The sequence below is a fragment of the Anser brachyrhynchus genome (assembly GCF_964034855.1).
Source record: "Anser brachyrhynchus genome assembly, chromosome: 1".
NCBI lineage: Eukaryota > Metazoa > Chordata > Aves > Anseriformes > Anatidae > Anser > Anser brachyrhynchus.
The window spans coordinates 28,103,182-28,159,689 of NC_137694.1; the positions used below are offsets into that span (position 1 = coordinate 28,103,182).

At 37.0% G+C, this 56,508-nt stretch overlaps 1 long non-coding RNA gene across 3 annotated transcripts; it reads right to left on the reverse strand.

The window, feature by feature from the left end:
* Positions 1-4,684: 4,684 nt before the first annotated feature.
* On the reverse strand, positions 4,685-9,860 carry LOC308176593. 3 transcript variants are annotated; one of them, XR_013938433.1, is made up of 5 exons: positions 9,765-9,860; positions 8,826-8,980; positions 7,898-8,250; positions 6,513-6,594; positions 4,685-5,626 (listed from the first exon to the last, which is right to left on the reverse strand). It is a non-coding gene; the product is annotated as an uncharacterized lncRNA (long non-coding RNA). The 3 variants fall into 3 exon arrangements; XR_013938434.1 differs by having other exon boundaries at positions 7,229-8,250; XR_013938435.1 differs by lacking the exons at positions 4,685-5,626; positions 6,513-6,594 and having other exon boundaries at positions 6,652-8,250.
* Positions 9,861-56,508: the final 46,648 nt, after the last annotated feature.

Below are 56,508 nucleotides of genomic sequence, written 5' to 3' on the forward strand. Positions count from 1 at the left end.
TGTTTCAGTTATACGTCCGAAAATATGAATGAAGTAAGGAATGACGCCATAGGAAGAGGCCACCGTGGAATTAGGAGAAGGGAGGTTCTGCTGGAAAACCTTCATAAGAGCTTGGAGAGGAAGTTGGAGTTGAGGGCTTAGAGGATTTTTTTATTTTTTTTATTTTTTTTATTTTGTTAATGCTGTGAGTCACAAGTAAAAGGCCAATGCAGGGATACCAATCCATATTTATTTAGACAGTGAATACCAAGAGACTAAAATCATTCACAGAGCCTATACAGTAGTCTGCTATCCACAAAACAGCCATGTTTGGTTATTTCATGGTTGTTGGTTTTTTTTTGTTGTTGTTTGTTTTGTTTTGTTTTGTTTTTTAAAAAAAGAAGGCTTCACTTGTACTCTTGCAAAAAACAAGCAACGTCTTCTGCAGCTGAACTACTAAAACTGTAATATGATGGCTTCCAGAACTGTGGTACCAATCTGTATGCTCATGGTGACACTTCTGCTCAAGATTTTCCTTTTCCTGTTCTTCTGACCTTATACACCTCTGTTTAAAGCAGCATAAAATTCAACCCCCTTTGAAATGAATAAAAAGGTGGAAATTCATTTACCCCCAGTGGAAATGAATAAAAAAGTGGAAGGAAGATGCTGGAGAGTCAGGCAGGCAGGTTTGGAGGGTCTGTCCAAGTAGACTACACAGAAAGCAGGTGACATTTCTTCCAGGGATAAAATGGCATTTCCTTAACTGCTAGTCAGAAAAGAAATATAAAATATTGGTACTTCTCACTGACCATTAGGCAGAAAAAGAAAAGAAGACCTCATTTGCCCATTTTTTTTGCCTTCAGTTTTCTGCCTTTCGCATTTTATATCAACTAGCAGTGATCTGCATGGATAAAAGGGAGGAAATCTGAGCTGCTGAACATACCTAACAGGTACTTTTTTAACAGCATCCTGGGAAAAACTGGAGGAGGACTACAACTACAAAGTAAAATACATGAGTACTTTTATTTATAGCTGGTAGGTGCTTAATTTTTTTCTCCCTAGGCAATTTCAGGAAGGAGAGGAAATAGGCAGAGAAGCAGAGGAACACAAATTTACTTTTCATTTACCTTTGCTTACAGATGTTCTGTAACTTCCCATGCAGTGAGAGGGCAGGAGCAATGAATTGCCATGTCGAGTCACTCCAGAGACTCTCCTAGAGCAGTCTGCTCTCTTAGAGAGTAGTCAACACCAGGTACTTCAGTCAAAAGTAGAAGTCAGTAATAAAAGTGTGGAATAATTCCTTCACAGCTACATGCAATGAGTTCTTACACTAATTTGCAATGAGCTGCTTTTCCTTTACCCCAGACATCAGACTTTATCTATTCAAGAGATCGTCCCAATGCATAAGCAGTTTATACAGTTCAAGCATTACATTCTGATCTTCACAAGTAAATGTATAAAACCTCACTCTAATGTGATGAGGAATTTAATTTATTTCTATAGAAATTGCTCAAGCCTCAGAATGAATATGGTCTCAGTGCACCTAAATTCTGAGTCCCAGCTGTGTTTCTTTAAACACAATTTATCCTGAATCTACCATTTTTTTTTTAGTGCATTTTTTTTTTTTTAGTGCAGGAAACCTCAAAAAAAACTTGTAAAATCTACCACAAACTTTCACTGTCTTGGCAAGCAAAACAATATTTGCATGCCTTCTTTTTGTTGTCTATGAAGTAAGGATGGCAGGATTTACTTCCCACGAAGGCTGTATTTATGCTTTTCACCTCAGATCTTTGGTTGGAAGGTACCAATTAATTCCAAACAGTAATTATTTGTTAAAAAACTTAAGACCAGAATCTAGGAAATTAGCAAATATACCTGGCAGCCATCTTCCACAGGATGATTTGCCTAGAGAAATTGTGGATGCCCCATCCCTGGAAGTGTTTAAAGCTTTGAGGATGGGGCTTTGAGCAACCTGGTCTGGTGGAAGGTGTCCCAGCCCATGGCAGGGGGTTGGAACTGGGTGATCTTTAAGGTCCCTTCCAACCCAAACCATTCTATGATTCATGATTCTATGATGTCAGAAGGCTCCATTAGGAGGCACCATCGTTGGATTTTCATTTTTTTCTGACTTTTGGTGTTCAGTTTTGGTCTGTCTCACTTGCAGCATTATTGACAGAGATCACTTTACCCACTTTCACTTTTCTCAAAGAGTTAGAAAAGATGTGATGACAAAATAAAAGCTGCCACTGCAATAGCAGAATAGTTATCGGTGAAAGCATTCTGGGCCACAGTTTCAGAACAATCTGACAACAGTATTTAGAAGTTGACTGGCTTCTTGTTAAGGACATAACAAATCAGTTTGTTCATTCGTGGGATGATAATGCCGTTTCACTGAAGTACAACTGAGTGCCTTTTACATTTTCTGTGCACAGCAAAAAACCCCATAACAATACTGTTGAGCCTTCTGAAATGAATACCTCTTGAAGCAATAAACCTGTTAAAGGAAAAATGGTTTCTGGGCACCAAGGCTATGTGTTTAAGGATTTGAACTTTCTTAATGCCTAAAACCTGGAAAAAAGTCCAGAAAGGACACCCAATTAGAAAGATATTGACTCATCCTGACAAAGGGGAGGGGGAGGGAGGAAGGGAGGAAGGAGGGAAGAGATCAAGGCTCCCAACAAAAGACCTATTCATTTATAACAGCTTGGCTGTGGAACCATTCCAGCATGCTTAAAAATACTTTATCCATTAGTTGGGAACTATTTTCTAAACGCCAGCTTGCTGCCCGTGTCTGACCACAACCAGGTCCCTTTTCACACTGAAGACAGCAAGGTTCACATTGTCAAAAGCAGCCTGCTGCCTCTTCTGGACCTTGTACAGGAGAGGTGCGATGTAAAGCAGAGGTGCCTTGTGTGAAACAAAAATGCCTGACCTCCAGCATGTATAGAGGGGAAGTACAATGCTGCTCAGTTCCTCCCAGGCTATTTTAAGAAAAGAGGACAAATGAATACAACATTTAACTAGAGTTCGCCTTACACTGGAAAAAAAAAAAAGGAAGACTATGTTAGGTTAATTAAGTTATTAAAAATATGGTCATTTAATCCCTCCGTATACAATCTCAACAATAATCCTTTGCAATTTTATATGAGGCTACTTTATATTAAGCTCCAATCATACACCTGAAGAAAATCATCAAACATATTGCACAAATATTCTTATGTAGCAGATGACAGATAAACATTTTTAATTACAAATAGTATATATTTGTTAAACAGCAGGATTTTTTTAATCAAATGATTCTCTTCTAACACTTCCTTCCAATTTATAAAGTGATATAGCTGGAACTATTCATATTTTACGCTAGGTACTGTGGATACAACTTCATATAAAAGGTTTTCTTTATCTGAAATGTGACTGTTGCTATAAAGTTGGCATTTCTATATTTTCCCAGTATTTTATTGCATATGGTTTCAGAGCTTACTTTGAGGAAAATGAACGTCTGGTTTAATGTGTGTTTATTTATCTTGACACATACGTTGCATCCTTATGTTAGTTTGCACTGAGACTCTAGAGAAGATGCTGGGAAAATATTGTGCTGTTGATCTTCTCATCAAAGTATCAGCTTTTCTAAATGTGTCAGTCAGCTACAGCAAAAAGTACTCTGTATTATAATATATGCTCATTCAACCTCTTGCAGGGATCATCCTTGTAACCTTTTCTCATGTGGATATTCTTAATAATATCAGCCCTATGTAAATGCAAAAAACAGCTACATCTATATGCACGGCATGTGTTTCAAGTAAAAATTCAGTGAAAAAATGCTTAAGTTCTTAAAACAAAGCATTCAATAATTTATATTTGTTTAGAGTTTAGATTTAGTGAAAAAATGTTTGCAAGAATTCCTTGTTTGCTTACCTTACCTTAATTATTTTCAAGCTAGGATGGAGAGCAGTGAAGAAAGTGGGCATTGTAAATAAATACAGAACATATTCATGTGTCCAGTTGCACAGAAGTATGGTTTTATTGTACAGATCTCAGTGAGTGCACAAGAGCTGCCTTTTTAGTTTCCTGAGACACGATAGCTATTAACCTTGGTTTGCAGGTACATTGAAATATTTATGAATAATACAATACAGATTCAAAAATATAATCTCCTTTTATGAATACTGGCACATCATAACCCAGCTCTTCAGAAGGCCTGAGAAAAATGGCAGGGCAAGATCAAACATTTGTTTACATCTCACCTCCAACAAAATATAATTTTACTTTGGCTGACCTTTAAGTAGATGTAACAATTATGTAACGAAGTAAAGTGCAAGACAAACAGAGAAAGGGAGACCACAAGTCATGCAATCCAGAATATACTAGAAACAAAATCTAGTTAGTGTTTTATCATGAGAAATGCTAAGTTTTATGTGCAATGCTGGACTTGTAAATGTTTCTAATTTAATGTGGAAACATATCCAGATTTTAATAGCTCATTTCATTTTCTAGGCTACATCAAAGAATGAGATGACCTCAATGCAATACCAGGAATGAAAAGAATTCCTGAATTCTGACCCCAGCTGCAGCCTGCTTTCAAAAGCCTTCCTGCCATTGCCTGCCTTCTGGCTTCTCATAAGCTGGGTGTTGTCTTTATTATTATTATTATTTATTTAAGGACAGTGTTTACCTACTTCATAGGAACACGGTGAAGATTAATTCATGTGTCATGTGAAATATGATATGTGCTGGGAAACAGATCTTGGTGCTGGAAGCGCAAAGGGCAGTTACAGTGCTCTTGGCAAACCATCCGGAAGAAAGTGCCTGCCTGATTGTCTCTGTTGACTTTAAACTCCTTGCTCTGACACTCAGAGGAGATATCAGGGTAGAAAAGAAGGGGTCTCAGGGACTGGCTCGTCTTTCAAATCCACAGTGGAAAGTGCTCTGTGGCCCTCAGCAAAGCTGGTGCAGACTGCTTCCATGTCCTTACTGCAGGTCAGGTGCTAAGCCTTGCATAAACTTCTCTCATTCATGCCTAGGCTTCTCTGCCAAAAGTACTTTCAGCTGAGGTTGGAGCTTACCCTATGTGCAAAGTGGATAATCAGACAACTTTGAGCCTCAAGCAAAACAGGGTGATCAGCTTGGCTACACGGATATAACCCATATATCATGTTCCACTTGATTACTGAATTTTTACTAGTGGGGCTGGTGCAATCCTTAAAACAAAGAAAGGCTTCGAAATGTCCCGCCTCCTCAAACCTGAACAGTCTTAAGCTATAGCTTAGCACAGCAAAAGCTAATTATTAATAACAATATAATACTTTTACAACACACCACTCAAAAAACAAAATGTTGCTATTATTTGGGTACAGTAGCTTCATCAGTATCGTGAAAATCGAGGTACATTTGCATGTCTTAATAACTTAAATAAACTTGACTACAAAGAAAACTATATTCAGTACTACATGAGGCATAATTAAACAGTTGTTAATTCTGTTTATAGGGATATTAGAATGTCATATCATTGAATTATATATAAGAATGTTTGCTTAATAGAAGACAAATGTAAGTAGAGAATAAAATAGACCACTCATCTCTGTAACAGGTAAGATGAAGTTCAAACTAGCCTGTTATCCTGTCTCTCACATTAGCCAGCAGCAGATGCCTACGCAAAAAATAAAAATAAAAATTATTTCCTGAGTCTATTCTGCCAGGCCAGAAAAACTTGCAGCTCAGAACTAACTGAACTAGATAATTATTCCTATTCAACATCCTTTTTGAATAAAGGATGATTTTGAATAAAATAACATCCTTTTTGAATAAAATAAAAATTCATGGCTTTTTCCTTCCAATTCTTTTTCAAGAATCAACTTTTAGCTCCACAAATGTTCTGTAGTAACTTAATTGCATGAAAACTTATTTCTATTTTGTTTTGAAATTGCCACATTCTAATTTCATCTGATAGCTGCTTGCTCTGTCTAGAAAAGACAGTGCACAGTCAGTCCCTGTTTAACTCCTCCATAAGCTCGATAATTTTATGAACTGCTGTTACATCCCTCTTCCTTTGTCTTTTTTTCTAGTCTTAAGATTCTTAAGATTTTTAATTAAACATTGTATTGAAACTATTTCATACTTTTGATCACTCTTGTGACCTTCTCTGTATCTTTTCGACTAGGGGAGAGAGTGAGGGTGAAGTGACCAGAAGTATTTACAGTGTTCAAGATGTGGGCACACTGTGAAATTACAGAGAGGTGTAATGATATTTTCCATTTTGAGTTGACATTTTCACGGAGCTATTTCTCTACAGTTATCCACTATATATAATTTGAAGACCTCATTCCTGGGTGACAGGCTGTGTATGTTAAGGTAGGATTTATATATAATTAACATTGAGGTTATTTTTTCCCCCCAGACATCACATTTATTTACATTTCTTTTCACTTGCTTTTTTATTACCAAATATTATGTTCTGCAACTCTTCCCAGTTGGTCCTCGTCTTTCCTGTCTTGAATAACCTTATAATACCAAAAAATGTTGTTGTCTTCACCCACCTTTCCATCTCATTTTTTACTATGTTGAGGAGGACAGGTTTAGCACACACTTTTGTAGGTCTCTGCAAGTAGTCTCCCTCAACTGAGAAAAGAAAAAAAAAAAAAAACCTCTATGAGCTTACATTTTTTCTTTCTGTTTTGAGCAATTATTCATCCATTTAAAGACCTTCTCTCTTACTCAGTGGCACTGGCAGCGAGGTTACTCTTGTCTATCTGATTGCTCAGACTTCATCCATTCTCAATTTTGTGTGTGTGACTTCTCCTTACAAAAACCACATTGCTTTCCCTTATAAAACATATATTTACATGTCTGCTAACTACATTCTATTCTGTTCGTATTTGCTCAGTTCACATGGGAACAGGTACTTTCTTTGATCCTCCTTGAATTTTTTTATTATTATTTTTTTTTAATCAGCATCGCATATGCCCCTTCCATTCCTGAAGTAACAGTTTAAAGCAAAAGATGTACATGCTATAGCAAATTATTGGGCTTCCTCATACCTAAGCTACTCTAAAGTTCTTGATTTCATAAATGATAAGTTATTTTTTAATCTTGATTTTGTAACTTTTATTTTCTTTCTGTGAATTATTTTGTTGAAACAGATGTCAGAACCCCTTGGGAAATGGACTCAAGTTTCTCCACAGTAAACACCGGTACAGAAAAATGCTTGTAGTTTCCCCTACTGCTTCATCTTCCCTAAATCTTTTTTGCATACCTTGATTATCTGTCTCTACAAACTCTTGTTTCCTTCTTGCAAACTTCTTGGGCTTTGTGTGTTTGGGTGGAAAAAAAAAAATTCTCTTTCTGCCTTTTGCAAGTTTTTCGTTAATTCATGTTTCATGTTTTCCCCTTTTGGCTGTCCTTTGCAGTTTTTTTCTTTAAGGAGTTTCTTCATTCTGATGTAGTTCACTTTTCAAAATTAATGGGATTTTTGGCTTTGTTTTTCTGACAATGATTTTGAAATTAAATACATTATGACCATGCTAAGCTTCCTGTATGGATTGCAAACCAAAATTAAAAAATTAAAGCCTGGTATAGCTCTTCTTGCAATAAATTTTACATTAAGACCTTTTATATTAATGCAGGGGAATGAAATGAACTCTTGATGTCTGTAGAGAAGTGCACAATACAGAGCATAAGAATAGCAATCTGGAATTAAATATTTTTCTTGATCATCCCAAAGCTAGACAATGACAGTAGCCAGAAACCATTATGACCCAGCTACACAACAGCTGCAGCCCACGGCAGCTGGACCCTGTTCCATGCCTATTGCTGGGCTGAAGACCACTGTCAGCACCAGTTTGAAGTCCTTAGGCCCAGACAGAACAGATGATTGGTCCCACAGCAAGCACTGGGATACTGCCTCACATGTCTATACATTCACCTCTTGCCCAGAGCTTCACTTCTTTTTGAAACCTTCCTCTGATTTGTATTGTCTTGCTGCAGTATGACCAGTGAGGTCATTGTGTAGTCCCATTGTGTGGTGGTGAAGGGCTGTGGCAGGAAAAGCCCTTGTATAGAGCTGCTTGCTGAGGTGATGGACCCTGGACACCTGGTGCAGAAGAGCTGGTTATTAAAAAGAGAATCAGGGCAACGTGTTAGGGCCACAGCTTTTATATCAGGCCTTCCATGAGCAACTGATGGCAGCCAACCTGCAGACCAGATGTCAAGAGGATCCTCCAACATAGAACACTCTGTAAAGGGCCTCTGAGCCCCACAGATGTGGCACTAGCCTACCTGAAGGGGAAAAAAAAAAAAAAAAAGAAATCAAATACAATAGGCAACAGTACATAGAAAGATAAAATTGGGGTAAGACTGTCAAAAATGACATTTAAAAGGGACAGAGATGGCAATTGATTTTTATACACAGAATCACAGAATCATAGAATCATTAAGGTTGGAAGAGACCTTCGAGATCATCTGGTCCAACCATCACCCTACCACCAATACCACCCACTAAACCATGTCCCTAAGCGCCAGGTCCAACTTTTCCTTGAACACTCCCAGGGATGGTGATGCCACCACCTCCAGAATAGTTAAAGAAAAGAAAGGGATGCTCCAGTAGGATCAGTAGATGACGTAGTGATAAATTTTATTCATTTAATAAGACAGAGTTTGAACACAGAAGTTTGGATAACGTGATAGCTTTACTCAGTGTTGCAAAGTCACTCCATATTCAGGAGGGCTGCCAAAGAACAGTCCAGAATTTAGTCAGTCATGTAGAGTGTGTTTAACATTTGGCTTAGAGTTTGAAGGATCCCAGCCAGACCTGCAACAGCAGGCTCTCAGTGGCTTATCATTGTGGCTGTTACCTGGAGCATTTGTAGTCTCAATCAGCTGTTAATGCTTCTCTTGTAAGATTATAAAATAATTGCAAATAGCTCAGATTAGGAGGTGTGAATGTCACTTAAAGCTCATTTCTATTTCATATGCTTTCCAGCATTCTCTGTAGGCAGCAGATGAGGGGCTGCAGAAAAATGGGAGCAGAGAAACAAACAATAATAACAAGCACTAATCAGAGTGTAATAATCTTTTAAGTCGCACTTATGTTAAAAGGTAATCACTGATATTCACACCACACTGAATAAGCAGCATTTCATATAGACTTCATAGTTCCAAAATGAAAATAAAGTCTTTGAGTTCCTAAAAGACATCAGCAACAAAAATGAAGAAAAACAGTTCTCAAATTTTAGTACTGGCTTCAAGAGTTCTGCATTTTCTCGGTTATGACATAAGATCCTGAGCAAGCTTAAAAGCACATTTTGCATCAGGTTGTGCTTGCATCATTGTGCTTGAATATACTTTGTCAATTGTGATACTGCGGCAGACAGGTGTCCATGAGGTCAGCAATATTGAGACTTGAGCACATCTGGACATACTTGAAAGCAGTCATAGGTGACTAGGTTACTTAGATTGTGGAAACTCCTATTAAAAAATAATATAAATACCACCCTGATTTGATGGCAGAGGAGGGAATGGTTTCATGACAAAAAGTCTTGAGAGGCGACACCAACATGAGCAGTTGTCATGCCCATCTCCACTATTGCAGTGGCAGTGGGTACAAGCCAGGCTTGTCCCACATAGGAGGACAACTATTGCCACATCCTTCATACGTGAGCCTGTGACCTGAGAGGGCTTTCAAAACAGAGACGTAGTTAGGCACCTAGATATGTGGATCTAACCATCAGTCTCCAAGTCCCCTTCCAAGTCCAAGTCTCAATTTTCATGTTTGTAAAATACATTAGTAATACCTGCTTCACTAGTGTATGCAAGCATTCATTTCCAGTGTATATGAAGTACTTTGAGATCCTTGAAGAAAGGATGTTGTTGAGGCAGAGGTTTTTTTTTGTTGTTGTTGTTTTTCTGTATCAAACACACACACCAAAAAAAAAAAGAGATTATATTCTTCTGGGTACTGTTAAGATTTCTCCAAAAATTTGAGTTGTCTGACTAGCATAAATGAATAGCATAAAACTCAAGACTAATTCCAAACATAGATAAACAGTATTTTTCAAAATATAACTAAAGTAGAAAGCAAATAATATTTCAAATCCCTACTTTATTTTATGCATTTTTATATACATGCACACTAAAACAATATATATACATTATACACACACATAGGAATAACGTATATGCCCTAGCTAGCTACTTGAAAGCCTTTAGCTTGAAAAACAAATTGTGTCTGCAATATGATACTAAATACCCATATTTCTCACAAATTTATATATTTATTTGATTAAAATACAAAATATGATTTGGGGTTTTAAATATAATAAGTATCTGAAAGAGAAAATATCCAGTAAATTATTCATATATTTACCCTGTTTGATCACATAATCTTTGCATTCACAAATATGGTAATCAAGAAATGTGGACTTTAAAATCAACAACATAGTAATGTGAAAAAGTGGAATAGTAGTATTTCAGTGATAATAACGTTAGGGATATGAGATTCTTTATATACACAAATATGATCTTTAAAATGGCCTCTATCAGCTTAAAAAATGGACAATATCATGAAACTTGTTAAAGCCAAGGTGAACTGTGGCACCACATCCAAATGCAGAAAAAGACAATCACATTTTTCGACATTTCTATAGCTGATGGCATTGAAATGTCAGCAAAGCTCAAAGCAAAAGTACACAATAAATTTGATATTACACCACATGTTTGATTAAGCCCAAGGGTGAAATTGTAACCTGCAATTTTATTCTGAGTCAGTAGATTTCTGACACATTTTGATTTTTAACAAAGGGAAACTCAGTCTTGAGGCTTCAGAGAATTCAGCAGGACTGTCATTGTTTTACTCAGACTCTCCTAGAAATTGGTCTTTACAAGACCAGTGGACACAAATACATTAAAAAATGTTATTTTAAAAGTTGTTCCCAAGGAATGGTCTAAATGACTATACTCAAAACAGAGACTATTAATTAATGGTAAAAGTGTGATGAAACACTATAACTTTCATCAGAAAACACTGTTGGTATTTTTTGCTTCAGATTTTCAATACATTAAAAATAGTTTTAGACATGTAGCTGAAGTCATTCATGTTTAAAATGAAAGAGTGTTGTCTATAAAAATCTCCAGGAATTTCTGCTCATACTTATTTTTAAAAATCAATTTATGCTCATTATAAAGCAGAGGATAATTCCAATAACATTGAAAAAAAAAAAAAAAGAAACAACCACAACTCTGCCTCATGATGAAGACACAGGGAAGCTGTATCAGTTATTATGACAGGTCTCAGAGAAGAAACGCTTGACTACAGATGAAAGAAATACAAATGGTGAAATCTGCTTTGGTTTATGACCATGGAGCATGGTAATTAACTGACACATATTCAAACACTTTTAAAGAAATAGCCTATTCAAGTCTGGCATTGTTTTTGTTGTTTCCTAATTTTTATCACACTGCTGGATCGCTCAGAAGTGATGCTGTCAAAGCAGCAGTCAAGGACCGAAGTAATTGGAACTGCTGGCTGAAAAGACAAGCTCCGTACAGGAATTTCCTGCCACTTCGGTGACTGTGACAGAAAAGCTCTGAAAATGCCGGTAGAGATTTAGAATGATGAATAGTTGCTACAGTTAGTGAGAAATCTTGGAAGTTTGGTTTTGTTTTATTTGCTGAAATATTACCAAAGAAGGCTTGAAGCCTGTGATTTGTAAAATGTGACTCCAGAATGACCTCTGACAGTTGGGGTTGCTATGGATGTTATGCTTCTATTTATCTGTGAATATTGTCAAGTCCTTTATCTCATTTCTCAAAATAAAAGCACAACCTTTGTCTCACTGTTTGTCATTATTTATACACCACAAGGTCAGTTCTTTTAGTTTGAGGCCTCCTAATTTTCCTGACACTATTTTTTGGGTCTTTTCAACCGTTCTTGATAATTATTCCTGTATTCCATTCTCCAGCCTTCAGAGATAAACTAACGAGGCTATGTCCACGTAATGGACTTCAAAGTAAATTGTTGCAACGTTGAACCTAATTACCTTGCTGCTTGGTGGAATCTGTAACCCTGCGACAGGCACACAGTCTCCTGCTGCCTTGAAACCCTCAAAGAAATAAGCTTGTAAGAGTAAGATTCACAGAAGCCAGGTAAATGCCACAAAATAAGAAATGTCAATATGGACATCTGTCAGCACTCCCAGGCAGAGAACCACCCATGGACACTGATGACTCTTTTCCTGTTGCGATTCTCAGATGTGAACCCTCTTCTGATTTTAGGTGCTTAACAGTGGTTAAGTGAGAGCTGAAGATACCTATGTGATTAGATGTAAGAGGCAAAAAGATTAATCTGTGAAATCTTCAAGTATTTAATTGTTGGCCTGTTGACACCATCAGGACCATGGCTGTGATGTACAGGAATGTGTCATGTACTTTATAGATAACACCTTGGACACCCACAGCCTTACAGCAACAGCTTTCAAGACCTAATTTTTGATCTGAAAACATTAGATGCTTTCAACTTATTTGAAGTGAATGGGCTTTCACATGATTTCATCAACATGAATCTAAATGCAGTAGTAGGACCTCATGACTTATTTGGAGAGCATCTTCTGGAAGCATTAAAACTTAGGACTGGTGAAAAATCTATTGGTATTGAAAGAGTGTTTGCTAGACACTCTTAGATATAAAGCCAACACTCAGAATAAGTGCTGAAACAATTTTATTTTGTATATGATTTTTCAAGATAGCCACTAAACATTGCATGAAGCAGACAAAATGAAAGCAATAATCTTCAAAGCCTAACACCACATCCTTTTCCTTCCTGGCATAAGTACAAAAATGCAAGCTAAAGGAAGATAACTTCTTACTGAATGAAACAGCTTTCACAGAGAGTGAATCTAAACTGCTTTCCTCCCTTCTGCTAAAGTCTCTTTACAAAACAGGAATAAACTAATCTGAGGGAGCTGGGGGTTGGGGGAGGAGAAGGACTCCAGGAAACATAACACACAAAGAAATAGATACATTACATGGAAAATGTAAACTTATTGTTATATTTGAACATAACATTGTTTTTCATAAATTCTTTCTAAGAATTACTGGTAGTTGAACATCCCAAAGGGAGAGTTCACTTCAAAGTTGTAAATGCAAATATATATAATTGATAACGTTAATTGTCAAACATGTAGGCTCTCACTTTGTCTTAATTGTAAAATATAGAACTCCACAAAAATATATACTTTTCACTAAGCAGTAGCAAAGTGAACTTGCAGACCTCTAAAATACTTTTATTATCATTTCTCTTATTTCTTTTGTGCTATTCACATAGCATTTTTTTTCCTATACAACTTCTCTTTTCCAATCCTACTTGTAAGTATTAGACGTTATTCCCGTTACGTTATTAAAATGAACTTTTAAAAGACTAGAGTAAGTCTCAAAAATTATCTATCTAATAAGAAAAAATAGTTACAGATATCCATAGAATCAACACTCACTACTACTTCTAAAAAAAAAAAAAATCCTAAAAAATGTTGATTAAAAAATTCCTTTTTACATTTAGGATGCAATAGGTATTGAGAAGATGTGAATTGAAGAGTCAGTGTACCACTACACCCAGGATATTTTCAGTGTGCACAGCTACTTATCAAAACACCAAACAAACAGTTGAAGACAGAACACATTTAAATACCAGCCTGATGGTATTCAAGCTACTGGACAGGGCTTGGGAATAACCTCAGAGCTTTACTATTACTTTCTTTGAGACCCATGCCATCACTCTCACCAATGATCCCTAAATGACTCCGTGTTTTCTTCTGAGTGTTCTGTCTTGAAATCACACAGAGCAATCCCTTTCAAGCCTTGGAAGGGTTACTGAAAACAGAAACAATGCAAATGTCTCACTCTGAGCTAATTTGATATTTTAATGTAGTCTACACATGTGTGTACTGTAAACAGTCCCTTTGTCCTTGCCCAGTCTGACAGATTACCTAGGATTAAAATAACGTCATGGTCAATCTAGTCTTTCTTTCTGCTCTTGGCCCACTGGAGCTGCTTTTTGGAAAGAAGGAGTCACAAAACATCTTGGTACTCTTAATAAGCTAATCCTCTTTGACCAGTGGAAGAACAATAGTCGGTTTTCCATTACATTCATATAAGGTCTGTAAGTTATTAAAAATGCTCTAAGGCATGCAAGTCCCAGGAGAAGTGCCAATTTAAGGGAATATCATTTATATTATGCCTATTTAAAATATGTTCAAAGAACATTAAAGTTGAACAGCCAGTGTTTCAGACTGGATTCACATATTAGGGTATACCAGATGAAAGGCTGTCTACCCAAATTTCATATATATCTCTATGTCCTTGGCTACTTGACCATGCATTATTTTCCACTTCACAGAACATGACCCAGACTGTATGTGGAGCCTTTAGACCACCAACAAAATAATTGCTTGCCAGTAGCAAGGTGAGCTATGGAACAAGAGTGAAATGTTGGTCAATTCTCATCCGTCTTCCAGGAACAAGTTGATCTACTGTCTACAGCTTCTGTTAGCTAATAAAGCACAGCATATTGATTTGGCACATTCATTCTGAAACGCATTATGCTTACATGGAAGTCTTGGCTCTTTCATATTAGAAATCAGCATTTTACTCTTTCTACTAGATCCCAGTTAGATTTAGCCTACAGATCCATGCGATTTTACCAAAGCAAGAAGTTATTCTCATTCACAACTTTGATTTTGCCTACAGCATGATCAAATGTGACTAGGCTGTCATTGGTGTGATCAGCATATGAAATCTGTACAATGCCAGATGCTCAGATGTGTGCATTCCTGATATTTCTTGTCCTCTTTGACCATAAAGACTTTGGACCACTCAAAATTCTTATCCTAATTTTAAAACAAAGCTAGAGCCCTAGATGCTCTTCAGTTACTTTTAATTTCTCCAAATTATTTTCTTTGCTTTTCTTCTCTTTCCCAGAGAAAGGGAAATTCAAGCCCATGTAATGTTTCCTTTTGTGAATTTGTACAGACGGACACAAATTTCAGCAGAGAATGCACATGCACTTTTCAAACAGAGGTAATGAAATAATTTTATTAGATTTTATCTAAATCATCCCTGTGCTGAGAATAGACTCAAAGCCAAAAGGGGAATATTTAGAGAGACATGGCTGTCATTAATTTGGTGATTTTAATTAATGTATGTCATCAAGTATCATTATCACTTAATAGGTTGATGCTGTGGTCCCGTAATCAGACATTTCAGATTCCCAACAAGGCAGTGACCATAGACACACCTATGTCATTTCTGAAAGCAGGCAGTCCTATCAGATGCTGCAGATCTTTATGTGGCTGTATAGATCACACAGCTGGAAACTGAGAGAAGACTTTAAAATATCCTACTGTACATTTTCTCCAGTTAAAGTAAAGGGAAATGAAATATTCATATGATATGAAGCTTCCTAGGCTGGAAATAGGGCTTCTCTTGCCAAAGGAAGCAAGCACCTTCTATAGAATATTTTGCTTGCCAGAAATATGGAATAAGCATTACCTGACTTCTTAAAATCACCCTTTTATTTGATTTCTTACCAGACTGAAGTGAAATGTGAACTGTAGCTTTAAGGCCTCTCCCAGACTTAATAAGCTCCAGGTGTACTTGAAGCAGTTAATTGCTTCTGAAGGGAGCTAAGAGAATATTGTTCCAAGAGCCTGTTATTTCTGAAAAGACACTAAGTTCAGAGTTTGCTGCCTCAGTGAGTTCCTATGGTGAAAGTTATTCATGTGCACGAACTATCAGGCTTGAAAGAAAGAGCTTTTATGGAGAACCTCTTTGTGGAAGGATGAATGTACTGAAGATTCTCTACAGAAGGCTATTTGAATTACATGCATCTTAAACAGTAGATGTTGAACTAAACCCCTCTGAATTTTATGGAAATGGGCCCAAAGTGCGAAGCTGGGCTCATGATCCAGGTTTTCTCCTAATAGAGGGGGCTAAATTCTGCTCTTAGTTAAGGCTCCTCTCCAATTCCATTAACAATAACCTCTAGATGGCTCTTTAGAGAACTGAACTGAAATATCTTGGTGTAACTAACTTTCTTTTGAGAAAAATGAAACCTTCCCCAATGGTAATTCTGCAGTTCTGTCATGTTTTGACACAGTTTCTATTTTTTTTTCCAATATATATTTTTTACAATTAAAAATGCATTTTTTAATATTTGTCGCTAATAATAATAACGAAATACACATGAAGAAAAAATCTGCAAGACCAATTCCTTCTTTTCTGAGCTACCTATTACCACATCCTGATAACTAGATACATATTACAACCAGTAGACACCATAGCTACTTAGTTATAGTCCTGCAGTTTTATGTGACTATCCCCTTAAAAGTGTGTGTGCATATCAGTGTGTGGCGGGGGGACAGGGCAGTAGAAAGCAATAACTGTGGCAAGTGCTTCTCTACAGAGACACAATTTTTTAGTAAACCTCACTGAATTATAAAACATACATATATCATTTTTTTGTAAAGAAGGGCTACCTTGTGACTGAGACATTATGCTATAATTCCTAAGGTGCAGGCTTAGTTCTTCCAATTTTCCATTGTGGCCCTGGATAAGTCATTTAATTTTTCAGTCTAATCTTGTTCTTGGAAGAAACTTATCTATTGGGATTGAAATTTTCCAAAAATTCAGTCTGCATGGGAAATTTCAGAACAGATGTTTCAGGTTTGGCAAAATTACAAGCAAAGAAAACAGGCTCTTATTTTGGGAAGCATGAAATAATTTTAACGATTGATGAGCTCTCTCTGTTAGAGTGTAAACAGGTTGAGCATGATTTAAAAAAAAAAAAAAAAGATAATTGACTTTGCCTAATTTTTTACATCCCACCTACTTATCCTTACTCTACTTTATTTTTTCCACTCAGTTCCTTATTATAATTTCAAGATCTCTAACACTTTCAGAAGACATCAAAATGTCATCTTCAAATCCAGCATGACTCAAGTACTGTAATATTTGTGTCATTTTCTTCTTATTTAAACTTTCTAAAGACCTTTTCCAGGCACAAGGTGAAAAATTTCAATGAGACAGTATCTCCATATCTAGCTACACTTCAACTCAATTTCTTCACACTTCTTGTCATGCTAAACTTAAACTTTTCTGTCCTAATAATATAGCTGTGTTTCTGGGTTATTATATATATGGCCCTTCTACACTTTTGACACTACTTGAATTTCCATCAAGTCAAAAATTTGTTCATAATTCCAGGAAGGTATACACAATCTCTTGTTTTTTCTGGCACTCTTTCTCAGGAGTTATTCATTGTTTGCAGGTGACTGGTGGCTGAGACGTTATTTCTAAATCCAGCCTACACTTGAGCATGATTAGAGTGTCATTAAATATTTTTTTAATGTACATAAACTGCTGGCTATAAAACCAAAGCATCTGGCATTGCTGTGTCCTGGTGGTTGGTAAGACGGTAAAAGAATACATTCAACCCATTTTTTCCCTAGAACAACAGTAATAATCCAACAGAAACCCACAATTTGTTTGCCAGAAAGGAGCATTTTAATGCTGCTGAATGTTATTTTTAAATCATTACTATTATGCAGTCTAAATATGCATCTTGGAAGACCTCAGTATCAAGACTTCAGACACACTCCATAGTATCACAAGCTTACTGAGGCACACCTTACACTCAAGCGATACTACAGTTAAGAATCTGGAACACTTTGAATTTCCAGTAAATTCCTAAAAACCTTCATTCCTTGTTTGTGTAGTTTTACAGCTAGTAAGGTGTGAATATGTTCAAGATGAAGGCACAGAGTGCTTGACAAGAAAGGGTGTGTGAATGGAGGGTACAAACTGAGACATCACAGCAAAGCAGCCATGCCACTGTACATGTCCTACCTAAGAGCACTGAGTGTGGGGTGAAGGCCTTAAGAACACCTACCCCCACACACACACACACACGCCCCCTAATAAATTCACTTTAAATATATGAATTTGGGGGCCTCACCCAATTTAGACATCATTTTCTCTTTTTTGTTTTTCCCTTGAAAGAAAAAATCTTGAGGTACTTCCACCAAAACAGGTACAAGGAAATCAGTTAATATGTGATATTATACTCTAAAAAGAGATAAAAATAGAGAGAGAAAGAGAGAGAGAGAGAGAGAGAGAAAGAAAGAAAGAGGAAAGAAAGAAAGAAAGAAAGAAAGAAAGAAAGAAAGAAAGAAAGAAAGAAAGAAAGAAAGAAAGAAAGAAAGAAAGAAAGAAAGAAAGAAAGAAAGAAAAAGAAAAATAAACAACAACAAGAAAAACCAGTTTTCTATAGTACCACAAACACGACAATTTGCCTTCCTCAGAACTGGTCTCTTGTATTTCCTTTAAACACATCTGTTTGGACTATTTCAGACCACGGCAACATGCCAGTTTGAAGAACTAAAGAACTCCTTTGGAGAACACCAAGTACCAGATCCCTTGTTCTTACAAAAACCCTTTACTTTGAACATCCTTCCAATTGCAGTTTTTGGCATTGCATCTCACAGATAAAATCCTCACAGATAAGTGTTTTTCAGACTGTTTAAGGTTGCATAACCCTAAACTTTAAATTCTACCCCAAACAAAATAGGAACAAGAAACAGTTTAATCTCCTGCTTTACTTAACAATTTGATTTAAAGTGTACCTCCACACAGAGACTCTGCAATGTTCCAAAGCCCAGTCGATGAAACTATGGATTTCGGTAATGTCTGAAACAAAACAAGACACATTGCCATTTCAGGAACTCAGCAACATGGACAACCATCCTGGCACTTTTAATTTAATTGACAAGTATTGTGCCCTTTCTAGCATCCTAATAGCCTCATATTACGACAGTAGGTTGAAGTCTTAGGATACAGCAGCTCCATCCTCGTCACAGGATTTCTTAGTGTCTCTAAAATTATGCCATCTCAAATTAGTCATGAAGCCATGAATGTGCTACCCAGGAGATTTTTTTTTCTTTCTTTTTTTTTTTTTTTTTTTTAGATAGTCGTCTTGTTTTAGTACGATATTTTAAGCCCTCCAGCAAATTATTCAAAATCTCATTGCCTTTCCATTCTGCCTAGGCTGTATTTAAATGCAAGCAACTGAACTGAGGCAAAACAGTGTGCCCAGTGGAGTCAGGCTATGGCTTCTAGAAACAGCACTGACCAGACATGTTACAGGAATTGTACAAAATAATGTTTGAAGCGTGTGTTACTATTCAGCCTATTCTGTCAATGCTTGAATCATGCTGAACAGTGTCTGCTCCGGTCATGAATCTTTTTTCTACATGTCCTGTAGTGGTGAACGGCAAGAAAATGAACACTGGCCGTGATGCTAATGCTATTGCACACATAATAAAGGACAGCCTGTTTGCCAGGTTGGATGGGGTAATAATAGCCTTTGCACAGTGCATGAGGCACACTCACAAAGTGGTTTACACTGGTAAAATTTGTGATATTCTCATTTCCATCCATGAAAGAAGCTAGTAATTCTTTAGTATTCCTTATGGCTTACCAGGATATATAACTAAGCATGGAAATCTAGCTTAACACAAGGCAACAAACAGTATTTTGGGGGTGTGAGGTAGTTCATAGACAAATTTCTTTGCATTGGCTAAGAGTCTTTCTGTTCTCCTTCCATTCCAGGGCATATATAATAAAACTAAGGACTATTTAATACATGTGGAAGTTGAAGAATTATGCTTTCAAGCAAGCAATTGAAGCCTGTTTTCTGTAACAGAAATTGTATCCTAAAATCCAATGCAGAAAGGCCAATTCAGTGCAAGTAATTTTTACCATTTAATTGACATAGAAGGTACAGCGACAACATACACCTTCCAGTTCCAAATCTGGCTGTTGTCCAGTTTACAGGTCTGACTACTAACTGTCTATTCTAATACCAGTTCTGTAGTTATCCAATTAGGTAGAGCTGGGAAACACACATCAGACATTCACATCCACATCTGTATGTGACAGACAGAACTTCTGATAGTCAGTGAAGCACACGGAAAGTGGCTGATTAAATTCTTCCATCTGAATTTGTAGGCTGAAAATCTGATCTCAAGTTTTTCCACTCTTTCTAAAATCTGACAGTTCGACATCTACCTCCCCAACTTCAACTGATTCTTAATGTGATTTAGAATGACATGAGGCTGCATTTTTACTCGATGAAATGTGCACTGTAATTTGTTCTAAATGTTAAAGGAGGAAGATTAGTTAGATTTCTATATTAATAACCACTCAAACTAAGCAAAATATCAGTGACTTCTACCTGTTTAGACTTAGGTGGAATATGGAAGGATTTTATTTCCTATAATAAAAGCATTATAATCAATATTTCTTTTAACAAAAGTTAAATTAATAAGCATAATTAATACACATTGGCTTTCGTATGTCTTGTTATGAGAATGTATACCCCTATCCTCTTATTGTTTTTGTTGAGAAAAAACAAGGAATCCTTTAAGAGGATTAATACATTCAATGTGCTTTTAAATGATTAAAAAACAAAACAAAAAAAAAACAAAAAAAAACACCAAAACATTTGAAACATTTCTGAGCAGAAAGCACTAAAAATCTATTAGCAGTAGTAACAAAATATTCAAAAAGTCAATTTGTAAAGCATTTACTTATATTTCCTATGTGCAAATCATTTTGTATGGACTACAAGGATCAGAGAATGAAGTGTCAGCAAATAACTTCTGAAATACAAGATACCCTTGTAGTTAAATATTTCATTTCTGCATGAGTGGTCGTGAACATCTATGGATTTACCAGCCTTTTGTAGCCTATATAGCAGGATAATATGAGAATACCTTCTACAAGTGAAATTGAATTTTAAGATATTCAGATAAAGTGGGTCAGAATAGTATAGAATTATCAACAAACTTAAAACACTTCATGTCAATTTTTATTACATTCTGTAGAACAGAGCTCTCAAAAATGATATAATCTAACCTTTTCAATAATAAAAAAAAAAAAAAGAATACTCCTTTAAAAATCTGATCTCACAAGTATTTTTCTTTAGGGAAATACAGCTCATCTCAGAAATATCCCTCTCTTCCTTTCACTGTCATTTATCATTGAATTCAACTGAATCTCTTTTACTGAGACTTTATAATTTCATCTTTAATACCCCCCACTAATCTCCCTCATGGTGGCCTTCAGCCAACAAATGTTCTTTACATTACAATACCCTCATTTATTCAATTCCCAAGAAACAGATCTGTGAAAGGGTTAACCATTTGATTGTCAAAAGCTTTGGGTTCTGCTGAGCTACTAAATTTCATGTGCACTTATTACCTAGGTTAGGTTCAAGCCATCACTGGGCTGGCACAGCGTTTGCCTAACAGGAACAGACCCCTGTAGGGAAAACTAGACAATTAGATGATACTCTGCACACCTAGCATTTACTCAGCCTAAGCCATACTGGTATAAACTGAAAGGTAAACCATCTTTCCCTGATTACTCACTGGGAGTGCCGGTTCCACAATAAGGGGCTGCAACTAAATCTAAATTAGAGGAATGAAATTAGTTTACCAGCTTCCAGCTCCTGCTGCCCCTTCCTGCCATAGTTGGATGACTTTGTACTTTGTTTCAAAAAGGGGGTGGGGAGGAATAATTTCCAGCTTAAAAGGGCAATAAGAAAAGACTTATTTTTCACCTCTTATATTATCAGAAAGAAATTTCCTACTGAACATATGAATGCAATAGCGCAGGGTCTGAAGTGACAACAGCAATGTATTTGTCTCCTGCTCAGTCTACCAAGTTTCAGTATGTTTATCTGACAGTTATTAAGTGAAACTTAAAGACCTCTCTACTAAGTGCCCTTCATTTCATATAAATAATTAAGCGTTCTTTGGACCAAGTACATGAATATAAGTTTCCTGTGTCCCAGGAGAATGCCCTTCCTTCCTACCTTCCCCCCCTTACCCTTTCTCCTAATTCCCATACAGTTATTTAATACAGCATTTAATAGCCTTAACAGGAAATATTGAAGGAGTTCTACCTCCTTTTCGAGAAGCCTGGTGATTAGCACATTACCATATCAGATGTGGAGGATTTGGCTTCATATTCCTGTTTCAAATTACACTAATTGCAGCACCTTAAAAATGTCCTCCCCTGTACATTGAGACATGCCAAGTTGGTGTCTCTTTCCAGCTATTTTCTGCTACGGTGTCTGACTCCTGCAAGGTCCAAGAACACTTCTGAGGTTTGAACCTGTGCCTTGGGCTCAACCTAGAGAGTTTTTTGGCATTTAGGCAGGTTGTGAGTGGCTGGACTCGGGAGCATCAGCGCCACACCCTGCCCATCGGCTGAAAATCAGATACTTGCACAGCTAGGGAACAGCTAGCTGTGCCTGATGATCCACATAGTGCAAAATATTTCTCTGTGAAGTGGGCTGAAGTAGGCAGGTGCCTTACTCTCACTATTTCTTTCATTCAAAGACAGGTCTTCATAAATGGCAACCCACAGCCAACCAAACAACCAACCAAACAACAAAAAAGGGGTGGGGCTGGGGGTTGTTCCTTTTATCTTTATGAAGAAACAGGCAGAAAAATGTTCTTAACCCCCTTGCAAAGTCTCTTTACTGAGTTTCTGATGATCTTGTCACTTTGGAATAGGAAAAAAAAAAAAGCATCCTGTGGTTTATTTGCTAGTCCATATCATGATATTATGAAAACCTGAGTACACTGCCTAATTTTACTAGAATGGAAGAAATGATCCAGTCACTTGGAAACAACACAAGGGATAAAGTTCAGGCATTATAACATTCCGTTCTGTGAGAACAAGGGTATATGTCACCCATTCATTCGCTGAAAATAGAGGAAAGGGATAAAATTTCTTTTCTTGTACCAAAGAGGTTAGGTAAATTCTGGGTGTAAAGAAAACTGCTACTTGTGATACCAAATGGCAGATAAAAGTTGTTTGATTGCACGGAAGAGGGACTAGAAGCTTTTCCAATCTTAAAAATGGTCCTATTAGAGACAAATGAAGGAGTTCTAATCATCATTGAAACAACTCTTTGATTAAGTCAGACAGAAGCATCATTTAAGATATAGGAGACAATCAACTATGTTCAGATCTGAAGAGAGCATCTAACTGACATAGCACAAAACAAAAGAAAGACATTCAAATAGTTTTATTTATGAAATACCCCCTGCTTATAGAATGCACATTCATATGAAGGAACAGCATGATAATACTTAATATTTAGGCCAAGATGAGTATGTACTTAATATTTTTATAATACAGATGGTGGCTTAATTAAGACAGAGAGGAGGGAAATGATCCACTTTCAGTCACACAGAAAGCTGGTGAGAATAGTAGGAAGAAGCACCAGATGTCCTGTTTCTGAAATCTCTGCTATAACCATTAGATCAGTAATTCCCAGTCTGGCAGCCCGTAAGATCTTCTGGAGTGCTTTATGCCAGTATATATTAAAAAGCAAAAAGAAAAGCCAACAGCAAAATGTTGCCTGCAGCACGTTAGTTGCTTACTATTTGGCCTATAAATAGAGCCAATTAGAGGCCACTGACTGAACTGCCTAATTCTGCTTTACATGCCTTCTGTGTAGAGTCAGATTTTGCCCAGTCTCTAAGCCTGCCTTTGTTGACTCGCTAGACAAAAAGAAAAGGCAGAAAAGACGGTGCCAGCGGTGACACAGTGAAGGCAGGCAGTGGCTGCCACGGCTGTGATAGAGGGAGGGAGACTCATCAGAGGGGTGCCCACGCCCTGCAGCACGTGGGGCTGGCAGCATCCACGAGCTGTGGTTTCAGCACATCCCCCAGCAGCCCCTGCCCCTGGTCCAGCATCAGGGGACCATTGCTTTAACCACACAAAACTTGCTCATGACAAGCAAGTTGCTCACAGAGTGTCAAATAAATATTTGCCAAGTATAAGTTATATTGAGGTGAGTATGATTGACCACAGCATGCTCTAAATACTATTTCATGCCAACTCACATTTTTCAGCCTGGACTCCCTGAACTAAGATATTGATTCTTGCAGTGCCACCACATTAACATTGCTTTACAGGCTTTTCCTTATAACAGTTTTTTTCAAACTTGATTGGTGTAAATACCACAGAAGTATTAATCAGAATTCATTGCAAGAGACCATAGTTAAAGACATGTGAAAGTGATTCAAGACATTCATTGAAGCGTCTCAATAGGCGAAATGAAGTCCCACATCACAGTAACTTTTTCTTTTTTTGGTAGATTTCCATCTCTCCTAGCAGGAAACCATGGGTAATGATTTTACTTTAGTTACATGTGTGCATATTTCTTTAGTTTTTGTTGTTAAAATGAATGTGACTTAGAAATTTTGAGAGCAGGGTACATGAGAGCAGACATATTAGGAAGATAGCTACACTTGGGCTTTCTGTTGACCACAAATAGACAAAAATCTTTTGCCTTCCAGATACTCACTTAGATGAGTTGAAAACAAAAAATGAGTATGATTTTTTCTTGTTGTTACATATTTCTTAGCAATTCTTCAGGACTGTACCATTTTTATATTATTCCATGTTTCTCCACAGAATCTATAGTAATTTATTTTTTTTTAATAAAGGCAGGCCACCAGCATCATTCACTGGTGGTATGTAATATGGCACTATATATATCCTTTGATTTGGCCATACATTTCTGTATTTTTGCCTCCCTTGACACATATTTCTTGATGAGAAACTGCAATGCTACTTATTAACTGTTCTTAAAAGTACTTTTTGTCTTATTTGCTCAGTTGTCTTTTTGTTTATATTTTTATTACAGAGTCTGTGTTGCAGGTAAAGAGTGGTACTGCTGATCCTGCATCCTTTGCCTGCAATTTAAAAGTTGAATTCAGCTAAACTGCTAAATATCTTTACAAAAAGTTATGATAATCATTCCACCATTAAGGATTTCTGTACCACCCAAGCTGTATCTTGACTCAAATAAAGATTTTTAGGAGCATTTAGAAAAAAAATATTTTCTCAGGGCATGCCAAGGTTTTACAGGGCAAGGGCCCAAGTTCTCTCTCTAGCATTGTACCACATGTCCATTTGCTCCTGTGTGCTACATCAGTAGGAAATCCAAAGGCACAGCTTAATCAAAGTACCGGATATTCTACAAGATCTCCTAATTCCTTTCTATCTCTTAAATACTGGTAACTATGCCAGAGTGGGCATGCAGGTACATGAGAGTGAATCCTGCCATTTAACATTTTATTGGGTGTAAGGCTTTGTCTTTAGTAAGGCTACTATATGTTTGGATTTCCCTGGTCTTGGTGATTTTCCCACTATGAGTTTTTGTTTGGGCAGGACTCATCCTACTTCATCCAAGATTCTAGATGTCTAGAAATATCAGACAGTTTGAGAGGTCTTGGGAAATCTTAATAGCCTCATCCAATCCTATAGAACTACACTCCAATATAGAGGAGAATAAATCAGACTCACTACAGAAAAGAATATCTGACCATGGATCCATATTTCCATAAATAAATAAATAAATAAAAATTTGCCCCAACCCCAAAAGATTGCAGTCTTATTCCCTGATGTCCAAAAATTACCATGAATGACTGCTCTGAAATTTGGATCTAGTGTTTTGGTTTTGTTTTGCTTCATTTTCATATGACAGATACAATGTCTATTTGCCCCTGGGAGTTTACGCACATTACCTTGCCAATATGTCTTAAATCTGAACTGGAGATAGACTCGTTTAGTTGATAAATTCACTCATTTTGATATCTTTCCACTGACACTGCCAATACAGGTGGCAATCAGACAAACAGCTGTAATAGGCTGTTCCCATGATATGGACACTAGCATAGGAAGAAACTAATATCAAAGATAGATATTTATTTAATTTAGACACCAAATAGTTCTTTCCTTTAACATAAATGCTGTATAAACCATTCTTGGTTTCTGAATCATTATTTCCCTTTGTCAATAGATATTTTAGATAAGACAAAAGACAGTAATAATGAAGAACCCTAAGAAAAATGTATCAGCATTTACCTCTCATACTGATCCTGCCCTCCTAATGTTAATGTAATATCAAAAAGTAACTGAAATGATCTAAATTAAAATAGAATTCTAATTATCTGAGAATATGTTTGAGACAACCAGTAAGTTTGTTTTCCTCATTTACATGGAAAATCATACTTCTACCTACGTATATTATATTAGTTTCTTGAGAAGTGCCTTTTATACATTTGTAATGTTTTGATAAGTGAATGTTACATACAAAGACAACTCCTTTTTCATAAATTTTGAATTATCCACATTTTGAGTCCATTTGGTTTTCATGTATCAGAAACTATTTAAAAATACCGCACAAAAATCATCACTAAAAGATCACGGAGAGACAGAGGATGAATGCTGCCAATACTTCCAAAACCAATCAGTAATTAGATTTAATATTAGAGTGTACAGTTTTTATACTAGATTGTAGAGGGGGGGAACAAAATGACAAATGCAAAATTCTCACTGAATGTGTGCCTGTTTTACTTTGATTTAGTGTGCCCAAAGAAGAAATTCAGATCTGAAAAGGACTGAAAAACTACCAAGTGCACAAAAGCTGTCATGATATGAAAGTCCAAGTTTAAGTTACCTATCTGTGTATCCAGTTCTAGCACTATATATATACACACATGTACAGCCTTTCAAATATTAAAAGGTGTGTCTTGGTGATTTACTTTCAGGCACTTGAAGTATACAACAAAATAGTACAGAAGACATAAAACAATTCAAAACATGATTGGAACTGATGTGAAATAATGCAGCAAGTGCTGGGGATGGATAAGGAATTATACTTGGCAAGTCAGACACAGAGAGAAACTGTTCATGAGATCTCCAAGGAACAGTCTGTGCCTGTCAGAAGCACTGAATCTACATTTTGTTAGGTTAGATATCTTCGACATTCAAAGAAATAAATGCTCCCATATCCTTTTCAAATGAGTCCCAGGTTGACCCAATTTGCATGGAAATGTTTACACTTCCTTCAAGGTAAATCATGTAAACTTACTTTTTACTGCATTGAAATGAAAACTAGTTTATCATTTCCCTGTTTACAGAACCAGACTATTTACAGCCAAGCACACACCACACATGTAAGAAAGATTTCACCAGCTGGAATCTTCTGCACAAACATCAACATGTAGACACCGTTCCTATTATGAGATTTTTAACTTGTTTTCAGTAAATGAAAGCAGATTTTAAAACTATATTCTTACCCCCTAGGCACAGGATATTAAATAGGGTTTTGTCCCAGTTCTGCAAAGGAGCTTAATCAGGAGCAACACTCCAATAGTTTGGTGTCAAAGTGGGTCTCACTCTCTCAAATATGTGAGCTCTGACTTAGAGGAATAGCCTTCATCACAGCTTTGTGATACTGCAGGACCCAGTGGTTGGGGATTAGTTCTTGAGGACTAGTACCAATGCCACCCTTTCCAACCACCTGCAGGAATGACTAGCACTTCCAGGTTCAGTGAGAGCCCCAGGGCCACAGTCCAATAAGGGTCAATGACTTTAGGAAGAGGTAGCACAAGAAGCCAGGGGAGCACTGCTACCTTGTTTTATATTGAGATATTGTTAATCATTGCCACAGTTGTCTGGAACACTAATACAGTCATCAAGAGGGATGGTGGAGGTTTAAATAAAAGCCACAAAACACAGCTTAAAGCAAGCATGTGGGTCTATGGAATATTAATGCAGCATTGTGTTAGCATGGCAGCTAATGAGATTTGTTGCTGTAGTCATTTTCTTGCAGTACTCAACCATGCAATAGGAAGTGGCTGGCATTATCAATGTAAGTGTCAAGGGAAGCATGAGAAAGCTTTCAAGTCCTGGCAGCAACATTAGATTTCCCAACACATATGTCATGGGTCTGAGTCTGCCTTTGCATGTTAGGAGGATCTCACTGCTCTCTCTTGAGCCTCAGATAGAGCCAGGTTAAAGGTTCAATTGGGCAAGAGGAACATGAACTCAGTTCAGTATTGCTGTGCAGTCTGTATTACATCCCTGACGGTTCCCATCTCCTGATGCCATGGGGCAGGACGGAGCCTGAGGACCACATCAGAGGCAGTGTGCAGCAGGACCAGATGTGCAGTCAGCAGTGCTATCATTGCCCCTTGGGGGAAATACTCCAACAGTCTGCCTGAGAAGCTGCCTGCTCTGCTCCTGTGTATGACTTTCCAGTTCCCAGGACCAAAAGACTGCCCAAAGAGGAGGGCTAGGTAAGAAGCTGTGACACATCTCCAAAGCTGAGATTTTTGCCTCTCAGGGCGAGGCTGTCACTGTGTTCAAAAAGAACTGTAAACTCCTTCCTAGTCAGGCAAGCATGAAAATATGAATATGTGTATGTACATGTAAACACAGATGAATTAGCTTTGATGTTCAAAGTTCCTTAATTTAGAGAAGCCCTTGCTTGTGAGCATTTTGAGCCACAAAAGCCAGCTCTGATAACTTTATTTGCTTGCCATCTTGTAATTATATATTTCAGTCACCCAAAGATGTTCAAATGCTGGAAACTGGAAAGAAGTATCAGACATTTTTAAAAATACAGTGACTGATTCCATGATTTATTCATGAGGTTATAAGGTACTGTTGGGTTTAGCAATCACTTCATAAATAGGGCAATAAAAGCACAGACCAACACCTTTCACTTACCCTGGTAAGTAACTTCATGGTCAGATTTGTATGGTATACTGAGCATAAAACCATTTTCTATCAGATAATGAAAATATTTAGAAAACCTCTAGAGCAGTGAGGGCTATAGAACTCCTAAAATGTAATTGCTTTGTGCCATTATTAGAAATGAAAATATTGGCAAATTATTGACATTTCCCAGTAAATAGGGTGTTACACCAAATAACCCTAGGGCTACTAAGGAAAGCCTTTTTGAATTACATGAATAAGAGAGTGGATACTTTTTCATCTTCTACTACTGCATAAGGATATATATAATTGTATGCATAACAATATCCTAGTTTTCATTAATTGTGTTTTATAAACAAAGCAACTATCAGAGTACAGTATGTTCTATGATTTAAAATGAGAAAAAAGATAAACTTTAACAAATGCTGTCGTGTAAGGCTCACCAAAAGCAACTGCACATTCTTGACAATCACTGTTTAGCATACCGACTCAAATCTAAAGAATTTAAAGGGAAATAGTGTAATTCATTATTTAAAATAAATAAATAAATAAACTATTTTAATTCATTTAAATGTTAAGCCTGATCTAGACATGTATTTATATTCAATGTGTTGATGAAATATCTTTTCTCTTGGGATGAGATCTGTATCTAAACCTTTCTCCCACACATAAAGAAGAGAGCAGCATGCACAGGCTGTGTGCTTCTGATTTGACCTATTTGTATTTTGAGGTAAGATTGTGGGTGGATGCCGCTTGATAAACAGCTGAGAGCTCCAAGGAAAACTTGGGGAGGCTCAGGTGACAGCAACAGTCAAGATGGCTAACCAAACTGCTTAAATCATTTGTATTCACTACACATTAGAATCCTATAAAGAACTAGATTTTAAGCTGTAACCAAAAGTACAAGAGGCACTCCAGCTCTCAAAGAACACTAAAAAGCCTGAAGGAAATAGGAAAAGCATATTAATGCAAATAAAATGTTCTTAAATCAACTGAAAAACAAGTTCTGAATTTCTACACTGTACTCCAGTCTACTAAAAACACTTAGTCAGAAAGTCTACTAAACCTTTCCTAACAGATTCAGCTCAGAGACTAAATGTAATGTTCTTGTCATATAATGGAAGCTGTCCAACATTATTAAAAACAAATATACTTTGTAATGATTTATTTTACCAGTGCATTAGATCACATAGATCACTTGGTTGTGGTTTATTTCTTTTTTTTTTTTTTTCTTTTTTGGGTGTGTGTATGTGTTTGTGCAGTATTTCTGTATATTTGTGCAATGTTATAATAAAGTTAAATTACTTATAAAGGATGAGTAAGTGGCATTAAAATAATTGGTAGATTCACCAGGAGGTACATTAATGGTGGCAAATCCTGCTTAGGTGACAAAGCCCTGGCGATGATGTCTGGTAAGTCCCACCTGGTAAATCATCACAGCCCCTCACAAGATTAGGCTTCCCAAGGACCACTTGATTGGCATTTGAGTACAGTAGTGAATTATTTAGTCTACATTTACTTGCCTTATTGGGGAGGGGGGGGAGAGATGACTAAAGCAGTGATCTCACTTGCATGTAAAACAATGATAGTGGCACAATACCAGCTAGCCCTTACTATGTATGTGTGTGGAGCAATGGGTTTTCCCTCCAAACACCAGCCAGTACATTTCTAGCTTTCTTAGCATTGTGATTGTTTAAGAGCTAATTTCCAGTCTGTTGCAACCAGACAGAGTATTTTAATAGGTAGAAGACATTCTTAGTGATGAGATCCAGGGCCAAGGGATAATCCTAAAAAATAAATAAAGTGGGAGTAGGTTGGTGGTTCTGGAACTAACACCAAGGTCATCTTAGGCAGTAGGTCTGTATGAGTAAATCCTCTGAAGAAAAAAAAAAAACGAAAAAAAAAAGTGGCACTTCAAGACCTCTGCCTGCTAGAACTGCTCCTTCTCCAAAACAAACAAAATAGTAGTTAAGTTAGTTCTCAGCTAGTGCCTTCCATGTCTTACCTCCAGCAATATTAATTCTTTTTTTCTTTTTCCTAATTCTCAGACAAATCATTAGCAGGATGAATTGTTTTTCAACAGGTGAAGGGAGGGAGGTTGAACATGATTAGCCTAAAACCACAATGGCAGCTTGTGTCTGAGTAGAACATAGAGCTGAGCTAAATAAAATAATTGTGGGTTTTGCCACCTGATTGCTTCCAGAAGTCAGTCAGCCTTGTGCCGGGACGGGAGAAAGTTACCATTTACACTGTGAGTTCAGACATATTTATATACTTCATATTCTCGTGCCAAAAGTAGTTCAGTCAGCTGTTTGGGAATTTTTCCACTATTGTTGGCTGCATCTGCACTTCCTGTTTTTAAGGATGATTCGTTTCAGGAAGTGCTGAGGCCACAAAAAGTGCCACAAATTCATCAAAATAAACCATACCCAGCTGAACCCAAGTTTTTCATCACAAAACTAAAGCACAATCTCATGAATTTGGACAAAGAAGCTTGAACTTTGTGAAATTTCAATAAGCATTTTCAGGACCTCACCATTTCCTTTGCTTCTTAGCCACTAAGTTTGTCGCTGAACTTGCTAAGTTTAAAAAATGCAGATTAAAAGGGAGAAAGATAAGGATATTATGCACAATGAAAAAGAAACTCATCACTGCTCTGCACCAGCTTCTTCTATTAGTCAAAAAATATGACTAGATATAGTTCATTTACAGCCAATTAATTTGCATAAGGACTTTGCAAAGTAAAATATAGTTGCATTCTCTATAGCTGCAGTATACTTCACATAAAATAATCTACTCCCACATTAGTAGCCTGATGGAACTTTCATGAGAATGACAAAGCTGTGCTTTGTTTTTTTTGGTTTTTTTTTGTAACTTTCTTCCTGAAATAGACTTAGAAAGAGTCAAAAATTTCTTTTATTGTCTAATCACGTCCGTCATGCTACAATGTACTCCATGCATTCACATCTCAGGAGTAAACTGTTCTATCAGTATTTTTTTTCAAGGCAACCAACTGAAATTATTGTTATTTTAGCGACTTACTAACCTTTTAACTGTTGCCCTAACTGCCTGCTCACTAGCATCTTTCTCATAAAATTGCTGTAAGAATCACAGAATTGCTGAAAAAGAATTATTTTTACAGTGCAGTAGAATTGCTAAGGTTTTGCCTCATTTTTGATTAATTTCATGCCTGACTCAGTCAGAGATTAGGCCCTGACACAGGTTATAATTAAATATTGAAATCATGAAGTGCAAGAATGTTTAATTTTTAAAATATGAGTTTTAATTTACCTCATACAGAGAATAGCTCTGGTCACCTGCAGAGTTGCATTACACACTACATTGCCTAATGTAGGATGCCTGAATAAGGCTGAGCACACAGTTAAAGTAAACTAATGCAATTTACTGAACAGCAGTCAAATATTTATCCAGTTGATGAAGCAGACTTTATGTGAAACTCAGACAATAATTAAAGAGAAGCCTTGCTTAAAACATGCTTATTCCAGTTTTCACAAATATGTTATACCAAAGCAGCATCTTCCTTTTCTCAAATATTGATGTTCTTCTAACACATTATACAGTGAGCTTGTCCTTGGCATTCTCTTGACTATTTAATGAATCCATTTCCTGGCATTTGCCTTATCTTTGTTATGTTGTTCTTTGGAGAGCTAAAACTATTAGTTAGCCCTTGACAGGAAAACATCAGAGCAAGCTAGTAAAAGGTCTTACAGTATCAGAGTTGTTAACATGGTATTTGATTAAACCATAGAAAGATGGGGAAGAGATACTACAGAATATGTCCCCTGCAGTTAGACTTTTACAGCCTTGGATTTTATTTTTATTTATTTATTTATTGTAGAACTTTCACTTTTGTTTTTGTCATTTTATCTAAGCAATAGCCTGAATAGTAACAGGCTCAATACTAATCCTACAGTTATTTTGTAATGCTGAATCTTTACCATTCCAAATAGAACTGAGCATGTCAGATCTTTCCAGTTCTTCAGAACAAGTATTTTTCCTTCAAGGTTTGTTTTTTGTAGTAAGAAAAATGTTTTTAAATCTTTTACACCAAGAAACTGAAATACACATCGAGAAGATACATCTAGCATCTAGTTCATTTTCCTGTGTTACACAATATAGAACAAAGGTAAACACTTACAGACATTTGTAAAGATCCAAAAGGCGTTAGCTCTTAATTTAGAACATGGAAGTTTAGAAGTGCTGCATAATTTACAAGCATTATTAAATCTTCAAATTTCAAAGCAGTGTTAGAATCAGGAATTACGTAGCTGCTCATCAGAAACACATAATACTGACCACAGTAACAGAGAAGACAGAGTTTTGACTTGGCCTATATTCCCAAAATAGGTGGAAGCATATTTGCATAATACTCTACTGACCAGTAAGTAGTTACAAACATATGCTCATTGGCTTTAACAGTCATTAGGAAGCCCCCAAATTTTTCAAAACATCGATGTCCATCATCCTCAAAATGCATTGTATTTTGAAATACACCCTACAAATGACAATTCGCTTATTCAAACACTATTCTTTTTGCAACACGGATAAGTCGATATAAAGGGACTGTGTGAGGTTTTTCCTCAAGTAGGAAAAGTAACAGTTTGTTTTGCCAGCTTTTTTTTTTTTTTTACTCAGATACTGTCGTGTACAAATATCCCCTAGATTGGGAAAGCTAACTTCATTTCGATGAAATTTTCATTTCTATAAAATCAGAATTATCTTATCTAGATCAGAAAAGCAATAAAAGCAGATGCCAATAACACCAACTTAGCACATCAGAAAAGCTATTGAGCAAGAGCCTAACTGGCATAAACTAACATTACTACTTCAGCACAGCTGTGCCAGTACACAGCAGCTGGGGTTCTGGCCTGGTATTTAGAAGCTGCATCCAGCCACACTTCATTTTCAGCTGCAGCCTCCAACCCAAACCAGCAGCAGCTGCAAGCAACGAGGAAGCTGCCTTGCAAACACTTTATCTGGACTATTTTTGTTCTTGAACATGCAGTATCACCTCAGTCATTGCCATGCTTAAAGCCAATATATCACAAGCAGTAACAGATTTTTCAAACTATAGTGTTGCTGTTCTTATGCACTCTACGGCTCAGGAAAATTTGGAACGTTTCTGCATGTGCAAGCTCTGTAAGATCAGAAACTTACTATTTGTTAACAATAGGACATTGCAGCACCTAGTTGGAGTTGCAGAGGATTTGGCATTTTATTCTGCCATTTTGACTCCAGTTTGCAGTATTCATGTCATTGTTTAAACATGCAGGAAAATGACAAATCACAAAGTATAATTGAGACACTACTGCTCAATTAACTCAGCTGGGGAATAACAGACAGTAAGTTTTGTAGAGTAAGGCAACAATCCCACCAAACTTGTTTCTTCTCACCTAAATGAGGGATGTTACGTTCAGCCTATATTTCTACCTGCCTGCTGACTGATGATTGAGGAACTGAGAAAAGGCAACTGTTTCGACTTTATTCAGACATTAGCAATTTCTGTCCTATTCACCTGTTTTATTACTGTTCATCTAATTACAAAAAGAGCTTCCTAGCTAACACAGATACAACACATAAGAAAAACTGAAGCATCAGAAGCTAAGGCTTCTGGTGCTGACCACTGGTGCTGTCATACTCCATCAGATTTTGAAGTGATTTTACAATCTGCTGTTGTGATCAATTAGCATGAGATCTTCAGATTTATTATACTCTCACTTAAGGTGGTCTCTGACCCTCAGATTTCCAGGATTTAAAGAGTAATGTAATGCCCCAAAGGTTAGTCTTCATTACGTTGTTTTGTTGTCATTGTTTTGTTTTGTTTTTAAATCAAGTACCCAATTAAGCAATAAAAGTATCGATTAAACTAAAAAAAAAAAAAATATGGCAGTAAATGTAAAAGTGGTTTGGTTAAAGTATTTTATAAATAACTATTCTTGAACATTTTTAAATGCTTTTCAGTATGGTTGGGTTTGTGTTCTCCCCAAAAGGTTTCAGAGCTAGTAAAAATATTTGAGTAACTATTTTGCGCTACCAAACAGACAAAAACCTGACCTTTTAGTTGTAAGTAAAACAGGATCAGATTATAGGACATCTGCCTTTTTTTGAAGATCACTTTGGTTTGTCTGCAAATATTATGGAATGTCTCTAAATTCTGGGTCTTATTTAGAACCAGCTCCATGGTGATCCTCGTTAGATGAGAATGCATTGATTTTTTTTTCCTGTTCAGTTATTTCCCCTTAAATATCTCATTTTAACATAAGAAAACTTTTTAAAGGATATAGGAATTTTATGGCCCATTTGTGTCTCAAAGCCACTGAGATCAGCCCAGACCCTACTTCTCTGTCCATAAACACACAGACCATCCCAGGAAATCACATAGTAGCAGATTAATCCAGAAAACTTCCACTCTACATTTCTTTGTAATACAGCTATTGTTTCCCAATGGCATAAAAAAGCTCACATCACTTCTTCCCAAATTCCTGACACTGCAAGAACTGCCCTTTTTTTTCCAGGAGATTCCAGGAATATCCAAAGATTCTTGTCTCTAAAGCTCACTTTTTTATACCTTATACTTACTTTGTAATACTGATTTGTTCTCTTTCCATTTTCATTTCCTCCTTATTTACTATTATTGTATTTACTCCATAGATCTGAATGAGTCAAATTTGTGTAATAGCATCTGGCTTTCATATCATTTTACAGATAACCCTTGCACTTTGTTTATCAAGATCTAAGATTTTATGTCAGGGAAGCTGTCACAAGATTGATCTGTGTAGTCAAAAAATAAAAAAAAATGCCTGAAGGGCCTAATACTGTGGCCCTCAATTACATGACTAATTGTACTTAATGGATCCATTCACGGGGGCAGCAGTACTGGCTCTGAGCAGATTATGTATTGCCCCCTAGAAACCTACAAGCTTGGAATGTACCCACCAGGACTAAGGCTGATTCACATGTCAGAGCAGATGCCACTAATACAGAGGGCTGTGAGTTTAGCCTGCCAGAAAGGATTCATTTTCACAATGAACTGTTCGCTGCAGCAAGATACATGGGTACACACTGGCTTGTGACTGTTACAGCCCCATGCTATTTTACAGTGCATAGAATCTGTAATGGAAGAAATCATTCCACAATAAAAATTATTTAAGATGGCCTTACTTAGCCTGTATGCATCATAGGGCATCAAATTATTTTACATGGTGCATAATGACCAGCTATTGATGTTCTCCACTCAGGCTTACCAAGTGAATGGAAAACTTCACCTATGCAAAAGGAAAGTTCATCATGTCATACTGTACAGTGTCTTGCATTGATGGCTATGAACGAAGATTAAATAACAGCTAATGGCTACTTGGACTAATTCCAATATTCTTACAAGTATTTATTTTGTATCTGTAGGCATGTTTGTGCGCATGTATATACATGTGTGTACATGTAATTCTATACACGTCAGTACTAGTGCTGGTATCACATTAGCATAGTGTAAATGTTCATTTTATCTGAAATGTCGGCTCAGTACTAGGATCCTTTTGATAACTGCAGTGAATAAGAACCTCACTATTTCAATGTGCAATCCTTTTTAAATAAAATAAATAAATAAATGAAGCTTTAGAAGAGTTGGGATTTCCTTCAAGGACTGATTTTTCTTTCCTCTAATGGGAAATCTGGCTCCTAAAAGAAATCCCACTCACATAGTTTAATTTAGAGTCTATCTTCTTGACGCTTTGGAAAAAAAAAAATTTCTTCCAGCTGCCCACCTCTGAAACCTTTTAAATAGCCATTTCTAAAGCTGATACATCAATTAGCTAGATTGGTTTTCCCATCTTTATATATATACAAATATATAGATATGAAGCCAAAAAAAAAAAAAATCATTTGAAATGTAGAAATAATGCCAAATTATTGTTTGAAGTTGTTAAATGACAATTGCTCGTAGGACTATAACCTTAGTTATGCAAATTACTAAAGTTCATGTTAAGTCTGACATTTACAGAATTAATGAACTAAATAATTAAGTGACCTGGTAAGCGAATTGGTAAACCAGAACTATTAATCTTTTAATGAATTCTTTACTATCACTTAAATAATAATTCTTTTTTGCATAATTTTAAAGGATTATAGTAAAGAAACACTAGAACAGAAAACCATTATGTAAAGGAACGTTACTTTTATAAATCTGTCATTATGTCTCTTTTTATTGAATTCATTTCTATTCAAGGTTTAGAAAAGTGGTAATTCCTGCACTAGTGACTAACAGTCCCCAACATTTTAGTGGTAAGGTTTTTTTCTTGCTAAGACAAAAAGTCTAGGATCATTTACTGCTTCAGACAAACCACTGCCTAAAATGATTAATTAGCATACAAGTATAATTTAAGAAATCCTCTATTTGATGGTGTGCATCACAAGTTTCAGATTTTCAAAGCACTAGTAAGTTGACTAGGCACAGTAAATGGTGTTTCTGAACCAGTTCCTTTTAGAGAGAAATTTTCTTTATTTAGTCAGCCTGTTGCTGACTTTCTCCTTTCTACCAGCTTTATACCACGTTTCTTACTAAACCCTTTTTCATATTAGAGTACCCTGAACTCTAAAGTTTTGTAAAACGCTAGTATACCAGTAATCTTCATATCCTCTCCCAAGTGGTATGTAAATTTCTCTCTCCCCATCTTTCTCTCTATCAATGACTGCAATGGAACTGAAAATATCAGAGTGCAGATTTTGGAGTAGTGTGTGCTACTATAGGTACCATTCCTGCCCTTCAAAAAACCACCTCTGTACAGATTCAAAGTACATATTAGTCTTTTCTACTATGTCTAGATTTCTATATGTAGGAGAGATGACATAAGGTATAATATTTGTACATTCTTATTATTGTGTAATCTGATCTGGCACCATTCCCAAAGACTTCAAGGAGTTGATTCTGTGACTTGTAAAAAAACTTCAACGTTTGTCCCCTTTTAAACATTGCAACCATTGAAAGCAGCCAGGTAAAAACCACTGCATGTGTCCAAAACCATTAAAACAGCATTTCAACTTTTAGAAACTTTGTACTTACACTTAATGTTTTATTTGTCTCCTTTGAAAGATGCTACTCAGTGTCACCTGTCTCAAGATTAAAAAACATTTCAATTTGATATTGAAATGTTGTGGGGTGATAAAAGTAGTAATGAAAATAATGAAATTAACATCCAACTAGGATCTTTCTCTGAAAAAAAAAAATCTTTATGGCATAAAAAGAAAGAAAGAAAGAAAGAAAAAAAAAAGCCACCTGTTGTCAAGAAAAAAACAGCACTTGGTGGACCAAGAAGGAAAAAATGGATTTCTTCACCACTTCATTGGCACATGCCAGATACTCAAGCTTCTTTCATTACAGGTGTGCATGGGGAAGGAAATCCTACAAACTCCCACTGCTGACAGATCCTTGCTATTTGAAGCGAGTTCAGTTTACATTCAGGAAACTGGTGAAACTTCATCAACAGAAAATCTAATCCTGCTGACCTATACTGCACCCACACAATGGTGCTTTTGCAATTCATTATGCAAGCACAGCAAATACAGCAGACAATAACACCCACAAAACAAAAAAATCTGAAATCATGGAGTACTGTTCTGTCCCACAGAACACTGTGTCATTAGGCCAAAAAGCCTACGAAAGCAAGAAACAAAACAGAGCATGCTATTCTGCAAGTTTAGTAACTAATTGTAGCTGGTAAAAAAAAAAAAATCCACCAGGCAAGACAAAAATATTTTTAAAATCACATACATTTCAGTTTTGAACATATTTCATTATGAAGAGGGATGGGAAGTGTGCAGACAGAATCAGTGGGGCAAGGCAAAATATGTTCAGTTCACATGAGTATTTGGTATACAGGTGGGCAATATGTGGTTCATTAACTCCTCTGAACTAACACCCATGCAGAGGCTTACCTTGTATGAAACATCAGACAATCTATTCAACATTTCAAGTGAAACGGCAAATCTAGAACAAAATATCTAGCATACAAAAAGGGTTTCTCTATTCTGTAGATGATAGCATGATATAAAGATACCCAATGGCTAGAGGATTCAAGGGTTAGAGGAAACCAAGAACCAAATGGAACAGGTTTTGTGAAAAAGGGCACTCAGACAGACTAGTTTTGAAAGAAATTGTGTTGCTTGACTTTTTCTACTTTATTATTTCAAGGCTGCACTGTAAGCCAAGCCTAGCTATCAGATAGTCTATAGGAGATAAAATAGCAAAATTCCCTAGTCATAGGAATAGAATATTTCACTGCAATAGAAAATAAAAAATATACAGAACAGAGAAACAGAACGGAAGATCAGATTATTTGATTTGTAATGCAGTGCAAATTTTGGTTTTATAGAAGTCTTTAATTTTTATAAAAAAAAAAAGTCTCTCCCTCTCTTTCCCACAACTTAAAGCTAGCAGCCCATGGCTTGGACAGGTAAACTCTTTGCTTGGTTAAAAACTGGCTGGATTGCTGGGCCCAGAGAGTGGTGGTGAAGGGAGTTAAATCCAGCTGGAGACCAGTCATGAGTGATGTTTCCAAGGGGTCAGGACTGGGGCCCATCCTCTTTAATATCTTTATTGATGATTTGAATGAGGGAATTGAGTGCACCCTCACGAAGTTTGCAGACAACACCAAGTTGGGGGGAAGTGTGATTATGACAGAGCATAGGAAGGCCCTGCAGAGGGACCTGGACAAGTTGGATTGATCAGCCAATGGGGTGAGGTTCAATATGGCTAAGTGCCGGGTCCTGCACTTTGGCCATAACAACCCCATGCAGTGCTACAGGCTTGGGGCAGAGTGGCTGGAAAGCTGTTCAAAGGAAAAGGATCTGTGGGTGTTGGTTGATGCTCCCTGAACATGAGCCGGCAGTATGCCCAAGTGGCCAAGAAGGCCAACGGCATCCTGGCTTGTATCAGGAATCGTGTAGCCAGAAGGACCAGGGAGGAGATCATCCCTCTGTACTCAACTCTGGTGAGGCCGCACCTCGAGTACTGTGTTCAGCTTTGGGCCCCTCAGTACATGAAGGACATCGAGGCCCTGGAGTGTGTCTAGAGAAGGGCTACGAAGCTGGTGAAGGGCCTGGAACACAAGTCCTGTGAGGAGAGGCTGAGGGCACTGGGGTTGTTTAGTCTGGAGAAGAGGAGGCTCAGGGGAGACCTTACTGCGCTCTACAACTACCTGAAAGGAAGTTATGGGGAGCTGGGGGTTGGCCTCTTCTCACAGATAACTAGTGATAGGACTAGAAGGAATGGACTCAAGTTGCACCAGGGGAGGTTTAGGTTGGAAATTAGGAGAAATTTCTTTTCAGAAAGAGCAGTCAGGCATTGGAACAGGCTACCCAGGGAGGTGGTGGAGTCACTGTCCCTGGGAGTGTTTAAGGAAAGGTTGGACATGGTGCTTAGGGACATGGTTTAATGGGTGATATTGGTGGTAGACGATGGTTAGACTAGACGATCTTGGAGGTCTTTTTCAACCTTAATGATTGTATGATGCTATGATTCTATATCTTTGATGTCTAATACAAATTAAGTTTAACACTGCAACTGTTTATGAAGTAGAGGAATTACCAGGATCTGTTTTCTTAAGGATTTCTGCAAAAATGTTAGGTATTTACAGATACACATAGAGATGCGTATCAGTAAGTCTTAACATTTCTAGATCTCCCGTACACATACTATGAACATGTACAATCTGAACAGAATCTGTAGAAAACAAGAAAAATAGGAGAACAAAAGATGCTAGCTTAAGCTAGAACAGTGGAAATCAAGAATTGGAATGGATATTATCTTTTGAAATCTAGCAGTGCATAGATATATATCTTAAGGTGGTGTATTGGTGTTTTGTTTGTTTTCTTTTTTTTTTCAAATGTAATGTAATTTTGACCCTGGAGATGAGGGAGAAAGTCACAAAGATCTTGTTTACATCCCATTTAAGCTATGGATGAAATGACTTCTCCAAGTACAAAGAAACTGGTGGAGGAGACTAGGGGAAATGCTAAGTAATTTCTTTGAAAGATGTTCTAGGTGTCATCAAACACAGTTTTTACATATATTACCCAGTTAATGCTGGTAATTGCACTTTATCTCTTTAGCAACCTCTACAGGAGGTTCCAAGCCATAGCAATCAAAACAGCCTTAGGCTTATTTAGAAGGGTGAGGTGGGTAGAATGTCAGGCTGTAAAGAACAAATACGTAAGGGAAAATAAAGTATTAATGAGTAAGAAGAAATTGAAGAGACCAAAGAGAGCATAATTTGTTTTAGAAAGACACTGAAATAATAGTTTTTGAGCTCATTAACATCGCTGATAAAGTGTCTCCAAAATAACATCAGTGTAATATGCACTTGCAGAACCCAGTCATCAGTCATTTGGATTGGCTACAGACAGCACATGGGAGGATTCCCTGGGCTGCCAGCACCTTCAGACAGAAACTCTTCAGACCAGCAGCATGGGAATACTCCCTTTGAACAGCTGACTGATATGCAAAAGATATAAAAACAGATATAAATGCTAATAATTAAAATCTAAATGAATAATACCCAATGCAGATTTTTTAAGAAGCCTGAGAAGACTTTGGCATTCAAAGAATGTGCCAGCCAGCTATAATAATCATTTTTAAATATGCCAAGAAAGAAGAAAGCATTATAGAAACAAAGCAAGTGCCCCCATGGATAAAAGTGTGTTTCTGCAGTAAAAGTTTCTGTAGTGAAGCTTCTGTAGTAAACCGAAAGGGTTATACACTTGAATCTCTCTGCTCTAAATGAGAAAAGCAACATTATATTTATTGGTCTGAAGAGACCCTGCTAGAAACATATGGCCTTTTATCCAAGCCTACGCAGAGCAATAAACTTCGAAATACCATAGTTGTGTTGGTTACTTTATGGGCAACAGAGTATTAAAGAATAAACATTTTTAGAACTGTACTTTTATAAAATGGAAAACATTCAATCTCCTCTGGAACCAGCTAGGTAATGTTTTGTTTACATTTGACAGTACACACTCCTCAGATTAAAATCTTTGCTTAAATTCATCTGAAATAACAAAAATTTAAAATAAAATAAAATATGAATAAACAGCTGAAATAATTTATCATTAAAACTGTGAACTAAGCAGACTTTATATGATCTCTGAGATAAGTTTGATTTATGAGTATGCTGTGTAACTGTGTCAGGGATATCTACCCTGCAGCTTTTTGGCTGTTTTTCTGCATCTCACTCACTTTCACTGCATCTCTGAATACCAGCAGCTTCTGCAGTCTGCCTGGTCCTTACCAGTCACCATGCAGCTCTCCCCACTGCTGCAAACAGCATGGGTAAATATCCTCTCCTTTGAACAAAACTTCCTAAAAATATTTTTCAGCATTTTGAGAGTACAGGTTACTGTTCTTTGGTAACACACTTTTTTTTTCTTTCTTTCTTTCTTAATTTGACAGCATATGCTGATTTAATCAGTATACCTCTTCCCTGCATGAAAACTGAAAATACCTAATGAAATGTGACTGTGGCTGGTAGAGTTAAAGACTGACTGGTGTTTGAAAGCTTAACTTCTTTCTCCTTCAAATGCAAGGAGGCTTAATATAATATAAAGACTAAAATAAAGAATAAATAAAGGGGACTGGTGAATGACTGTTGTTGTCCAGGTCATAAATTACAACAGAAGCAGAATCCAATATCTAAATATCATTAAATATCTAAATATTGTGGAAAATGGAAAGAAGGTTTAGCTATGCACTGGGAAATCTAACTGCATTGAGGCTTTGAGCTATTCTTTCTCTAAAATGGGAAACAGGCATGGCCAGCAGAAAAACCCAAACCCCTGTTTGCCCAGAGGCCCTGAATTGCAGTGAGACTTAAAATATGAGTCAAGATCTAAACCCACAGAGCCTGCTGGTCTCTCAAAAAGATAATAAATATAGAGTCCAGGGAATAAAGCCTGCCTTTATAGATATAGTAGTAAAATCAAAAAATCACAAACTAAAAATACATTACCCCCCAAAATTTGCAAAGAATCTTGGATAAGTCTGAGCATTGTTTTTATTCTTTACAATAAAACTCATGTCATGTAAGTAGCAGAAAGAAGCACAACTTTGTCATGTTTTCTTAAATTATCTAGGGATTACTTGACCAGGAAATCACTAAGAAAATCACATCGTAACTGATCGATGGCTGCAGCACAAATGTCACAACCTTTATAACTTCTTGCAGAAACTGAAAACTTCTTCCTGTGTCCAAAACATAACACTATGTCAGAAACTCCCTGGCCTACAGAGAACAAAATCCCATTCTGGTGTGGACACTGCTCTCATGCCCATTTGCTCCTTCCTCTAGTGGAGGAGGGCAGATTGGGCTGCTCAGGACAGGAGATGAAAAGTCACCTCTCAGCCCCTCTTTCAAACCCTTATTTTGAAAGCCCATGGTTTGCTTTCTAGTCTTAATACTACTGGAAAGAGAGAAGCTGTGAGCCATGTCCTGATCTCCAGCCTAAGCTACTGTGATGAGGACAGAAAAGTAGTGTCTGTAACTTTGGTTAATATTTCTGCTTTCTGGTATTTCTTGGGACACCAGTATTGCAGCCTCTTCCTGCTGATGGACAGCCCTCCCTTATGCAGTTGCATGAAAAAAATATGGTAGGAATGTTCTCGTTTTTAGGGCCTGCTGAGATGAGATGCTTTAGTAGGAGACAGCCAGGAATAAGGAAAGCATAAGGACAGCAATATGGAGAATTATTGCTGTGAAGCTGCTGTGGTGTTGTGGTTGCCATACGACACAGCAAATACAAACCAGAAAGAAAACTGAATAGTTATATCTTGCTGTTGATCTCAGAAATATGAACCTCTGTCTTTCTTTTAAATATTTAGAAAGCCAAAACAAGGAAAATGAAGGGGAAAGAAAAACAAAAACAAAACAAAAACAAAGAAACAAACAAAAAATCCCAGTATTCTTTACTCTTAAATTGATAAAACGCATGAGAACTCACTTCCATGAAAAACAGAGCTTCCCAAATCAGTGTGGAGAGCCCTGACAGCACTCTCCAAACAGAGCAGTATCAGATTTTTCTTTGCAAGCAGTAAAGGATACACATAGATGTTTGTAATGCCTGAATTATATGAGGGCCCGGGTTCTCCTTGGTGTAAGTTCTTTCACTCTCAAGAAAATGAGGAGGGGAGGAGAAGGACTGAGGGGGAGGCAGCCCTCCACTCCTCCATAGTACTCCCAACACTTCTTTGTGTGAGGGACATGGAGCCTTTGCAGGCTGGGCCCCAGGCCTTGCCATGAGCAAGTATTTATTCCCCTTGAATTCAGGGCTGCAATCCCAACAAAAGAGAGAACTATTTTTTTCCCATTTGAAACCTCATGCAGATCTGTGCATAAACTAGTTTTCCACAAAACTTGTTACCTTTCCTGAGGTATCTGAAAAATGCTTTCAAAGTATTTTCCTGCTGTGACCATGGTTTCCTCTGATGAGCAGATCAGGTAGCTCGGGACAAACACTGTGTCCTGGATTCTGCTTTCTCTACTCATTGCAATTATGTCCATTCAGTAGGCACCACTATATCTCAACAACATAGTACTTTCATGTCAGGACATTCATATTTCAGGTTAGCCAGACATTTTGTAGCCATAGCCCTTACACCCAGTCAGGTTTTCTGGGTAGAGAAACAAAAAGTAAATAGAAGTGATTTTGTGTCACAGGATTTTCCAGAGTTTTAGGTTGCTTAGAAACTACTTCAGTCTTCACTGCAATTCACAACAGCATTTGGTAGACTTCTCCAAGTCATTTGATTCTTTACAATGAGCTAGAACTGCACTTGGACCATGTGAGAAGGCAGAGGTATACGTGTTAGGCTGTAGCTGGGGACCTGGGCACCTTCTTCTGTCCAGAGACATTGATAACATAGCGGACCATAGAGCCAGAAAAAGCCCAGAAGGCCAACTCTATCCTGGGCTGCATCAACCATGGCATAGCCAGCAGGTTGAAGGAGATGATTATCACCCTCTATGCTGCTCTGGTGAGGCCCCACTTGGAGTACTGCATCCAAGTCTGGGGCCCTCATCACAAGAAAGATGTGGAACTTTTAGAGCAGGTCCAGAAGAAGGCCACAAAGATGCACAAAGATGATCAGAGGGCTGGAGCACCTCTCCTATGAAGGTGGATTGAGAGAGCTGGGGATGTTCAGCCAGGAGAAGAGAAGGCTCCGGGGAGACCAGGAGAAGGCTGCTATGGCCTTCCAGTGCCTAAAGAGGGCCTACAGGAAAGCTGGGTGAGGGACTCTTTCAGGCAGTGTAGTGCCATGACAAGGAGTAGTGGTTTTAAGCTAAAAGAGGGTAGATATAGATTTGATCTTAAGAACAAATTCTTTACTATTAGGGTGGTGAGGCACTGGAACAGGCTGCCCAGAGAAGCTGTGGATGCTTCATCCCTGAAGGTGTTCAAGGCCAGGCTGGATGGGGCTTTGAGCAACCTGGTCTGGTGGGAGGTGTCCCTGCCCATAGCAGGGGGGTTGGAACTAGATGACCTTTAAGCTCCCTTCCAACCCAAACCATTCTATGATTCTGTGATTCTATGAATGTATGAATATATGATTCTATGAAAATATCTTGGTATTAAATGTGAATGCACGAGATATAATTCCACAATTCAAGGAGCAGGAAGATGATCAGAAATGTACACTCAATATTCAAGACTTCACAGCTCCGCTAAGGAGCCATTTCACCATGCAAAGGAGAGTAGCACAGTAATATACCTCCCACTTCTGGCCATACTGCCTAGTCCTACAATACTCCCTTGCCAATGTAGTACATCTTTGTAGTTCCTTTACATTACCAAAGCAGTGCAAAGGGGCTCTGGTGAAATCTGACTTATTTAAATTGCCTAGTCTGTAAGACACTATCACTTGCAACAGTTCAGCCTTCTCCTTACTCCTTCAGATCCATATTTCCATGATTTCAGTAGTGTAAGGCCATTATTATTAAAAGTGTTTATTTTATTTGGGGATTCAGAAAATCCATTTTAGTCAGCATTGTGACTATTTAACATACTTTCATAAATGAAAATCCATAGTCATTTTCACATTATGAAACCTAGACCTGACTGCAGAAAGATTGCCCAGCATGTGTAATGATTATAGGAAATTGCATCAACCCTAAATGGTATTTTCTTGTTTATTTCCCAGATCTCCAGAGAATTATCTGAGTGGCTTTGGAGGACTGGAAGAGGTCTCTAGGAAGCCTAGGGCAGGATTTCCAGTGCCAGAAGGTGAATTAAGAGCTATATTAGTCTGTAAGCCTGCCTGTGATGACTAACGGCAGTACTGCAAGATGAAAAAAAATAGAGTACAACAACAAGGTTCAGATGAAACAGATTCTGACTTATCTGGCAGGTCTAAATAATTTAAAAGCACAAAGCATAGCTAGCCGGCTAGAATGAGTTAAGCACATCCTGCTGTGAATGAGGAGACCTACGTTTTATCAGTTTAACATTTTGGACTACAAGGAAAGTGATTAGGGGGTTCAGTGGAATACAAGGGTAATAAATTAATATTCACTCAAAACAGCAAGAAATAGCAACTGCTCCTGAGAACACAGGAGTTGTGACACATCAGTTTATTTCTATATGCATTCCAGTGGTCTCCTGAAACCCTTACCAAGGCTCAAGTCCCACTCACCCAAATGGCACCTCCCCTGATGATATCCTTTAAACAAATGTGTTGTGAGATAGATAGAAATATATTCACAGTCCTGATATGCAGACTGCCATGATAGATGCAGGGATCAGGTTACAAAATGTAAGACCATTCTCTGTATCCTCTCCTTAGTATGTTTTCTTCATTACCTTTCCCAAAATCTCCAGAAACTATAAATTCTGGCAGTCCTTCAATATAAAGAGCAAAAGACATTTGTAAGCCTCTCCTCCCCCATGCCAGTACTTCCCTGCTTCTTTATTCTCTCCCAAACAAGAACAGGGACGTGCCTCCCTTCTAAACTCTCCTTTTCCCCCTTGAGTCTATCTGCCAGACATCAAACTCCTTGCTCCACAGCTAACTCTTCTAGACAGCCCAGAAATGGGTAGTACTGTCTTTGAAGCTTTCCATGCTACCATTACCTAACCACTTCAACCCATCGTTCACAGAAATGGGGTAATCATCGGGCACTTTCTGCAAGTCATCAGGGAAGTAATTTCTCAGGGATGTACAACAAAGTCTGCTCACTGGTGCTCCACTTACAATCTGATTTTGATCATTAATGATGCTAAGCACTTAACAGATTTTAACTAAAATAATGTACAGAGCCAAGTGAGTATATTATATAGATGAGCCTTCCTAGAAACCTCTGACAACGATAAATAGAGGAATACCCACCTATAAACTTAAACTATGAATGTAATCCTGTGTACCTAAAATTTCATCTATGATTTGATGCATTTGTGTTTTACTGAGCTGTAGCACATAAATATTTTTATGGGATCATTACCTGAAGAATGTATTGCTCCCTTTCTTATTCAGAATTCCCTTAGAAAAAAAGTCCAAGCTTTGCCTGTTAAAGACAAAATAGGGAATTTAAGATTTAGTTAACAGTTCACGAAACTCCTTTGATGTAGTTAAGATATTATTTGTGTTTCCAAAGTAAAGCAGTACAAGAAGTAGCATGTGCCAGTTATTTTTTAATTTTTAAATCCAATTAATTGTTCTAGTTACAGTACCACTAATTTTTATCTAGCTGATTAACTAGAGAATAATCCAAATACATTTCAAATTATAAATCTTTCATGATTTGGGAGATTTTATACAAATGTACATTTGACAGTGCTAATTTAAAGCAAATATCAAGCTTGATTAAACATTCCCAAGATAAGAAGGATAAACGATTGAATTATTTTATAGATTTAACTACCATTGATATGATGTTATAAACAGAAATATTTTGATGTTCATCATTAATTTTTAAAAATAATTCTTTGGGAAACAGCCAAGAAGGACTGGAGAAGTAGGTCAGAATGTATGCACAAAACATTTGTATTCTTTACTATATAAACACTAATTTATTTATTGAAATAATACACTGTTAATTATTTATTAAAGAAATTATAATTTTGCTGAGCTTCTGTCTGAAAGGAAAAAAAAAAAACACATTAAAATGTGGCTAATGCAATAGCCAAGCCTATGATTGTTTCACATCTCTGCCTCCCAACTGTTTGCCAAGTATTTATTCACAAATCACTATCCGTTGAAACATAATCTGCATCAGAGCATCTCCAGCAAGCAGGTGATTTACAAAGTGTTTTAGGAAGTACCACACTTCAGCTTTAAGCAATTTAAAAATATTCAGGATCCTCCGTTGCATCTTCTGTCCCCATATGTAGGAAACTATAGCTGGAGAAAAATTCTTTAGGGATCTGTTTTCTGGAATTGCTGCTAAGGAAGGTAAATTTTACAATACCGCTAGCTATTTCCCAAATTCAGGCTTTTAAAAACACAGATAGACCAAACACAATTAAATAATACAGGAAAGGGAGGGAAAAGACTCTGAGAAATGGCATTACAGGCATTATACTCATCAAGAATAGGTGTGTTTCTCTTTTTCTTTTTCTTTTTCTTTTTCTTTTTCTTTTTCTTTTTCTTTTTCTTTTTCTTTTTCTTTTTCTTTTTCTTTTTCTTTTTCTTTTTCTTTTACTTTTTCTTTTTTTCTTTTTCTTTTTCCTTTTCCTTGATTTTTATTTATTTATTGTAAAGGAACATAACTTATTATATTACTGATTCACCAAATGTATTTAAAACTCTTCTGAGCACAATCAATCCTCCAGCCATAAACAAGATGGACTTCATGCAAACATGCAGGTAAACAGAGAAAGAAGTATGAAAGCACCCCTTACCAATAAAAAACTGAGTACATGTTCCCAGCTGGAGAGTGAGTGGACCATAGTCCACAACACAGAAATATGCGTCAGCACACTATTCTCCAAAGCAGTGCTGTAAATGAGTGTCCAGGGATGACTTGCCTACACAAATCCCAATTGGCCTCACTAGTTAATACATTGGAAAAAAAAAAAAAAGAAATAAAAAAAAAAGAAAAAGGATTTTCTGCAACCTCTTACTATGCTTGATTAATTTGGGCACCAGGGTAAATAACCATTTTTCTTCTATTTTCCATATGATGCACTTAAAATGAACATATTTTTCTAATGACATAATTTCATTTTGTTTCATTATTTCTACTGAAAACAAGCAATATTGTGTCCAAGTAGTGCATTAATAAATATAACCTGAAATTGGTTAATGCAACACACATTTCTCACAGATCAGTTAGCTCTGTGTTACAGTAGAAAACAAAATTAAAGTATGTATGGTTTTAGTTTACTTTTGCTTTTTCCAATAGTATGAACTGGTTTTTTGTTGTTGTTGTTTGGTTTTTTTTGGGGGGTGGATGGGTGGGGAGAGGAGCAGGTTGCTTTTCTGTTAAACTTACTGATAATTATTCTTTTCTTAATTTTGGGTACCCCTTCAAGGTTACCCGGAATTTTTCTAAATTTCATTAAACCATTTTTCAGGTGGCATTAAATGAAATTCTTTTCTGAGTTCCAGATAGATTAGATCTACTGCACATCCTTTGTCAAGGAAATCATTTATCTTATCAAAGACATAGATCAAGTTAGTCTGGCAAGGCAAGCATTTGGGAAACCCATGTTGTATTTTATGCTTTACCCCTTTTCCTTAATTATTCCTTTAAGATTTTTCCTATAGCCTTGAATAATACTGCAATCAGACTAATGGGCCTCCAGTGTTTAAGCTACCCTATGTCCCCACCGTCGTCTAAAATATACAGGCCCTATTTGCTGATCCTTGCCAGGAGCTTCCTTATTCCCTTTGACAGATGTATTTATATCACTGCCCCTGTACATGTATTTGGTGTTTTGGGATGGAGATGCTTAGGCCTATGTGACATAATTGGACATTGGGCTTTTAGCCTTACTTTGAGGCTGGATATCCTAATTTCTAGCCTGCCCTCACCTCCCCTAGTCAGCATTTCTGTCCTTACAGAAAATAAGCAAGACATTTGATTTGGATTTGATTCCACACCTGCATCATTTTATTCCTGACCTTCTATTCATTACACAGTGGTTGAGCTTGTCGTTCTTTGTTGTCTTTTGTACTTAATAAACATACATGATTGTGGGGGAGAGGAGGGAAAAGGAAAACACCTTTATTCTGTTTGTTTTAATTTACAAGGTCTAATTCAGCTTGACTTTTGGCACTTATCTCTAGTTCTCTGTTTCCTCTCCTCTCAGACATAGAATGCTCCCTGTCCCTTTAGGCTATCTGCATATTTCTCCTGCCCTTTCAGAAGTGGTTATTTATCCAGTCAGCTCTGGAGCCCTTCCCCACAAGATTTTACCCTTGATTAAGATGCAAGTTCCAGACAGTTTTCACACCTTTGATTTAAAGAAATTTCACGGCTTCTCCACATTAAAATCCCTAAGCTCTTTAATCCAGTTGACCTCATTAACTAGTTTCCTTAATTTTTCAAAGTTTATCCTCTTCAAATTGAGATTCTTACAAGCCTGGATGCAGCTGTGCTGGTGGGGATGGGGGATGCATTGTGGTGCAGCTGGTGGTGCTGGCACATCAGTTGGTGCCCATCATGCTGCAATGAGTGCTGCTAATGGGAAAGGATGAAACCCACCCCTCCCCCACCCCCCACCCCCCCAAGCTACTTCTCTTTTAGTTAATTAAATTGAATAAATTGGTGATCATTTGATACTAAGTTATTTTATAGCAGATCTTTCTTAGAGACTCCTTTGAATAAAATAAAAAATAAATAAATAAATAAAGATACAAGAGATACAAGTGAATTTGTTGCCTGGAAGAAGGAGGACCTTGTACTGGGAAATTTTACCCAATTGGACTATTCTGTCCTCCCTAAACCCCTTTGACTGTCCTTCACCATAGTGACTTTGATGCTAACAAGTATTTTTTGATGTCACTCAAAATGATGTCAAAATGATGTCACGCAAAATGATGTCATTTTTTGATTATCCCACACACACATTTTTTAAATAAGTTTTTTTTTTTTAAATAAGTAGTTTCATGTGCTACATTAACAACTCCAATTCTCCCATTTAGTTGCTCAGGTTCCTTTCATTATCATCAAATTTTTAGTTGTTTCATGTTAAACAGTTAGTTTCCTAAATAGGGAGCTACAGACTGTTGCACCTAACTGCACTAACTGTTGCAGATGCTTGAATCATTACATCTTCCTTAGTTTGTGTACTTGTTACTATCTTTCTCACTGATACTTCTAGCTTTCTGTATTGCCTTTTCCATGACTGTACCTGTTTTTATTTGATTTTTCTGCAAATCTAGGTTTTACCGTATGCTTTAAAGGAAAGTTCAAGTAATTTTGCAGTATAATCAGGAAAATTTCTTCCTTATCTGTCACAGAAGTTGACTGACTTATGACCCGGGACACTAAGGATTTGTATTAGAAGCCTGTTTAAGGCAGAAGTTGTCACAAAAACAATATAGTATTGGCAACTGAAGGGTGAATATTACTGCCGTTTTGTTGTCCTACCTGCTAATATTGAGAAACTATATTATCTCCTTAAGAAATGATTAGTAACATGATTCTTAACACATACATAGAGCTTGAAGATGGAGAAGTCTTGTTATCGCACCTACTGCTTCTCAAGAACTAGGAATGATTTCTTGTACATTTTGTCATGTTCTCTACCTTCTAAGCCTAAATATTGAAAGCAATGGGACGTTTGTTATTTCCCTAGGAAGGCTGCTGCACACCTGAAAATGTCTCAGCAAGCACAAGATTTTCACTGTTTTTTAGGAATATTTTTCCTCTCTTAACTTAGTATCACCCTGTCAGCCACAGGCAACCAAAACACAACTTAAGCACTCATGACTGTACTGATATAATAAGGGTAATAACAGAAAGACATAACCTCACAAACTTCCCTTCCCTGTTGTTAGTGTTTAAATGGCTCAGCCACTCTGCGTATGTGTTTGCCAGATCAGACTCAGGAAGCCAGAATGTACACCATCCATTAACTGTCAAGCTCCCCTATGTTAGATACCAGCCCCAAGGGAATAACTAAAGCACGGCAGCGCGAACCTAACAGCAAAATGAAATGTGCTTGTGCACTTGCCTGTGAAGATGGGCATCCAGTTCAGTGAGTATAGCCCTGTGTTGCAAAGAACAGGATAGTGGCATGTGTTCTTTTATGTGGGGCAAGCAAACAAGAGCATTTATATGTTGGCACTACTCTGATTCTGTGAAGTATAGGGAAAGATAAAAGTACACAAGGCAGAGCATGTGTCTCCTAGGCACAGTCATGCTGTGGAGAGAAGTAATTTATCCCTGCTGGGTACATCCATCATAATCCAGAGCCTGGAAATATCTGTTATTAAAGCGCATTCATTGCAGAGCTTATGCTATGTATGTTTGCTATTTAAGTTGATTTGCTACAATGTTGGTGTCAGTTAGCTTCTGAGATCCCTTCCTATGATTTTGCCAGTAACTAGCACACTCACCTGTGTAAAGTTAACAAGCTAATATTACAAATATGAGTAAGTGTGAAAGTTGTCCCTGTGCTCAGATTAAAGTCTGAGCAAAAACAAAGCAGGCTGGAAGAAAAATATCTCTGAAACTAGTGTTAATACTTCCCTCACTCTTAACCCCTGAAGATCTAGAAGATCATATCATGAAGATTAGGATGAGATGTAACCATAATTTAGCTAGTATTACTGTTAATTATTTACCAGAAATTATGTGAAGTATTTAGCAATTGTTTTTTGCTTGAGAGTTCTGTAGGAAATAAACATGCTAATACTTCTTATTTGTAAGCTACCTTTTTAGACAGTCAAATTGAAGTGGTCTTCGGTCACTTTGTCTTTTTATTAATATTATTATTATTTTAAGTTTGTCTTGTTAGAAGTTTTTTAACTTCATCTGAAATTAGTTCAGGTCTCAACTTATGCTGGGAAAAGAAAATTAAAAAAATGATGACAACCAACTTTTTTCTTTTTTCTTTTTTTTTTTAGGTTCCCAAATTTAGAGATTTAGATTTACATTTGAGTAGAACAGTGTGGAAAAAAAATTACAAAAGTCGGGAAAATGTTAAGACTTTGAAACAGAAGGAGAAAAAATAACCTCTGCAGTCCATTAACATGGACAAATGAGGATTCCTGTATGTCCTTTTGCACAATGACACAGGGAAGTGAAGGGAAGCATTAAGTGCAAGGAGCAACGGGAAGAGACTGGAACACTTCAGAAATTCTGAAATCATAGTTGCCAATCAGGGTCAAAGGCATCTAGATTCAAAAAAGAAGATGGAAGTGGCTTCAGATGGGGATATGCTGAGGAGGGGAAATGCTGATTATTGGGACTGGCCATTGCTTTCTGCCTGGAATTTGCAGAGGCTAGGAAATGAGTGATCTGCCAAAAGGGGTAACTGTTGGAACAGGGAGCTGCCGGTCAGGGTTTCTCTCCATGGCATTCTGTCTGCCTACCTGATCAGCGGAGACGTTCAGAGTATGTCACAGGCAAATCAATTAACATAATAATTATCCTTATTTCTTGGTTCCTGAGACTCAAAATATAGACAATCTTTATCCAAAATATCAAAATCAACAGCACTCAAGTCAAGCTGCTTTCCCAAAATATACAAGACCATGCTTGCCTGACATGAAGAAGCATAGGAAAGTGAGAGATGGAGGGGATCACTTTTTTATCTGGGATGAATGCTGCAAAAGTGTTTGAGGGGCGAAACACTGGTGGAATACAATACCTATGTTTCAATTTTGTTAAAGGACCCAGGAAATTAAAATCATCCCCTGAAAATAGTTCATGTTTTAACTCATCTGTAACCAACACTAAAGGCCCTTCTCTATATGAGTCATTTCAGATTTATGAATCAGTGTTTGGAAGTCCAAATGACAAAAGTCTGCTCCCCAAATGACAATTTCTTGTGACATGTGGGTGTTTCCTTTAATGTACAGTATTGTTTCAAAGCTGACTCTGAGTAGAGGAAATATTTGTAAAGCTAAGCTTCTGATAGCATGATTAATACTTTCAGGTTGACACTGTGGAGGTAAGCATAACCAATAGTTAAAAGACTAAGGCTCCTGTATACATGCAATATTCTACTACAGCTTTTAACTAATCATTAAATAAAACAGAGCTAGAACATTGCTGTGAGCAAAATAATCTTTCTAACATGACTCTTAAACAACTCAGTAAATCACTTCTCAGTAATTTCTTTATCTAACTGGCTCAGTATCCTTGATAGATTCCTGATAGCCCTAAGAAACATTTGATCAGTGGGTTGCCTATGTGTATAATCTTTACTTATTTGCTACACTAGTTTATCTCATTTTTTCCTAACTGAAACCCCATTTTATTATTTCATTGTGAAACATTTTCGCAGTGCAAAGGCTGAATTTATTAGACAGCTTAGACTCCTTCAGCCCTCTTAAGGGCTGAGTGTTCTGTTGTGATTATGTGACAAATTATACCAGAGAAATTCCTTTGCCCAGTACTGTATCTTTGCTAAAAGCTAAATAGTACAGGAGCAGTCATGAATCCCTGTCTTTAAAATAAAAATATCGTTTACACTCCCCGTTACACAGGGAGGAGGGAGAGAAACTGGAGTGGGGGGGTCTGTGGGTTATAGTATTGTAGTTTACAAGTCGGCATGGCTGAAGCCTCTTAGGAGATAGCATTTTTCAAAAAGAACTGCCTAGGTGCAAGCAAAAGTCCCTGGTGGTTAAAATTCACAAAAAAAATATCTAAGCAGGTTTAACTCTTTGAGTGATTTAAGTAAGATTTTCAGCTACTACAGATCAAACAGAAGGACAGAGCTGTGACTTGGTGCACATTGAGTGCATTGGACTTTACTCCTACATTTTCCTAGTGACCACATGTTAAGTAAATAACTTAGAGTAGCTACCCCAAGGCAGATCTCCTGTGTGGAAGGAGAAAGGCTAATGTTACATATAGTAGCTTCTGTCAGTACTTAGGAGTTTACTTTCACTAAAAGTAAACAAAATTGTCGTTCAATTAATGGCCTGTGTTTCAGATTGCCTCTGGTGTTGTACTTGTTTTAGAATTAAATCTAACTACACCATTAAATCTAATACATGTTTGATCTGTGGCTCAAAAGGAAATCATTTACTAGAAGACTGGTTAAGGGTGAGTTTACTCCTAGAAAAAAAAATAATAATAATTTGCATCATTTGAATAGTTTATTTTCAAAAGTACAATATCTTCCTAAAGTGATCTGGAAACAAAGTTGCACACACAAAAAACAAAGATCCTTAAAAAATTCATGGTTTCTAAAACTCAGAAGATCAGAACAAGAAAATATGTGACTATTATAGAACATTTTCCTGCACTTTTATGTCATTAAAAATAAACATTCCTAAAGTGCTATATTAGATTAGCAAAGTTAGAAAGCGATTAAGAACCTGGATTCATGTTTTAGGGCATATCTTTATACTGGATAGATGTAGACTAGATAGTGGAAAATGCCCCATTAGGGGAAAATAGGATGCAAAATATACCTACAGTTTCAAGTCGAAAATTCTGTATTTCACCATTAATCACATTGCTGCCACTGTGAAGCTATTAACAGTAAATATGTATATATATATATAAATATATATGGTAGCTAAATATCTACAAGGATAATTACTATTTTTTGAAGGATAGTATGGATGCTTAGGATTCAGTTAGCTGAAAATGACTCATTCACATAAGTACTAAATCAATCAGTAGAGGTTCTGATATGAAAAGTTGTTCCTGGACTAAGTGATTTTACTCGTTATCTAAACTAGGATAAAAAACACAATCAAAACCAGAAAGCCTGCTCTTCTTCATTCTAATTTTAGTCATTTTATTTTTAAGGTTCTTGTGTGATATGTTTTGGTTCCAAACAAAGGAGAAGTTAATGGAAATCCTGAGTTGTTATGAAAAGAACAATGCCCCAAATCAAACTTAACTTTCTAAATGAGGTTTGGAATCTAATGACAATTTTTCTAGAGCTTCCACTAAGTAGATTTCAATTTCAATAGTGCCACCATCTGAATAACTCAGCCCACAAAATATATATATCTATTTCCAAGGGAAACCCACAAAATAGGTCATAGTGATTTCGGTGCTTTCAGTTTTTTAGTTAGTCATAAATCTTACGTTATTTACTCCTTTTTTTCTTAAGAGCTATGCTTCAAACATCGTGTGTTTATTACATGTGTCTATAAACTTTCACTCAAAAAGGTAAAATTCGTGTTTTCTGTTCTTTCTGTTCTTTGAAGAATAATCTGGAAAATGGGAGCTGTAAAGACTCATGAACAGATAAAACACCCTTATATTAGTAAACAGTGTTAATTAAAATGCAATAGTCAGTTCCTGATTTTGGACGGTCATGAATTTTTTTTCCTCTTCTGTTGTGGAGAAGAAAACTAGCAAAAAATTATCCCTGTATTTTTAGAGTTGAACCTCTCTGCTTATTTTTTTGGGTGGTACAAATGCTGATCCCTATATGAAGGAATTTGCTACATGTCTGCAGCAGTTCACATATCCAGGAGATGCTATGTTCACAAGAACTGACAGTTACGATTGCTTTTCAGGCTGTATCTTGTTGGGTCTGATGTTTGCTGATGGTAGAAAAGGAACCATGAAGGCTGAGGTACAGGAAGGCTTGCAGACTGGTGGTGTTGGCAGAGGCTTAGGAAGCATGAGCACATAAGCAGAATGAGATAATGCCATGCTCATGCAGTCTGACCAAAGGTTAGTGGTTGCCACCAATGCTCACCAATGCTTTATGAAAGGAATAAGTGGTTGCAACTATATAATTCTCTGTTGC